Consider the following 72,089-nt stretch of genomic DNA (forward strand, 5'->3'; position numbering starts at 1 on the left):
GGCATAGTTACCAGGCCCTGTGGGGCCCACTTGGGTACCCATGATATGGATATTACCAAACAAATGTGAAGAGGGGTATTTTGGTCATTTACCACCTCCTCAAACTGTGTATGGCCCACTGGTGAAGGCCCATAGAGGTTAGACAGCATTACAGCCCATTTTCAATCTCTTAGAGATTTACTTGGTGATTGGGCCAATCGCCCAATGCATCGCCCAGAGCCTGTTTGAGACGAAAACGGGCCTGGTTGGATTTTACTACATGGGCAGCCATGGGGTCAATCTGGAATGCATGTAGGGTGGTTATGGACCCCATTTGGAGGAATCCAATGGTTCCCATGGTTCATAGCTTGGTTCATCTATAGGAAGCCATGAGCTGTCCAGACAGCTCAGAGAATAGCAACCCAGGTTGTGTTCCAGCTCAGAGCCATTGTTTGGGCTGCATGCAAGGGTAGTTTTATGTGTACAATCATGGTAGGAAGCTGTTCATACCCAAATCTAAGCAAGGATCAACTTGTATGCAAGGATCCATGCCCAGACTGCCTGTTCTGGGTGCAACTGGGCAGTGCAGTCTGGCATAGAGACTGGTCTCAGTCTCAGCTAGTAAAACAGCATTGGAATCATGTTATATAGCTCATATCTTACATGCAACAGGTTTGCATGTGAGATGTGAGGTACCCCAAGGCAATCCCTAGGTGTTCTGGGCTTTCCTTAGCAAGAAACACCACCTCAGAGCAGAGATCAGTAGAGATATACAGAGAACAGCAGCATCAGGTAGTAAAGTTCATTACCTAAGGATGATCTGGGCTGCAGGAACAGAGGGCAGGCAACAGTGCAGGTGATCCCTTTCCTTTCCTCTTCTTCTTCCTTTCTCTCTTCTTTTCCTCTCTTTCTTTCTTTTCCATCATTTAAATAGTGGCAATATTCTATTTCTGGGCTGGGGCCTGCCTATTTATAAGCCAGCCATAATTAAGGCCTATTTGGCTGCCAGCCCCCCACTTCTAGAATGCATTTTTAACCTAATTCTAGGCCATTCTGGCAACTCAAGTGGGGTCCACATGGTACCAAGGGTAGGTAATGGTTTCTAAAATCCCCATCTACCCCTAGAGGGTGTCCATGGTCTGTATGGGAGGTCCCCACATGTCTGGAGTCCAAAATACACCATTCAGCTACTTTGGGCGATTCACTGGGTGATTGGACCAATCGCCTAGTGCATCACCCAGAGAATACAACAATGTTGTATAAGCTCTGTGCTTGCATAGGTGCTTGGCCCAGGACTTGGACCTTGCACCAACACCACACCCAGGGTTTAATACACATCTTTACAGGTGTGGGCCCCACATTCATGGATAGGAGAGAGAATATCTAGAGTTTATGCAGTTCATTATGCTATGTGCAGTGCAAATGCATGGGGCTGCAACCCACCTTCTGGAAGGTATGTAGGAGGACATTCTTAGAGGTTCAACTACTGGAGTGATGCTCCACAGTGTGTTTGGGTGACTAGTCAAAGGTTCCTGTCCTTCATACAAAATTTTCAGCTAGTTAGGGGCAGGCTTGACATTTCTCCCCACCTTACAAAAATTTCATCCTCGAAATTGGCTTACCTTGTAGCTCAAATAGTTGGGGATACTTTTCCCGCTTTTCCTCTTCGCGTTCTCAAGATGCTTCTTCTATGGAACAGTTTCCCCATTGAACCTTGACAAATGCGACCGTGCGGTTACGGAGGTTATGTTCTTTTCTGTCCAATATCTCCGTAGGCTATTCTTCATAGGTCATATCCGCATCCAGTTGTTCAGGTTCAGCAGAGAGCACATGTGCCAGGTTGTTGATGTACTTCCTTAGAATTGACACATGGAAAACATTATGGACGCCTTGATAGGATGGCAGTAATGCCAGTCGATATGCTACGAGTCCCACTCTGTTGAGGACTTCATAAGGACCAATAAATCTTAAGCTTAGTTTGTCTTTCTTGTTGAAGTGTAGCAATCCCTTCGTTGGAGACACTCGGAGGAATACCTTCTCTTCGACCCCAAATTCTATGTTCTTCCTCTGATTATCTGCATAACTCTTCTGTCTTGATTGGGCCACTTTAATCTTTTCTCTAATTATATTCACCTTCTCGCAGGTTGCCTGAATCATTTCGGGCCCAAGATACTTCCGTTCTCCAACTTCATCCCAATACAACTGGGTCCGACACTTTCGACCATAAAGAGCTTCATATGGTGCCATGCCAATAGTGGAGTGGTAGCTGTTGTTGTATGCAAATTCCACCAAGGGTATGTGGGCATCCCAACTGTCGTTCATTTCCGATATACAAGCTCTGAGCATATCCTCTAGAGTCTGAATAGTTCTTTCAGACTATCCATCCATCTGCGGATGGAAAGCTGTGCTGAGATTTAGTTGAGATCCCAGTGCCTTCTGCAGACTTTTCCAAAATCTAGAGGTAAATCGGGGATCCCTATCAGATACAATGCTGACAGGCATGCCATGTAAGCGGACTATATTCTCAATGTATAGTTAGACGAGCTTTTCCATTGAATAGTTTACCCTGATGGGAATAAAGTGAGCCACTTTCGTCAGTCCGTCCATAATCAGCTAGATTGCATTCATCCCTTTCCTGGTGTTGGGTAGATTGATTATGAAATCCATGGTAATTCTTTCCCATTTCCACTCAGGAATAGGGAGTGGCTGTAACAATCCATACGGTCGGTGTCTCTCTGCCTAAATTTTCTAGCAAGTGAGGCATTCGGACACGTATATAGCTATGGTTTGATTCATCCCATCCACTAATAGTACTTCTTCAGATCCTTGTACATCTTTGTGCTTCTAGGGTGGATTGAATAGGGTGAATTGTGTGCCTCCTTAAGGATTCGGTCCTGCACCTCATAATCGTTAGGCATGCACAATCTGTCTCTGAATTTTAATGCCCCGCTATGGGCCAGTGAAAAGTCTGGGTCCTTGTGGACTCCATACTGTACTTCCCAGATTATCTTGGCTAGATCGGGGTCATTAGGCTGCTTTTCAATTATCTCTTCCCAGATCGACGGCTATATATCCATAGCTGCTAGCTGCATAGCCGTCCCCTCGATCATAAACTCTAGATTAGATTTTTGAGCTTCTTCTATCAGTTGCTCACTTACGACCAAGGAAGCGAGAGATGCGGTTTGGGATTTCCGGCTTAACGCATCCGCCACTACATTGGCCTTGCCAGGGTGGTACTGGATCTCACAGTCGTAGTCCTTCACCAATTCTAACCATCGTCTCTGTCTCATATTTAGCTCCTTCTAGGTGAAGAAGTACTTCAGACACTTATGATCACTGAAGATCTCACTCTTTTCACCATAGAGATAATGTCACCATATCTTCAATGTGAAGACTACCACAGCCAACTCTAGGTCGTGAGTGGGGTAGTTCTTTTCGTGTTCCTTCAACTGCCTTGAGACATAGGCGACCACTTTACCTTTCTGCATTAATACGCCGCCCAATCCTATTCGGGATACGTTGGTGTATACCACCATTCCTCCGGTGCCATCTGGAATAGTCAAAATTGGCGTTGTTACCAATCGATTCCTTAACTCTTGGAAGCTTTTCTCGCAAGCATTGTTCCACTCAAACTTTGCGCCTTTCTTTGTTAGCTTTGTTATGGCCACCGAGATGCATGAGAAATTCTCAATAAATTAGTGGTAGTACTCGGCTAATCCCAAAAAGCTTCGGATCTTAGTGGCGTTCTTCGAAGTCTCCCACTCAAGAACCTCCTTCACCTTATCTGGGTCTACTTTGATGCCATCTTTGGTGATGATGTGCCCCAAGAATCCAATTTGGTGGAACCAAAATTTGCACTTGCTGAACTTGGCGTACAGCTGGTGCTCCCGTAATCGCTACAACACAAAGGTAAGGTATCGAGCATGCTCCTCTTCATTCTTAGAGTACACCAAAATGTTGTCGATAAATAAGATGATGAACTTTTCCAACACATCATGGAACACTCTATTCATCATGTCCATGAATGTTGTCGGGGCATTGGTTAACCCGAATGCGAGTACAAATAATTCATAATGTCCATACCGAGTTCTAAACGTCGTCTTGTGGATATCACCGCTCTTGATCTTCAGTTGGTGGTATCCAGACTTAAGATCGATCTTGGAGAAAACTCTTACTCCCTGCAGTTGTTCAAATAGGTTATTGATGCATGGCAACGGGTATCGATTCTTGATCGTCAGTTTATTCAGCTCACGATAGTCAATGCACAGTCGCATACTACCATCCTTCTTCTTCATGAATAGCACAGGTGCTCCCCAGGGAGACATGCTAGGTCGTATGAAACCCTTCTTTAGCAAGTCTTGTAGTTGGACCTGCAGTTCTTTCAACTCAATGGGTGCCATTCGGTATGGTGCCTTGGATATCGGTGCCGTACCAGGGATCAGATCAATTGTGAATTCTGTCTCGCGATCAAGCGGTAGCTGGGTCAGATCTTCTGAAAAGACGTCAGGAAAATCTCTAACGATGTCAAGCTCTTCCAAAGGCTTTATCTTTGCCTCGGTATCCATTACCGTGGCCAAATAGCCTTGACATCCACCATCCAGCAACTTCAGCACCTGGAGGGCAAATAAGGTTATTCTTTTGGGCTTCCTCATTAGTTCACTTTAGTAGGTGAAAACCGAGCCATCATCTAAATTGAGTGTGATCTTCTTCTCTGCACACATGACGTTCGCTCCATAGGCAGATAGCCAATCCATGCCTAGTATCACGTCAAAGTCCTTCATATCGAACTCGATCAAACGTGCGGCCAAGTTCTTCCCACAAATTTCTACTAGATAGGGGTCATAGACTTTCTTCAAGCTCATGACACTACCAGTCGGTGTGCTGACTACTAAATAGTTCCCAATGTCCCTTGGCTGAATAGTCATCCTACTCGCAAAAGTGGTGGAAACAAAAGATTGGGATGCGCCCGAGTCGAATAGTACTCGTACGGGGATGGATGAGACAATCAGGGTACCTAGGGTTCGTATAGAATTTAAGTTTCTTGCATCCACAGGTTATTTTCTATAATTTAGTAGTGTTTAGTGGACTTACCTGTCATTACTTCGGGGTTCGCCTCCACTTCTTCATTAGTCAGCGCGGATACTTTTCCTCGAGTCCGATTGTCCTATGGTTGGAAAGGTTAAGCATGGGACTGGTTTGGCGAGTAAGTGTTGTATCCATGGTGTATGCATTCCCTGGCCATATGTCCTGCCTTGTGGCACACGTAACATCTATTGGACAGCACGACCGGTGATGGGGCTTGGCTCACTTGGCTCGTTGTAGGTCGGGCTGGCAAAGTTGCACTTGTTTCTTGACTTACAGTTGGTTGGGCAGGCCGGTTATAAGTGGGGCGGAAAGGGTTCTGGCCCACATCTGGTCTACGGTATGGAGTCGGATTGGGGCTAGAACTAGCTCCTCGAAAAACTTTGTTCGGCCAACCAAAATTCTGATAGTTGCTTGACTTTTGCCTAAGCTGGGCGTCGTTGTAGCTTTCTCTTTCTCTTTCTCTTTCAACCTGTCTTCCATAGTCTTCGCCTTGTCGACCATTTGTGCATAATCCCGAATATCCATAATTGACAAGATGGACTCGATCTCTGGTTTGAGTCCCTTCTCAAATTTCTTCGTCTTACTAGCTTCCCCTTTCATGTGTTTCAGAGCAAAGTGGAACAGATCTTCAAACTATTGCTGGTAGTCCAACATGGATTTGGTTCCTTGCACGAGTGCAGAGAACTCAGCTTCCTTCTTGTCCTTAAAGCTCTCAGGGAAGTAGTTCTTCAAGAAAACTTCTTTGAATTGCTCCCAGGTAGGATTTGGATGAGTTGCTTCAAGGTTAAGCTTGGTGGCCTTCCACCATGCTTCTGCTTCGTTCTGTAGCTGATACCCTGCACATATCAGTTTCTGCCCATCCGTACAGTCAAGTACGTCAAATGCCTTCTCAGGGCACTAATCTACCGTTCCGACTGCATTGCCTCAGAATTTAACTTGGAAAACACGGGCGATTTGAGTTTCTTGAATCTCTCCATCACCTTGGTTGTAGAGTTTTCCGCTAGGTGTTGAGGCATAAGTGGTGGAAAAAGTATTGGCTGGTTGGGTGGTGGTGGTAGCACTACTCGCTCTTGCATCATTGTCGTAAATTGTGTAGACATTTGGCCCAGCAGCTCCTGTTGTTATTGCATGGTCCGCATCATGGTGGTCATGAAGGCGTTCACCTCTCCAGCTGCTATACCTGGCTGAGGTACAGCAACAGTAGTTTGAGCAGCCATTGGTACCCTCGGCGAAGTAACCGACACTTCAAAATTCTGAGCTACAATTTCGTCCGACAGCTCAACTTCTGGAACAAGTCGAGGGCGTCTTCCTCGACGATCACCTCGGTTGGATCTAGTGTTGACCATGATTGCTTTTCTAAAAGAAGCTATACGTTCAATATTCCAAACTATCACATGTACTTTACCTATTCCACAGTTCCAGTGAAATCATGCTATCATCCCAGTGAGGTATGTTACTTATTGATTGTTTTTGTTAAGTGTTTTATGTTTGTGGGGTGTTTGATGCTGTGATATGTTATGCATGATGTTATGTTGAGGATTTGTATTAAATAACAATTTCTTAGTTTTATAATTGTGTCTAGCATGCAAGTCTCTCCAACTTCGTCTTGGTGATAAGAGTCTGCACGTAAAGGTATCCTCTATCACCCCTAACCTCGTCTGCTAAGGAAAGGTAGATGGTATGATCCTCCAGTCCACTAGTATCTACGAGTGCCAAGAAGACAATCAATTGGTTCTCAGCCCGGGACTGTATCTCTCGTATCCAAGCTAGTCTCTTCCTCAGTCGTCTAATGTAGAGCAGGTTGTTGGGGTCTCCAAGCCCAAACAACACAGTCAGGTCCTGCCTTGGAGCATTTCTAAGTATTAGGTTACTATGGCTAATTAACTTAAAAATTATGTTCGGTACTATAGGTAAATACTTAAAAATTATGTTCGGTACTATAGGTAAATAAAGTAACATAAACAGAAAATTAAATGGGTCAGCTCGAGGTTGCACATAGTACTACAGTGTCTACGGGGTTCTTATCTTTCTCGGTAGCCTATTAGGTCTAATCCTTATTGGGCTAGGCTATGGGTATGGTAGGGCCTACTTACAGGCACAAAATTTTTGGTAATGCCTAAGTTTCCCGAGATTCTACAACCACACAACTCAATATGCCTACGTATCTATGTTCAAGTTTGCACAACATCACTCACATAGTGGTTCATGCATACATATATATAAACATATAATATTTAAATATTTAAATATATAAATTATACTTAAAATAAGCCATCTAAAAAGAAAATTTATTTCCTCAAATCACATACTCCCTCATCTTATTAGTTTATTCCTATGTGATTTTTCCCATTATTGCTTTATTATTCATTATTGCTTATTTTTATTTATTATTTATTATCATTGTATTATTATATTTTTTTTATTCACATAATCATTCAATTACTATAGTTGTGTTAATCATGCCATTTTAAGGTGGACACTATAAGCCCATAAGTGAATAATTCAAACCTGCTGAAAATTCCATTCGTTGGACGATTCTCTGGGCGTTTGGCCCCATCGCCCAGAGAATTGGGGCCCAGGCTATATCAGTCTGAAAGCTCTCATTTTCAACCCATTCTCTATCTTAAGGGTTCCATAAACCCTTAGGGCAGAGCTCTAAAGGCTATCTTGACTAATTCTACACCAAATCCACGTGTCTTCATGAGTCTTCCGCGCATTCACGCGAGTCTAGGGTAAGATTTCTACACTTTTCTTCCTTTTTGGACTGCTGTCCACATTTTCCTTTCTTTTTTGTTTGGAATTACAGATTTCAAGCCCTAATTCATTTTTGTTTTCCTTTCTTGTTTGCAGCAACCATGTCCATAAGTGGTAGACATAGTACAGCGAGGAAGGCATTGACCCGCAAGCGTCTGCAGTCTGATCCTGCACCTTCATCGCCATCTACGGTACCTACTGCATCGCCAGGAGATGATTCCTCATTCGAGGAACTGGAGTTCGACCACTTTTGGTTTTCTAGATACGAACATTCGCAAGACTGGGCAAAGTTCAAGTCCAAAAACATAGTGAATGGAAGGGTGGTGCAAGTTGATGACTTCCACCAGTACGAGCTGTATGCTAGGTTTAATGACCTAGGCTAGGCATCGATGCTGTCACCCACACAGCCATGCTACCCAAACCTAGTTTGGTACTTTTATTGTAACCTTGTACCAGCCTTTGGGTGCAAGGGTTTGGTCTGGAGAGCAGGGTGAAGGGAGTGGATATCAAGTTCACCACTGCCATCTTAGCAGAGATTCTGGGAGCCTTTGGGTGCAAGGGTTTGGTCTGGAGAGCAGGGTGAAGGGAGTGGATATCAAGTTCACCACTGCCATCTTAGCAGAGATTCTGGGACTACCTGACACAGGCGATAGGTGTTATTACAAACCTCGGGTAGATATCTAAAATGTTTTGTTCGAAGACCAGGAGGATGGTCTTCAGGGCTTTGACTGGGACAGATGGGGTTCCCAAATCTGAGGCTGACTACAAGCCTACACCTAGGATTATTAGCAGATACATCTCTTACAACATTTATCCGAAGGGAGGAAACCAGGGTAGTATTTCTATGCTCCGGGCATACATCACTTATTGTCTACTGGGGGCTGGGAAGGGGGGATTCGGTGATCAACCTCCCATATTTATTGATTTAAGTGATGCTCTATCACACACAGAACCCATCAGATGGGAACCTACCCTATGGGAAGTTCCTAACTCTTGTGTTCCAGTATTTTGGGGTTACACTGGCTGGAGAGTATGAGGATGGTGACAGGTCAAAACCCATCAGTAAGACCTCAATCCAGAAGATAAAGATGTAGGGGGAGCCTGAGAGCGATCCCGAGTTTGAGGAGGAGATGGAGTAGGAGCAAGAGGCAACAGAGGGGTTGGTTTGGGTGAGCAGGAGGGTGATCCAGAGGGCATTGATGCATAGTTTGTAGATCTGCCCACCTATGAGCCAACCAGTGCTACCAGTTCTCAGGTGCCAGAGTCCTATGGGTGGTCCGATATGATAGCACAGTTTCAGGGTCTCCGCACCCAGCTGACTCAGATGTCAACGCGGATGGATCAGAGATTCACTTCCTTGGAGGGGAGGGTAGGTTCTGTTGAGCGGCGCCTAGAGTTCTGGGATTCCTACTACCACGTTGACTCTTGACAGACTCAGCCTCCGCTGAGCGACATACCTCCCCAGGAGTAGCCTTCCAGCACTAGTTCTTATTTAGTTTGACTTGATCTAGTTTCTCTTTTTTTTTTTTTTTTTTTTATCATGGATTATGTAGTTTTTTTTTTTTTTTTTGTTCCTCTGCAGATGTAATTGGAAGTAGTACTATCACAAAACTTTATGTAGTGACTTCCATCGTAATTAATTTTATTAATGTTCAGTGTGTGTGTTTTACCTTTTATTCACATTTGCCCCCTGTAACTTTTAATTATTACATGTTTTATTTTTTTACAATTTATTATTCCTATTCTGCTGTCTGTGAATGTAGAAAGAGTTTCTCGCTCTGATACCAAACTCTGTCATACCCCAAACCACCCCCTAGGAGGATTAGGAAGGTGACCCGAATTGCATGTCAGTAGTTCGCCAAATCCCACGGATCTAGAAGCAGTTAATCCATTCATAGACATACACATCCATCATAATACATCATGTAATATTCAGAGTGCTGCGAAAAGCTAAATTTACATTAAAACATTTAAAAGGAAGAGTAGCAATACAGGAAATGAAAATATATACAATACTGTGTTTGTTCATGCCCTCTGTTACTCCCACAGAGAAAACAGTAGTACCTATCTCTACCATATATAGCTTTTAAACAAAAGAAAGATATACAGGGCAGGGTAACCCGAGCCCCAAAAATAAAGAAAGCTAAACAGTAAAACGGGGAGAAACTCTGTCAAAAATAAAAAGGAGTCCCCAAAACAAAAGTCAGCAGCAACACCCTTCACGGGTCATCCTCAACTATCACCGAGAACACACGCACCAATGGTATGACCTCCGTCTGGGTTCACACCAATATAGTTAGAACCACTATAGCTCTCCTTCGGGTAATAAGTCTCCCCGCCACAATAACATCCACCTGCAGGATCATCTAACAGAAAAACATATATGACAGAGTGTGAGCTCCATCGAGCCCGTGAATGAAATACATCAACATGCATGCACATGCAATCACAACCATATGAGTCCTACATGAGGTACAGTTCATTTTATTTAATTAGCCACCTAACATCACAACTAAGGGGGGTTAGTGCTACTACAATCCCCAATATATGTATCCTTGGTGCAAGCTTTTAACCCCTTCCCGTGATACACCCATTGAGTTGTTGGAGAGGACCAGTCAGCTCCCGCAGCAGTTACCAAGGTCAGCCCGACCAGCCCTCTGGGATTAACCTGTGAGGCATCCATCCTTTTTATCACTTTTCTTTTCTCTGGGTTATAGCCCATAATTCACCTTTTCAGCGTAATCACATTTCTTTCTTTTATTTTCTTTTCTTTTTTTTCCATTCATATGGTCACTCCCACAGGCATCCAACACCTTAACCCCTGTTGGCAAGGGTGCATAGCACGAGTGATGAAACTCTAGCCCAATATGTCTATATGGCATCGTATGAGTCGGGTGGTGTCAACCGCATCCTATTCTATGGGCTACCACAAGCCTCATTTCCAAGCCGGCTATGGCATCTAGTTTAACAAATCACATACAGCATACAATGCCCATTCATAGATTCCAGCAGTCAACTCATTGTTGTTTCCAGATTTCAAAATTTTATGAAATAAGCACACAACACAATATCATTATGTTATAATTCAATTCAGCATATTAGTTATGTTACATTTACATACACGGTGAAATTTCACTCACCTTGGTCCGGTCTTACCGGTTCAATTGTTGGTTCGGTTCTGACTGGTGTCTCGCTGTGCACCTCGAGCACGGGATCAATTCCTAATTTAGTAAATCAGAAATGTGTTAATTAAATATTCAAAGTTACTTTGGATAACCTAGTATTGGTCTTGGCTCACTGGTCTGACTCGGTTTTCAGTCTGATGTCACTTGGAATTCTCCGGGTCTTGCATTGGCTTTCAGGTCCATGTCCCAGTGCATCATCCAGAGATGTGGATTAGGGTTTGATTTGGTTCATAACAGTATAGTTAGCTGTACATGGTCTTGATAGTCATACAAAATAGTCCCCCAACTCAACAGTTTAGCTGGACCATCCCTGGCATAGTTACCAGGCCCTGTGGGGCCCACTTGGGTACCCATGATATGGATATTACCAAATAGATGTAAAGAGGGGTATTTTGGTCATTTTTCACCTCCTCACATTGTGTATGGCCCACTTGTGAAGGCCCACAAAGGTTGGACAGCATTGTAGCCCATTTTCAATCTCTGGGCGATTCACTGGGTGATTGGGCCAATCACCCAGTGCATCGCCCAGAGCTTGTTTGAGATGAAAACAGGCCTAGTTCTTGGATTTTGCTACATGGGCAGCCATGGGGTCAATCTGGAATGCATGTAGGGTGGTTATGGACCCCATTTGGAGTAGAATCCAATGGTTCCCATGGTTCATAGCTTGGTTCATCTATTGAAAGCCAGGAGTTGTCCAGATAGCTCAGAGAACAGTAGCCCAGGCTGTGTTCCAGCTCAGGGCCATGGTTTGGGCTGCATGCAAGGGTAGTTTTACATGTACAATCATGGTAGGAAGCTGTTCATACCCAAATCTAAGCAAGGATAAACTTGTATGCAAGGATCCATGCCCAGACTGCCTATTTGGGGTGCAACTGGCCAGTGCAATCTGGCACAGAGACTGGTCTCAGTCTCAGCTAGAAAAACAGCATTGGAATTATGTTATATAGCTCAGATCTTGCATGCAACAGGTTTGCATATGAGATCTGAGGCATCCCAAAGCAGTCCCCAGGTGTTCTAGGCTTTCCTTAGCCAGAAACACCACCTCAGAGCAGAGATCCATAGAGATATACAGAGAACAGCAGCATCAGGTAGTAAAGTTCATTACCTGAGGATGATCTGGGCTGCAGGAATAGAGGGTAGGTAGCAGTACTGGTGATCCCCTTTCCTTTCCTTTTCTTATTCCTTGCTCTTTTCTTTTCCTCTCTTTCTTTCCTTTCTTTCTTCTCCACGATTTGAACAGTGGCAGTATTCTATTTCTTGGCTGGGGCTTGCCTATTTATAGGCCAGCCATAATTAAGGCATGTTTGGCTGCTAGCCCCCCACTTCTAGAATGCATTTTTAACCTGATTCTGGGCAATTCTGGCAGCTCAGGTGGGGTCCATATGATACCAGTGGTAGGTAATGGTTCCTAAAATTCCCATCTACCCCTAGAGGGTGTCCATGGTCTATATGGGTGGACCCCACATGTCTGGAGTCCACAATACACCATTCAGCTACTCTAGGCGATTCACTGGGTGATTGGACCAATCGCCCAGTGCAACACCCAGAGAATACAACAATGCTGTATAAGCTCTGTGCTTGCACAGGTGCTTGACCCAGGACTTAGGCCTTGCACCAACACCACACCCAGGGTTTAATACACATCTTTACAGGTGTGGGCCCCACATTCATGGATAGGGGAGAGAATACCTGGGGTTTATACAGTACATTAATTATGCTATGTGCAGTGCAACTGCAACCCACCTTCTGGTAGGTATCTAGGAGCACATTCTCAGAGGTTCAACTACTGAAGTGATGTTCCACAGTGTGTTTGGGTGACTGATCAGAGGTTCTTGTCCTTCATACAAAATTTCCAGCCAGTTAGGGGCAGGCTTGACAGAACTGGAAATCTGAATTTCAAAATTAAGAAATCCTCTTGTCAAGGCAGTGTCAACATAAGAACAAAGTTTTGGGACCTCATTAAAATGGATGTAGCTAGGTTTGCATCTAATTTCTTCCTTGGTCATCCCCTCCTAGGGGGTATCAACCACACCTTGATTTGTCTCATTCCTAAGAAGGATGAGGCTATGAATGTACTGACTTTAGACCAATTAGCTTGTGCAATATTGTGTTTAAAATTTTGGACAAACTTCTGGTTAACAGATTAAAGGGCTTCCTCAACTCTTTCACATCTCCTTGTCAAAGTGCTTTTATCTCTGGTAGATAAATCCCGGATAATATAGTAATTGCTCAAGAGATTTTTCATTTTCGCTCTCATAAGAAGGGGAAGAGGGATTTTGTTGTCATTGTTGCATCAAGAAATTCCCTGGTGGTTCCTTTGAGTGTCGTAACCTATAAAAGGACCTGGGTGACAAAGGAGAACCGGTGTGGTTTCGGCCTAGGACTCTTCGATGCCTAAGTTAGATCTCTCTGAGCAAACAGATGAATGGTTAGAATTCAAGATGGATTGATGGGGTAGAGTACCTTCACATTTATAGTAGAGTGTGGCGGTGTGGAGATCGAGTCCCAGTTGATGACGAGTAACCCTCGTAGTTGATAGACGTTCCTAGTAGTAGGATTCTTCTCTTGGTTGGTTGCTCTCCTACGAGAGATAAGAGTCTCGATAGGGTGGATGTTCCTGGTAGATAGACATTTATACGTCTTAGTGTGTTGGATAAGGTCTTTGGTGCTTGAGTCCATCTGGGACTATGTTGCTGGTGGGCGGTACCCTGTACCCATGAGATAATGTATATCTTGTTGGCGGTAGTAGCCTGCGTGTAGTACCTGGACTTGTTCGTTGATGGTAGTAGCCCATAGTACCTGGACTTGGTCGTTGATGGTAGTAGCCCGTAGTACCTGGACTTGGTCCTTGATGGTAGTAGCTTATAGTACCTGGACTTGGTCCTTGATGGTAGTAGCCCGTAGTATCTGGACTTGGTCCTTGACAGTAGTAGCCTATAGTACCTGGACTTAGTCCTTGATGGTAGTAGCCCGTAGTACCTGGACTCGATCCTTAGACTTCCTTGTTGGTCCTTTCCCATCTGGGCTAATCAAGTGAGATGTAAGGTGGCCGGCCTTGGGATGGCCTTCCCACTTGGGCCGGGACACATGGCGTCTCATGATTGGCCAGTGTAATTTTGGGTTTATCACTTGCCCCCCACTCTCTTGGAATAGAGTATTCAAGAGAGTACTTTTCTCATTTGTGTCAGTGAGGGGCTTGCAGTAAATAAGCCTTCTCCTTCCTTGGTCATTAGTCTCTTGGTCACATTTGCTCGGCCCTGTCCCAATCACTCGACCTCAGTCACGATCACTGCTCTCATTCTTACCTGCTCGTCTGCGTATCTACTCGGTCATCGCCAGCGGTCGGTCGCCCGTCGCCTGTGGTCAGTCGCCTACTCGCCCGTAGTCTCGGTCACTTGGGGGTGGTTGCTCATGGCCAATCGCCCATGCCCATGGCCTGTCGCTTTTTCTTTTTTTTTTTCACTTTTCCCTCTCTTTCTTCTCTCTCTTACTTTTTCTTTTCTTCTCTCCTTGCTCTCTCCCAAAACTTGTCGCCCCTTTTTTTCTTTTTCTTTTTTTATTTTTTTAACTTTTTCTTCTCCTTGCTTTAGACTTTGTTACCTTTCCTTGTGCCCCTCAAGTGTTTGCTCTTGGGTCACAACGAACAGTGTGGCCTCTTTCTTGCCTTCCTGCTTTGCCATAGTCTCTCCTTCCCTTGGCCATTAGCCCTTGGTCCATTTGCTGGCATGCCTAGCCTTGTCCATTCATCTTAATCAAATCTACGGTGCCTGTTGCTTCCTTGCCTCCTCGTCGCCTCGCTCCCATTTGCGCCTCAAGCCGGTCGTGCTTTGCTCTCTGATCTCGTCCCCATCTCACCCATTCGGCCTCATGCCCATCACATGCTCCACGCCCGTCTCGCGCCTCACGCCCATCTCGTGCCTTACGCCCTCAACCTCACTCCCATCTCACGCCGTTGGCCTAGCGCCCTTGGTCTCACGCCCATCTCGCGTCTGTTGCCTTGTGCCTTTAGTCTCTGGGGCCCTTGTGTCTTCAGCTTTATTGCTCGCAACTACGGCCTTTTCAGGTATCGCCTTGGCCAAAAAATATGTTTTTTTTTTTTTTTTGGTATTAACTCGAATTGGTCTTTTGCCACAGACACATCTTTACTCAAACCTTGACCTCGACCCCTCATGAACTTTGACCTCAGACCTCGGACCTCGAACCTCGACCTCAGACCTCAACCTTGAACCTCTCCCTCGGACCTCAACTTTCTTGGTACGTTTTCCTTGCGTTGTTGCTATCGTCCACTGTGAATACCTTTGCCATTTGGTCTCTAAGACACTTCCTCAATTGTGTGTTTGTGCATGTGGCAGTACACTGCTGGGGTGTTTAGCTTTAGAGCCGAGAAGTGTTGTCCAAGAAAGTCCCCCTACTCCACGACTATGTCCAGTGATTTTGATCCGGATACCTCTCATAAGGGTCGTGCCTTTGGTGGGCCGACCTTTGGCTCGTCCACGTCTTCATCTGCATCAGGCGTGGATACTCTCCCTCCTTTGCCTTTTAGACCCACTTTTAGTGACGGGGAGGATGCCGTTGATAGTCCTGACCCAGATGGTAGTCCTCCTAGAGATGATGCTGGGGTGACATCCCCGGTTATGGACCCCGATAGTAGGATGGGACGGTTCTCGACCATCTTGACCGCATTGAACTTGGTATCTTTTCATCGATTATACCACATACCTTTTGAGATTGTCCTCTGTGCCCCTGGGGGAGTCGATCGTGCCTTCTCCCACCGAGCGGACGAGGTCTGCCTTTATGAGGTTTCCTTCTCCTACAACCTTCTTTTTGAATTTTTATGGTTAGATCCTCGCCTCCCCTGTGTATTGCTGTTTGTTGTTTGAGTATATGGCGGATAGGTCTCAATGGTCATTGAACCTTGGTGGCCTTGTGTCTTGGTGGTCCTTGGACCTTGGTGGTCGTTAGACCTTGGTGGCATTATGCCTTGGTGGTCCATGGACTTTGGTGACCTTATGCCTTGGTGGTTGTTAGACCTTGGTGGCATTATGCCATGGTGGTCCGTGGACCTTGGTGGCCTTATACCTTGGTGGTCCGTGGACCTTGGTGGCCTTACGCCTCGGTGGTCCGTGGACCTTGGTGGCCTTATGCCTTGGTGGTTGTTAGACCTTGGTGGCATTATGCCTTGGTGGCCTTACGCCTCGGTGGTCCGTGGACCTTGATGGCATAATACCTTGGTGGTCTATGGATCTTGGTGGCCTTACGCCTCGGTGGTTCGTGGACCTTAGTGGCTTTGAGCCTTGGTGGTCATTAGACCTTGGTGGCCTTATGCCTCGGTGGTCATTAGACCTTGGTGGCCTTACGTCTCAGTTTTCCTTGGACCTTGGTGGCTTTGAGCTTTGGTGGGCATTAGACCTTGGTGGCCTTATGCTTCGGTGGTCTTTGGACCTTGGTGGCTTTGGGCCTTGGTGGTCATCAGACCTTGGTGCTTGAAAGTGTTCGAGCGACAGCTAAAAAGTAGATGGATGTAGCCCAAAACAAACTATTTACTTTAAACTTTAAGAAAATTTCAAATCATACTTAAAAATGGAATACTGCTATTGGAATGCAAACTACTGCGAACTACTATGGCTGAAAGCCGACTACTGCTACTCTACTAGTAGTATTTTTTCAGATGCTCTGAGTTCCAGGCACGGTCTAACTTCTTGCTCCCTGGAGTTTTCAAGCGGTAGGTCCCTGGGCGTATCTGCTTGGAAATTATGTAAGGTCCTTCCCAGTTGGCTGACAGCTTGCCCTCCTTCTTTGGCTGTGATGCTCTAGCCCTCCTTAGAACTAGGTCTCCCTGGTGGAAGAGCCTTTCTCTGACTCTGACATTGTAGTACTTGGCTGTTCATTGCTGGTATGCCACGTTCCTTAGTAGTGCCTTCTCTTGAATCTCGTCCAGGAAGTCCAAATTCGCCCGGAGCTTGTCGTCGTAGGTGCGTTCGTTGAAGTGCATGACTCTATGGGACATTGTAAGGACTTCTACTAGAGCTAGGGCCTCTGTACCATATGCCAGTCGGAATGGGCTCTCTCTTGTGGGTGTCCTTACTGTAGTGCGGTACGCCCACAGGATGCTTGAAAGTTCCTCGATTCATTTACCTTTGGCTCCCTCTAGCCTCTTCTTGACTCCCTCGAGCTGTGTCCTGTTGGTCACATCCACTTGAACATTGGCCTGTGGGTAGGCTACTGAGATAACTTGATAGTCAATGTTGTAGAGTTCACAGAAAGCCTTGAACTTTGGGTTGTTGAACTGCTTCCCATTATCTGAGACTAGGATCCTGGGTACCCCAAACCTGTAGATCACTTCGTCATGGATGAACTTTTCCATTTCATTCTCTATTATCTTCGCCAGTGGCTTAGCCTCGACCCATTTGGTGAAGTAGTCGATGGCGACTACCAGGTACTTTTGGTTCCCAGACGCTGTTGTGAAGTCACCTAGGATGTCCATACCCCACATAGTGAACGGTATGGGGTGAAGGATGGATGTCAATTTGGTGGCGAGTAGATGGGGTACTAGGGCAAACAATTGACATTACTCGCAAGTTTTGGCATACTGTATGGCTTCTTCCTGCATCCGTGGCCAGTAGAACCCCTGGTAGAGGACTTTGTAGGCTAACGCTCACCCTCTCACGTGGCTTCCGCATATCCCCTCGTGGACCTCTGTCAGGGTGTTCTTGGCTCCCTTAGGTCCTAGGAACCTGAGTAGTGGTGCAGTGACCTTCTCTATGGGGAACTTCATCTTCAAGTGGATGGGTGATACAACTCCTCTAAGGGCCATTAGAGATGGTCACCCTAGGAGGCCATTGAAGGATACCACAGACTTGACAACCATGAAGTTCACCATGATTGTCATCTATCGAGTGTGCTCTCCAAAGGTGACGGGCAACTCTATTGTTCCTCTGATGGAGGCGGTAGTGCTCGAGAACAGGTGGAGGTAGGTGAGCTCTGGTTGATCGTCACCGAACTCGAACTGCCTGTAGGCTTCTAGTGAGAGCACGTCCATGGATGCCCCAGTGTCTATCAACATCCTATATATTGGTCCACCTATACTACCAGGGCGTCCTCATGTGGAAAGCTTAGTCCTTCCAGGTCTGCATCCGAGAAGAAGATTACCATCTCGGTCTTGGCTACCTTGCTTGGCTTCTCTGCTACTCCCACGAACCTGGCATGGGCTTTGGCCTTCCTGGTAGACTCCTGCCCTGGTCCTCCTAGTATGGTGAGGATGAGGGCTCCCTTGGTGCCGCTTGGCTCTGCTACATCTCTTCTCTCTTCTGGACGGTCTCTCTCTCTCTCTCTCTCTCTCTCTCTCTCTCTCAGTCTGTTCTTCTTTCTTCCCTCCTTGGCTCTTCTCTTTCTCGATCATGGCCTCTACATCCTTGGCCCGAACGGCCGTCATGTCCTCCTTTCACGTACTTGTTCAAGCTCCCTGCCTTTACAAGTTTTTCTATCTCCCTTTTTAGTTGGATGTAGTCCTCTATGTCATGCCCAATGTCTTTGTGAAAGAGACAGTACTTATTGGGGTTGCGCTTCTCAGGTACTGCTAGCATGGGTTGTGGCCAATGTAGTAGGTCACAATCCTGGATCTGCATGAGGATCTGAGACCTGGTGGTATTCAGGGGTGTGAACTCAAGGCTGCTTGCTCGGTTACTCTTCTTTGGGTGATGGCCGGTCCTTCTTGATTGGCAGTCACCCTTTTCTTGTCGACGCTCGGTCCTCGATCTCTTACTCTCTTTGCAGTCATTTGGCGTCGACCTCTTGTTATCCTGCGACTTGGCCTCGATCACTTTCTTCCTAGCCTGCAGTACTTCGGTCATATTGGTGAACTCATTGCACCATTTCAGAAGTTCCTTCATGGTCCTGGACTCATGTTATGCCAAGTCCTTAATCAAGTCTAGGTCTCTGATGCCCCCAGCCAAGGCTGCATGCTGGGTCTGGTTGTCTAAGCCTCGAACCTCCAAGGACTCCTTGGTGAACCTGGTGACGTACTCCCTAAGGGACTCCCCAGGGTTCTGTACCATGTTCAATAGGTTGACTGTGGTCTTCTTCTACTTGATGCTACTCTGGAAGCGGATGACAAATTGCTCGCAGAGTTTCGCGAACGAACTTATCAATTGTTTGAGTTTAAAATAATAACCTCAAGCGTACGGGTCAATCGTAGCTACGGGTCGAACACGAGGAGGTCAACCTTGAATAAATTTTCACTTTTAATTAACACGAAGTGTACAACTTACCAAATATGGAAACAACCTATATATAGAAACTACCAATTATGGAAACTAGCAAATATAGAAGCAACTAAATTACCAAATATAACAAATTAAAAATAGAAACTAGGACAACCACTAAGGTAATGGATGAATTAAAAATAAGAAAGTCACTTGGGAATGAGTTCCACTGTGAGAATTAGGGCAGATCAATGACTAGCATATTAGGGCAAAGCATGCATACGCCCTTAGTCTATAAGATATGCGGCACGGCTTATATACGACTAACATATCCTATGAAAACAGTGCTCATACAACATACAATGTAAACAAAAAATAATACATGAACATAATGGTGTCACAATGGATATGGCTAACGAACATTTATATAGTTCCCCTTGGAATGACATACAAGTTGTCGGTGATCATCCATCGTAAGTCCAATATTGATCATGTCCATTAATCACATAGACAATGCTAGCCATCAATTCTTCCTTCTCTCATGGTTTCACCCACTCCCAAAAGGAGAGGTTTAGCTAGCCATGAAAGCAATGAAGAGGGACGGAAGGATTGATGGAGAAAAAGGCATAGAAATTATTAAAACTAAAATTTATAAGAAGAAGAACTTAGCTGATTCGAATAACTCCAATGAAGCTGATTCCGTCACTTGAATCCCATCACTTGAAACCTCATCCAATATTGAAGAACAAATTATCAAAGTGTATAATGAAGATTACACATATGATCGAAGGGATGGGGAAATAAAATTTATCCTAACAATGATTCTAAAAAAAAAAAAAATTACATATGATAACCTAATTACATAAGATCTAAAAACTAAAAATAAAAAGAAGAGGATGAGGGATCGGGTATAACGAAGAGGAATGACACTGCTGCTGCTATTATCATTCTAGAATAGAAAATTAAAATTGAGAAAGAAAAAATGAAGGACTGAAGGGAGAAAGTGGGGAGAGAGTGGCTGGAGTGTGGTCAAGATGGGTTTTATATGGGGGAGAGAGAGCTCGTGAAAGGGAGATGGGAAGGAGATAGGAGAGATGAGGGAATTTAAGAGGAAGTGGGAGAGAGAAGATATAGAAACCGAATTTACCAAAATAAAAGAGATACAATCCGAGAGAGAATCCGAGAGAGTTAGGAGAGAGATTAGAGAGAAAAGATATTTTTCTCATTTTTTTTTACTATATTTTTTCATCCTAAGTTCTAATTTCACTAAGAATCGTTTTTGGGCTATATCTTTTTATCCTAGGTCCAGATGGAACTAACCCGAGAATTAAAGTTACACCATTTAAAATTCCAAATAATATGAGCCCAATATCCGATATCTTTTGAAAGATTCTTGATTCTTCAAAATTACCGTTGTGCCCCTATGCTTGATTTTTCTCTCTTCTTCTTCTTATAAACTCGAATCGGCTCTAATCAAGTGACTTCCGATGTTGCGCATTGGAAAGCTAACCCGACTGAAGTCTTCAACCTTGTAACCTGGCGTTTGGTGGTCCAATTAGACATGTATTCTCCACTTTGACCAAAATGCCCCTAAACTTGAAAAATGACAAAAAGTACTCGAGTAGCACTGTTCAATGTGGTAAAATGAATGCTTTATACCCTAAGATTTCACACATAAATGTGCTCATCAGATTCCCCCACACTTGAATGTTACTTGTCCTCAAGTAAACAAAACAAAAACTAATCTAGAGTGTAAAAATCCTAACTCACTTTCGTACGAATCACGGTTGCACTTAACATGTGCAACAAACCTTTAAACCCCTAGGTTACCCCTAGTGGACGAGTTGTGTCTCGTGAGTGTTAACAGTGAATATACACACAAAATTCAATTTGTAAATCCATACTATAGCCAAGATAAGGAATGCAGCCCCAAGATAATTTACTTTGAGATTTTCTAGATATTCCCCCACACTTGAACTTTATTATCCTACTTTGAGTTGGAGAATTATCATACATCTAACTTAGGGAGGTTTGGGGTCGGGTGAGTCACACTGTTTTTCCTTGAGATTAGATCGAGTAGGTCATCAAGGCTACAAAAGATTTCAGCTCGGAACCTTGGTAGAACCTTTAAACATATGCACACTTTCAATTTCACTTTGCCATACATTTTCAAGTATTGAACTCAAATTTCCCTCCACTACAATTGGCTTGAATGACATGCAGGGCTTGCACCAGACACCCAAGTTACTAAGTAGTGCTGGAATAGATTCTCAGTGCATATATCATTTGATTGTCATATTGTGGCTTTAGACATTAATGCAGTATGAGTTCAAACTTCTTCTACTTCTTTTTTTTATTATTATTTTTTTTTAAATTTTTTCAGCACATACTACTCCAATCCGTGCAATGTCTTGACTTCTTAAGCTTTGTAGGTGGCTCTTGTAACGAGTTTTAAGCCAATTACTCTCAAACCAGACGGCTTTAAGGAATTAGGTGTAAAACACCCTTCGGGGTTACTTACTCAAACCAAATAGGCTACAAGCCAAGACTGGATCAAAGAGCAAATAAATTTTTTCTTCTTGGCAATCAACTATATTATGCAAGTATATTATGGTTCAACCTTAGCACCTAACCAAAACTCATGTAAACAGGATGACTAACAAAATCGGCTCTCTCTAATTTAAAATCCCTTTGATCGATATATTCCAATTCCCTCCTCGGTGCGGAAATTTTTATTACTTCAAAGTGTAGGGTATTTTGGATGCTCTCAAAGTCTTTCAGAAAAGTAAACTAAAGAGGCTACACACTCGATCTCGAACCAAAGTACAGACTACAAATCGATGAAATCCCTCCCATATTTAAATTATGCAGTGTCCTCAATGCATGAAAAAAAAAATAAGGACAAAGAAGAGGGGGCATACCGGATATGATCATGGTGGCTCAAAATAAGGAGGTGCATGAAAATCCATGACCTCTTAAGAATGTGGTGAAGAAAGTGGCATGAGATAGGAATTAAAAGATGTGCTAGAGATTGTAGAGTATGTACCCTTACCTGGATCAAATATTACAGTGCCTCCATTGTGTTGTTGGGACAACATCTCTTGTTCCTTTTCAGGCGGTTCCACTGGTGGTAACTTAGGAAGAGAAGCAGACAGATTACCATCCGGCTCAACAGGTGGTGGCTTGGTCCACAATTTAGAAGGCTCTCCCCCATACTTGGATTGAGGCAAGTCCTCTAGACATTGATTGATACCTGTGTTAAGAGCAGTTACAACCAAATCAGGTGGTTCAAAAATTAGATGCACGTCTTCATCTAAGTATGGTTGTTTTTCCAATCTAAAGACATTAAAATCACGAGATGCATTCCCAAAAGATAGCCTCATTAGACCATTCCTACAAATGATCATAGCATTGCTAGTAGCTAAGAAAGGTCTACCAAGGATAATTGGGATTTGACCTTTGATATTGGTCACCGGTTGGGTATCTAGGACTATGAAATCCACGGGAAATAGAAATTCTCCAACCTTTAATAACACATCCTCAATTACTCCCTTGGGAGTCTTAACTGATCTATTTGCCAATTATAATGTGACAGATGTTGGCTTAAGGTCTCTTAACCCTAATTGTTGGTACACTGAATATGGCAATAAATTGACACTAGCTCCTAGATTAAAGGGCATGGTCAATTCTAGTATTACCAATCATACATGAGATAGTTGGGCAACCAAAATCCTTATACTTAGCCACTATCTATTGTGACAGAATTGAGCTCACATTAGCTGTTAGGAAGGCTTTCTTGGGTACATTGGTTTTCCTTTTCTAAGTACACAAGTCCTTGAGGACTTTTGCATAGGTAGGTACCTGGGAAATAGCATCTCAAAGAGGGATGTTAACTTGCACATTTCTTAAAACATTGAAAACTTTTTTAGTTATTGCATCTTTCTTATTGCTTTTAAGCCTATTGAGAAATGGAGCCTTAGGGACATAAGTCTTCTCAGGTGGCTCTTCATGTTTCTCTTCATTAACCACTATAAGGTCATCACATGAACCTTGGACAGGGGGCTGGTCATTCACAACTATGGGAGGGTCATGTGGGGCACTTACAATGGGTGATGGATGGAGAACATTCACAACATCAATAGGAGGCTCAGAAGTTAAAGGAGTTGGTTGAATTGGAATCTCTTGTTGGTACTCACGTCCACTCCTCAGAGCATATATGGCATTACATTGACTAGAGGGTTCTGAGTGGTGTGGACTCTGATGGATAGAGTTCAACTGAGTGTGAGGTGGATAGGGCATAGAGGTCCCAGGGTTCGGATCTAGTTGACTCACCACCTTACCATTTTCCCTTTCATGGAGAGTATTGGCCAGTTAAGAGATTTGCCTCTCCATGTTATGTTGGCTGGTCAAGAATGCGCTCATGAGGAGCTCCATACTCTTCTCAAGGGAATTTAACCTGATAGACTCATCACTATTTTACAAAAATTCAGGTGGTTGCTGATTCATCATTGGGGTTAGATTATTGGGAGGGAAGACAAATCTAGGGTTAGTCTGCTGGGGAGCAAACTGACCTTGGATGGGAGGCCGGAATGTAGATGAACCAACTTGATTGAGATCTTGGTTCCATGAGAAGTTAGGGTGATTTCTCCACCCAGGATTATAGGTTCCACTATAAGTATTGTTCATTACATGCACACTCTCATAGCTTCCATGCCCACTACACCTATTATGGCACTCATCCATCACATGTGATGAGGATTGGTATCCACTACACAAAGGGGTGGTCTGACAAACCTGATTTATCAGGGAAGGTCCCTTGGTCACTATGGCTTCCAGTCTTCTAATAAGACTGTCCAACTAAGCCTCTTTGGCTACAGTTCCCTATACCAAAAATCCCTCACCGGAGTTTTCATTTTCTTGAGTGGATTCCCACTCTCTAGTCTTGTCCGCTAAGTCAACCAAAAATTCCCAAGCTTGATTTTCATCGGTGAATGATGTGAATCCAGTTGGGCACATGGATTCCACCAATTGCTTGGTTTGATAATCTATACCCTCATAGATGATTTGGCACAGATGCCAAGTATCTAGGCCATGGTGAGGACTCTCTTGAAGAAGGTTGTTGAATCTCTCCATGAATTTAGAGAAGGATTCGTTTGGCACTGTGTCTCGAACTCGCAGAATATCATTCCTAATCCTATTGGTCTTATGCAAGGGAAAGAACTTCTTTAGGAAGACAACTGTAAATTGATCCCATGTAGTTATTGAGTCTCTAGGCAAACTATAGAGCCACTTTTTAGCTTGATCCTTAAGTGCAAAGGGGATGAATCTCAACTTAACTGCATCATCAGTTAATTGTTGCATCTTAATGAGCACACATACCTCCTCAAACTCCCTAAGAAACAAATATGCATTTTCGTTAACTACCCCATGAAAGTGGGGCAACATACTAATGAAATTAGATTTAAGCTCATAATTGTTTCCTTGGACGGCGGGTAAGCGAATGCATGAGGGTTGTGCAGCCCATGCGGGATAAAAGCGGTCCCTAAGGGTCATAGGTTGCCTCTCTCCTTCCTCACCCATAGTTGGAATCTCAACTCGTTCTATCCGGTTCTTAGAATCTCTCTCCCAAACAAGCATACAAAAGCCACAATCCAAAATTTAAAGCACAAAGCTCTTTTTTTTTATTTTATTTTTTAAATTTTTAAATTTTTTGAAAACACTACGAATCAATTAAAATTGGAAACTAAACAAGCGTCACCTCCCCGGCAACGGGGTCAAAAACTTGTTTGAGTTTAAAATAATAACCGCAAGCGTATGGGTCAATCGTAGCTACGGGTCGAACACGAGGAGGTCAACCTTGAATAAATTTTCACTTTTAATTAACACGAAGTGTACAACTTACCAAATATGGAAACAACCTATATATAGAAACTACCAATTATGGAAACTAGCAAATATAGAAGCAACTAAATTACCAAAGATAACAAATTAAAAATAGAAACTAGGGCAACCACTAAGGTAATGGATGAATTAAAAATAAGAAAGTCACTTGGGAATGAGTTCCACCATAAGAATTAGGGCAGATCAATGACTAGCATATTAGGGCAAAGCATGCATACGGCCTAAGTCTATAAGATATGCGGCACGGCTCATATACGGCTAACATATCCTATGAAAATAGTGCTCATACAACACACAATGTAAACAAAAAAAAATACATGAACATAATGGTGTCACAATGGATACGGCTAACGAACATGTATATAGTTCCCCTTGGAATGACATACAAGCTGTGGGTGGTCATCTATCGTAAGTCCAATATTGATCATATCCATTAATCACATAGACAATGCTAGCCATCAATTATTCCTGCTCTCATGGTTTCACCCACTCCCAAAAGGAGAGGTTTAGCTAGCCAAGAAAGCAATGAAGAGGGAAGGAAGGATTGATGGAGAAAAAGACATAGAAATTATTAAAACTAAAATTTATAAGAAGAAGAACTTAGCTGATTCGAATAACTCCAATGAAGATGATTCTGTCACTTGAATCCCATCACTTGAAACCGCATCCAATATTGAAGAACAAATTACCAAAGTGTATAATGAAGATTACACATATGATCGAAGGGATGGGGAAATAAAATTTACCCTAACAATGATTCTAAAAAAAAATAAAATTACATATGATAACCTAAGTACATAAGATCTAAAAACTAAAAATAAAAAGAAGAGGATGAGGGATCGGGTATAACGAAAAGGAATGACACTGCTGCTGCTATTATCATTCTAGAATAGAAAATTAAAACTGAAAAAGAAAAAACGAAGGACTGAAGGGAGAGAGCGGCTGGAGTGCGGTTAAGATGGGTTTTATATGGGGGAGAGAGAGCCCGTGAAAGGGAGATGGGAAGGAGATAGGAGAGATGAGGGAATTTAGAGGTAGTGGGAGAGAGAAGATATAGAAACCGAATTTACCAAAATAAAAGAGATACAATCCGAGAGAGAATCTGAGAGAGTTAGGAGAGAGATTAGAGAGAAAAGATATTTTTCCCATTTTTTTTTATTAAATTTTTTTATCCTAAATTCCAACTTCACTACGAATCGTTTTTGGGCTATATCTTTTTATCCTAGGTCCAGATGGAACTAACCTGAGAATTAAAGTTACACCATTTTAAATTCTAGACAATATGAGCCCAATATCCGATATCTTTTGAAAGATTCTTGATTCTCCAAAATTATTGTTATGCCCCTATGCTTGATTTTTCTCTCTTTTTCTTCTTCTAAACTCGAATCGGCTCTAATCAAGTGACTTTCGATGTTGCGCATTGGAAAGCTAACCCGACTGAAGTCTTCAACCTTATAACCTGGCGTTTGGCGGTCCAATTAGACATGCATTCTCCACTTTGACCAAAATGCCCCTAAACCTGAAAAATGACAAAAACTACTTGAGTAGCACTGTTCAATGTGGTAAAATGAATGCTTTATACCTTAAGATTTCACACATAAATGTGCTCATCATCGATCTAGGTCATAGCCTAGAAAACCATGAAGTGGCTGCACCCTTGAGGGATGCAGGGAATGCTCAGCAGGAGACCACGTCCGATCCCCCATAGAGGGTCATCATCCCATTGAAGTAGTTGATATGGTCATTAGGGTTCGTGGTACCACTGTAGAGTTCAAAGGTGGGTAGCCTGGACCGAAAGGCAAGTGTGGCTGCCATGATCTCTGTTGAGAATTGGTGTTGTCTGGGTACTAAGTATGTCTCACTCTTTGTCTGCTTCTTTAGCCCTTCTAGCTTCTCGTCCGAATCTCAGAGTTTTTTTGTCTAACTCCTCTTCTTGTGACTGTCCATCACGCCTGGCAAGATGTTCGCTGCGACCTCGTTCTCGATCTCTCCTTAAATTTCCCTCCCGCAGTGAGTTTTGACAGGATAGTGAGTGGTCACGATGCGACGAACCTTGGCGTGAACGTGAGGGACTTTTTTCTTGGCCGGTCCGGCTCTGCCTTGGTGTGTGACTTCCTCCTAGTCGACCTTGGAACACCGACCTCTTGATCGAGCCTTCTAGACTAGGTACCATGGATTTGTGTGTTGGTGTCACCCCACGTCCTGAACGTACTGGAAGATCTGCCATCCTCCTGGGATGCTGCGAAGGGTCTCCCTGCTGGTGAGTGGGACTTGCATGCCTTGCGAGTCTCTCTGACCTCTCACCCCTAGGAGGTGACCTCCTAGGGTTTGGCTCTTGTTGAGGGATAGGCTTTGTCCTTGGTGGTGGCAACGCCCTGCGGCGGTGGGATGTCGCTCGCTGCCTCAGATGGTCTCGAAAGAGTCGCTGGTCATTGAGGATTTGTCGTTGCAAGTCATTGATCTGACTCACAGTTGCTAGTGCGTTAGGATCAGGTACGGGCTCCACGGCTGCTTCGGGGTTGAGGTCGACTACCTCAACCTAGTCGTTCTCTGGGATCTCCCTCTCTTGAGAGACATGGTCATTAGCTCTGTGGCAAGAGCTCTCTGGGGGAGGGGACCCATTCCTCTCCCTCGTAGCATTGTTGGTGGAGGGATCGGTCTTCCTACCCCGTGGAGCCATTGAGTAGTTAAGGAATCGAGCTAGTAGGTATGATGGCTAGCGTCGTTCCCACAGATGGCGCCAATCTGTTGCGTCAAGAAATTGCCTGGTGGTCCTTTTGAGTGCCGTAACTTGTAAAAGGACCTGGGTGACAAAAGAGAACCGGTGTGGTTCTGACCTAGGACTCTCCGATGCCTAAGTTAGATCTCTCTGAGCAAACAGATGAATGGTTAGAATTCAAAATGGGTTGATGGGGTAAAGTACCTTTGCATTTATAGTAGAGTGTGGCGGTGTGGAGAGTCCCAATTGATGACGAGTAACCCTCGTAGTAGATAGACGTTCCTAGGTAGTAGGATCCTTCTCTTGGTTGGCTGCTCTCCTACGGGAGATAGAGTCCTGGTAGATAGACATTTATACGTCTTAGTGTGTTGGATAAGGTCCTTGGTGCTTGAGTCCATCTGGGACTATGTTGCTGGTAGGCGGTACCCTGTATCCATGAGATGATGTATATCTTATTGTTGGCAGTAGTAGCCTGCGTATAGTACCTAGACTTGTTCGTTGATGGTAGTAGCCCGTAGTACCTGGACTTGGTCGTTGATGGTAGTAGCCCATAGTACCTGGACTTGGTCCTTCATGGTAGTAGCCCGTAGTACCTGGACTTGGTCCTTGATGGTAGTAGCCCGTAGTAACTGGACTTAGTCCTTGGACTTCCTTGTTGGTCCTTTCCCATCTAGGCTAATCAAGTGAGATGTAAGGTGGCCAGCCTTGGGATGGCCTTCCCACTTGGGCCAGGACATGTGGCGTCTCACGATTGGCCGGTATAATTTTGGGTTTATCAGTCATTTAGTTAGATATGGCTAAGGCTTATAATAGGTTAGAGTTGGGACTTAATTACTTCTATTTTTAAATTTTTAGGTTTTGGTGATACTTGGTGTCTGCTTATCCATAATCTTATTTGTTCACCCTCTTTTTCTATTAAACTTCAAGGTAGTTTGTTTGGTTTGTTTCACTCTTTTAGAGGCCTTAGGCAAGGATGTCCTCTTAGCCCTTATCTGTTTATCTGTATGATGGAGGTTCTATCCAGGTTACTTAATGTGTATAGAGAGTTGGGTATGTTTATGGGCATTAAAGTGGCTAGAAGTGCTCCTGAAATTTATCACTTGTTTGCAGATGACACATTTATTTTTTGTCATGCTAATATGGATCATTTACTTACTATTAAGGCAGTCCTTGATTTATTTTCTGATATTTCTAGCAAAGAGGTGAATCTATCTAAGAGTGGATTATATTTCAGTAGGAATGTTTGTACTTTGGATAGGAATCACTTAAGCTCTGTTATTCGTATTAAAGAGATGGATACAGATTATATTTACTTGGGAACAAACCTTTTCCACTCTAGATAACAATCTAAGGATTTGGGAAGAATTATTTGTAAAAGGAAAAGTAAATTGTTAGTTTGGAAATCTAATCATATTTCTTTGGTAGGAAAGAAAATTCTTATTCAATAAATCCTTGCATCCATTCCAGCCTATAGTATGTCTTGCTTTCTCTTTCCCTTAGAAGTTTGCAAGGTTATTGACTCTATCTGCCTGAATTTCTGGAATGGATCAACCCCCCAATCAAAGAAACCTTGCTATATCGCTTGGGACAAGATTTGTTCCCCAATTGAGGTTGGGGGTTTGGGCCTTCGAAAAGCAGAGATCTACAATAAATCTTTTATTCTTAAATTTGGATGGAGACTTCTTAATAGTAGCGAGAAGTTATGGGCTAGAATCATCAAAGCTAAATATTTCCCTTTTCACTCGCTGTTTGACCCTAAGATTCAAGCTAAAAAAGGTTCCTGCATTTGGAATGGATTGGCTCATATTTCACCAATTCTAGTTAGGAAAGGTTGGAAATGGTTCTGATTCTGTTTTCTGGTTTGACCTTTGGATCCCAAATAACCCCACAATTGAGGGTTATAGACCGGATGGTATTGCTGATCCCAATGTTAGTATCAGCCATTTTATTCATGATTCTGTTTGAAATTCTAGTTTGCTTTGTTCTTTTATTCCTTCTACTATTGTTGATTCTATTTTATCTCTACCTATTTCTTTGGTTAATGACAGATGAAAATGTATTCTTGCCAAGAATGGATATTTCTCTAGTAAGTTGGCCTCTAAATTCTTAATGTCTTATAAACTAGCTTACTTATGTAAGCAGAAATCATCTTGGTGGCATTTTTTGTGGAAACTCTCGGTTCATCCTAAGTTTAAAATATTTTTTTGACGTGTCTTAAATGCAGGTTTCCTGATCAAGACTTATATCTCGCAATAGTTACACATTGATCCTCATGGTGTTTTCGGTGGATCCCATATGGAATCCTATTGGCATCTTTTTCTATTATGTGAATGGATCAAGCGGATTTGGGCTACGGGCCGTTTGAGATTGATAAAATCCATGCATCTCTTTTTTTCATGCCAAGATATTAGATAAACACTCCCTTAAATGGTATTTTCTGTGGTTGTTATAACTTGTTACTTTATTTGGAGTCTTAGGAACAAAGTAGTGCATGGAGTTATGACACTTGTATCCCCAATCCCATATTCCTCCTAGTGATGTATATAAATCTATTGAGACTTATGACCTCTCTCTTGCTTGGAATACAAAGATCCGTTATTTTTTCCTATTTTGATTTGCACAAGAATTACTAACCTAGTTTTAAAAAGATCGAGCTCGATGGAGTTATTGTTTTTTGATGGATGGAAGTATTATTTTGGTGGTTGCAGGTTTTCTGGACACAGGACAGCAAGTAGAAGCCTCAGTCACAAGCATAGACAAAAGGTTAAGGCACGCAGACTTTGGGGATTCATCTAGTTGAAGTTTGGCACGATTGTCCAGCAACAGCTTGCTCCCAAGTCCGATTTTGACACCATGGCCCGAGAAGCTAGTTCCCAAATTAATCAATATTACAGCTTGCTCAACTGGAGTTTTGTTTAGAATTTCCCCTGATGCAACTATATATTCTATTTAATGCTTTCGCTACTAAAGCCTTATAAGAGGACTTATAGAAGAACAGGTTTATTTTGAGGCGACTAACAATACTGTATCTTCTCATCTTAGTTAATGAATTTGCTTTTGTTTATCAAGAAAAAAAAAAAAAAAAAACAAAAAACAAAAAACATACTTTTTCTTAAGAAATAAAACAACCCTTACTAATCATACTGATGTCAAGTTACCGACATTGAGGGTGAGAGTGGGCCTTAGTGTAACGGTGAGGTTGTTTTATGTGATTAAGAGATCACGTGTTAAAACAGTCTTTATGCAAAAATGGATTTTAATCGTCCTCAATTGCAGCTCGGACATTTAACGGTCCAAACTCAACATAAATCAATGAACTTGGACCGTTAGATGTCCAAACTGCCACGTATCAATATCTCTACCTAGTATTGCCGCACTGCACAACATTTGAAAATTGAAGAAGGATTATTTTCCTGCAAAACCAGGGGTAAGTGTACGTCCCCTATCATTCATCTCAAACCCCACAATTGCGGGAGACTCATACGCTAGATATGTCATTTTTTTATGTCAAGTTGTCGACACCCCAATTTTCCTTGGAGGCCAATCTTAGGGCTATAAAAATGCTGATAAGAAATAGCCACTGATTCAGTTTTTGAAATGTAAAATATCAAAGACCATCCTTCTCCTTTTATTTTATTTTATTAATTTTCAAAAAGGAAGTTCTTTCTTCCTCCTATGCCTCTATGTCCCTTTCAAGGTTCCCACAGCTCCGCAATACTACACGGAGTCACAGACCCCAGCCTCCCTATTTGCAATACTTCCGCTCCCTCTTTTGCGAACCTGACAATGATTGCCGTCCTCAAACCTCATCACGATATACGCCATTTCCGTGCCCATGATCCTCTCTCTCTCTCTCTCTCTCTCTCTCTCTCTCACAGTTGGAGTTTTCTTGCGAAAACCATTTTTCTCGCCTACTCGACGAGATTTTTTTTTTCACGGCACACGAGAAAATTCTGTCAAATTCGTTATCACTTACAATTCTAACACCCTTCAATTTCCCTACAATCCCTCACATGGGAACTGAAATGATCATTTACCCACTGCCTGGACAAGAGGGTGTCAGAATTGTAGGAGATAAAAATTCATGAAGTTATGGCTATTAGAAAGGCTCTAATTTTGGCATCCGCAAGTGGACCGGTGAATATCATTGTGGAAAGAACCTCAAGCGGTTAGCGCAGCTGGCTTGGAGGGGACATGAGATTCCGCCTCAGGAAGCGAGGTTTCGTGATCAAACCTTCGTCGTTGCATAATTTCTTGGGGTCACTCGCCTGAGACTCACTAGGGCCCAGAAGCTCTCGGTTCGTACGTGACGCGGGGGTCATGTACGAGCCCAGGGGGGATTTAGTCGGCCTAAAGTCAGATACCCCTCCAGTCTCCAAATATATATATATATATATATCATTGTGGAAAGTGACAATCTGATTAATCTTCTTAAGAGAAAAGTTCAATCTACTCCTTGGAAACTCTCTCATATTGTGAGTGACTATTGTGTACTGACCACCCCCTTCTTGCAGTTAATCTTTCAACACATACTTGGGGTAGGGAATTTCTCTGTAAATTCTCTCGCCCATTTTGGAGCTTCTTGCCAATCAGAAATTATGCTATCAGGTTTCCTACTCGGTACAGTTCCCTAGTGCCTCTAATAAGAGGGGGGTGGATCTCACCGGGACAGTGTGTTCGGGCAGGGGATAAGATGGTCATTTCCGCCCCCTATGAGAAGAATCTTACAAACTTTACCGAATAGGAAACTTGAGAGGATAAAGATCCGAGTTTTTGTGGGACTTTTCATTTCCTTTATTTATTTAGGGCAATTACTATCATTACCCTACACTTAGCCTATATTTACTAAAACTACCCTACCTTAAACTTCTTTTGTGATACTCTCCTGTTTTTAAACTTTTACATCTCCTTCTACCCTCATATTTTTAAATACCCAGATTGCCCTTTCTTCTCACCTAGTAACCTGCTAATCTATTAAACCTACCATTCTTCTTCTTTTCACTATTTTTGTCATTAAAATAGTAAAAAATGAAAGCACCCACTTGCTTCTTCTCTCTCCCATTTTTTACTCCATTCGGTTTTTTTTTTCTTCAATTTTTTATTCAACATTTCATCATCATGGTTCTAAGAATCGGTATTGTATCGGGCGATACGTACTGGTTTTACTAGTCACTGATACTGATACCGTGTTGATACCGTATCAATAGCACGATACGGACAAAAGGTAAAATGGACAGAAAACTCATTTTTTAAGGAGGTTCAGGGGTAATTTTATCTGATATAGCCAATCCAAGCTGATACCGTATCGATATCGTATTGGTTTTGCAGATTACCGATACCCGTTCCGATACCGTGCACTAAAACCATGGTACAGATCGACTCTCTTCAAAACACCCCACTTTTTATTCAATTTATCTTTTTGTGTTTTTAATTTTTTATTAACCTACAACGCGATTCTTGAGTTGTCACTCTTCTTCTCCCTCTTCATATTCGCAGAAGCAGAAGGCAACCTTCCCTCTCCATTACAATTGATCTCTACACGACCATCTTCATCTCTCCTCAAACTCACAGCCATGGGATAAAACAGTACAAGATCAATCATCGGATTGTCTCTGCCTTCTTGGCAATTTCAGTTAAGAATCCATGAAAGATGGATCGGTTTCATAGAAGGGAATGCACCTATAACGAAGATGAAGGAGAAGAACTGGATCACAGTGAGGATTAGGTCAATCTGTTCCAAGAAAAACGATGAGGATGAAATGTTGAATAAAAACTGAATTAAATAGAAAGATTGAAGAAAAACAAAAGAAAGAAAAAACAAATAGACTATAAAATGGGAGAAAGAAGACGCGGGTGGGTGCTTCATTTTTTACTATTTAATGACAAAAAATAATAAAAAATAGAAGAATAATGGTAGGTTAAATAGATTAGCAGGTTACTATGTGAAAAGGAAGGGCAATCTGGGTATTTAAAAACATAGTTTTTGGTAAAGATATTTAAAAACATGAGGGTGGAAGGAGATCTGAAAAGTTTATAAGCAGGGAGTATCAAAAAAGAAGTTTAAGGTAGGATAAATTTAGTAAATATAGGTTAAGTGTAGGGTAGTGATAGTAATTGCCCCTATTTATTTCTTGTTGGCTTATGTATGACTCACTTAATGTACTCTACTAGTCTACCCATGAGGTCTTCATGATTAAACTTTTTTTTTACAAAAAAAACTAGAGAAAAATTTTCATACATGACTGTGTAAGCATGCACAGTCATGTTCCCTCCCACAAAGGGTAGTAATTGCCCATATTTATTTCTCGCTGGCTAATGTATGACTCAATTAATGTACTCTATTAGTCTACCCACGAGAACTTCATGAAGAAATTTACTTTTTACAAAAAAAATAGGGGAAAGTTTTCAAACACAGCCGTGTAAGCATGCCGTGCATGAAAACTTCCCCCAAAATAAATAATAAAAAGTAAGTTGATATCATTGGACGATAATATATACAATCTATGTCCACTACTGTACGGCACCATTCTCATTATAATCCATCTTAGATTACACCAAAAAAATCCAAATAAATAAATAAACGGCGTGGATAGCCGAAAATCCGAATCCGATCCGAGTTCGAATCCGTTTAAGAGGTTTCGAAACCAAAATTTTGGTTTTCGAAAAATATCTGAATCCGTCCGAAAGCTAATCGGATTCGGAGTCGGATAATAATCAGATAATTTATTATCCGATTGTAAGTTATGGTTTTTTAATATTTTTTTATAAAAATATATCAATATTACTGTATTACCCTTATTATTTGTATTTTATAAGGTTATTTTCGTAATATCACTCTAACTCTTAAGTCTTAACCTAATACTAGGGTTTCCTATTCTCTTGAATCTCTTCCTCCCTCTTTCACTCTCGATTCTCAAGTCTGAGTTTCAACTTTCAAGCTCTCAACGGCGCCGGTAGTCTGCACTCAACCCTCAAGCTTCAAGGTCACTGGTCACTCACTCTTGATTTTCGCAGCAACGGCAACGGCAACGGCAACGGCACTCGCACAACCCCCTCGACTCTCGCTCTGGACCAATTAGGTATACGATTCTTCTTCTTCTTCCGCATCTCCCTCTTGGTTTTGTCTCTCGCTCTCTTCTCTTTGCTCTTTTTTCTGTTTTTTTCTTTACACTGGTCGAACTGTAGAATGGCCGAATGGGTTGATCGAAGTAGTTTTGATGGGTCTTCTTCCCCCCACCCGGGCGGTGGGAAACCCCCAAATTTATCGTTTCAAATCACTGATTATTGAGCTTGAGAAGCAGAGTGTGGTGTGTGTGTCTTTCTATTTTAGTGCTCTTCTCGCTTTTTCTTTTTGAAGGTTTTTTGTTGTACGTAATCCCTTCCGCCAAAGTCCTAGGCCCTTTTATTTTTCAAATTTACTCCCTTTTAGAGGGTTCTAAGGTTTATGTTGCAGTATTGGTTTTTGATCTTGTTTTCGTCCTTCAGATGTAAAAGGGTTTAGGTCTGTACTTACTACTTAGAGCTTGAGTTGCTGTATATTGAGGGGCAGGTTGATGATGGCATCATTTACTTACTTTCCTGGTTGAAATGCAATTTCCCTATTACGCGGCTGATTTCTTGGGGTTTTCAAGATGGACGGAAGGCGGATTTCCGTCAGCCCGAGCCCTTGTTGTGCTCGCCGGATTTTGGCTAAGAAACGCCCGCTAGTTGATGGATTTGTCAACAGTGTGAAGAAGTTGCAGAGACGAGAGATATGCTCAAAGAGAGACTGTGCTTTTAGTATGAGCAATGCCCAAGAACGTTTTAGGAATATACATTTGCAGGTAAGACATTTTGTTTCCATTGTCTGGATACTTGTCCAACCTCGTTTCTGAAGTATAGAGTTGTTGTTATGCGTTATGCCTGATAATTATTTAGTCAAGTTTATAGTAATCTCAAATTTGCAATTTTCTGTGAATAGGCAGCAGTTTAATAAAATAGGTAATCGGAGTCGGAAATCGGTAATCGGGGTTGGAAATCCAAAAGTGTAATTGTTCATGAATCGGATAGTTTATCGGATCGGATAGTATCCAGATATCCGATAAACTCTTGGATTCGGATACAGTAATACCATTTAAATATCCGTCGGATATCGGATCGAATTTGGATGGTGCATTTGTTAAACGGATTCGGATTTGGATTCGGATAGTAGTGAATCCCAGTTGAATGCGAGCCGTTTACAGCCCTCTATATATATATATATATATATATGATAACAATCGCATGAGCGGAGAAATCAACCAAGGACTCCTAAACTTCTACCACAAACCAAAAAACAACAAAAAAACAACAAAAAAAAAAACACCAAGGACTCCTAAACCTAACCACCAATTAATACCCGGACCCGCAGACCCATTTTGTGGTTCTCTTATAAATGAAGCAGTACTATAAAGTAGATGATATAATCTCGCCGGAGTTTGATACTCGCCACTCCGGCCAAGGACCTACCGTCACCAACTATTTCCTGGCTGTGATCACAGCTTGAAGTGCTGGGTCCATCACGACCGTGAATTCCAACTTCTCACTAAAATCCGACATCTTCTGCGATGGAAGAGCTTTCCACTGAAACTCCTGAACCATCCTCGCCAGCATAAGATCAATGTGAAGTGAAGCCATACTCAGACCTGGACAAATTCTCCTTCCAGCCCCAAATGGAATCATCTTCACCCCCTTCACTCCAGTGATGTCAGCATCTTCCTTTCCTGACAGAAATCTGTCAGGGTTAAATTCCTTCGGGTCGGACCATACCCTATCATCCTCTGCTATACCCGACAAGAAGATTTCCACGTTGGCATCCGTTGGGACATCGTAACCTCCCAACGTGGCAGGCTCCGTCACAGCATGTGTTAACGAAAAGTACGTGGGAGGGTGTTTCCGTAACAGTTCCTTCGTCACAGCGCTCAGGTACACCATGCTTTCTACGTCCTTCTCGTCCACCTTCCGATCTCCCACCGTTGATTTGATCTCCTCGTAGATTCTCGATTGTATCTCCGGCTTCTCAATCAACCTCGCGATGGCCCATTCAAGGGCCGTCGCGGTGGTGTCGGTCCCACCATTTAGAAACTCGGAGCAGAGCGTGACCAGCTCATCGTTCGTTGGGGTAGATTGACGTCCCTCGATCTTGAGATCATAGAGCGTGTCCAGGTAAGAAAACGACACCGCCATCTTATCAGATCCTAGATGATTCTTTAAGGCAGATCGTCGTGCGTCGATGTAGGGGAGCAGCGTTTTAATCTGCTCCTCTCGTACTTGCATGGCTTGCTTCCGTTGTTTGGAGAAGAATGGGGCCAAGATAGGGAGATAATCGTCGATCCTAGGGTCGAGAATGATCAATACCGTCTTCATCATCTGATCGATCCTTTCGATTTCATCTCCGTCCATCTCAACCCCGAAACACATCGACACGAGGATACAGAAGACAGCGAACCGGGCATGTTTCAGAACCGACACCACATCTTGGTTCGCTTCGGCTTCAGATTTCATCCGGTCGATCATCAGGTCGACCGCAGAAACTCTCACCTCACGGAATTCCTTGAGCCGGGAGTTGCTGAGCATGTTTTGGACCATGTTTCGCCGCAGCGATCGCCAGACCGGTCCATAAACCGCAGAATTTACCGTGAATTTGTTGACACTGAAGACCTTTCTGGTTGGGTTCTCACGAGGCCGGTTTGCGAAAACCTGACCCTTCTGGATAAGTGCTTCATGGGCTAATTCCGGGCTACTAATAATGACCATGGTTCGAGTGCCCATCTTTAACGTCAATATTGGTCCATAGACCGGAATGAGTTCTCTTACGTACTGAAAAAAAGGCTTGCCTGAACCGGCAACCTGAAATAGGTTGCCGACTACCGGCCATCCAGGTGGACCGGGTGGAAGGTTGAGCCGCTTTGACTTGCTTAGTTTTGGAACAAGGAATAAGAATGCAGATGCGACGAAGACTATTGCAGTGAGCAAGATACGATATTGGTCAGATGACAGAGTGAAAGGAAGGAAGGAATCCATGGAGAGTCAGAGCAGAAGAAGAAGTTCGGAATGAGGAGTTAGGGCTTAATGGAGGAGAGAGAGGGACGGAAATATACTAGTATACGTTGTAGTTAAAGGAAGGTACCCTTTTTTATGGTTAAAGGTTCCCTTATTTTAGAGAGCGGAAAAAGCTGGTGGGTGTTAAATGGAAACATTAAAAGCCCTCTAAAGCTTCCCACCTGTCCATTTTGGCTTATTCTAAATGTTAAAGGTCTATAGGTTGAAACCAAAACAAAAGAAGTCAGGTGGTGGGCAACAGGACGAGTGGTTCCCTTGCAGCACAGTCACATTTGTTGCCTCTTTCTCTCTCCTCAATCAATTTGGTTGTAGTAGACCAGTGGTTGCCGGATGAAGAAACTATTGGAAAAACAATTCAATTATGAATCGAATTTCAGTTCCCTTTTAGGGAAGTTTATTAGGGTTTTGCATTATATATATATTTTTTATTTATTAGGGATTTGTATTATATATATAGATAAAGTGTAAAAATTCTGGTACATATTCTCATAATTTTGTTGAGGTTTTCTATCTTCTTCAATTTTCTTCTCTACCATTATAATCAAGGTTTTGGTAAAAATTCAATTGATTGTGAAGGAGCTTACATTCAATGGAACGTAAATTTATACGTATGTGTAAGATTAATTGCGAAATGACTAGGATCGTGTGGAGGCTTGAAGTTTCAGGTAATAATCAAAACTCCAAGTTTTGTTGTGAAATTTGAATAATTTATCCATCCATCGCAACGATTTCAATTTACCCATAAACGAAGTGAAGTATTTAGCTTTTTTTTGGCCACGAAGACATGGAGAAATAAGAAATGTGGGTAGTGACACAGGTCACTATTGTTGACAGTTAAAGGGGTAAAGAATTTTTCATTTTTTACCGGTAGGAAAGGTGTCATCTCTTGGCAGATAGGCGACCTCACTATCAGTCTACTGTCTTCGTTGAAAAACTTTCCAGTATTTATTAAATGCAAAAGCAACAATGGTTGTTGGTGCTACTAGAAATAAATAAGGGATAAGTACGCGTAATCCTGTAATGCACCCAATATTCATCGTACCCCCTAAGCTTCTGATAAGTTCACATACCATCCCTCAATATTCTACGTACCACCCCTGCTTTATCCCCCTAATGTCATTTAAGTCCACACAAGATATTAAATGCTATAAAATGACCAAACTACCCTTTCTTCTATCTTTTCTAAAATTTGAAAAGACCTAATTGCCATGACTTATTTGTTAAAATTTGAAAAGACCAAAATGCCCTCATCTTCCCCAAAACATCATCTTCTTTTACACCACCACCACCACCACCACCACCGCCCACCATTAACACCATCACCATCCCACCGTGAAGCCCACCTCATTGTCTCTCATCCCAGCATGCGTAGTACATGCAGAAATTCACAAAGTAACCAAAGTTTTCAAAGAGTCAATGACCAACAAGACCACTCATTGATGGGAGAATCATACCAAAATGCTACATTTCATCACAAATGGATGACAACAAATACAAGAGAAGCAAACACCGAATGAACCACATGATTTTTTTCTCTCGAACAACAAAAAGAAGAGACCATTACCGCTGAGAAAACCCGAAACAAGTGTTGCTGTCCTTATTTACCGTCAAAATACTTTCGAATAAAAAATCGTAAATTTCCTCAGAACTCCTAAAACCACAGAATTATAGCCCATTAAATCTAAGAAAACTTATTATCGAAACTAAAATTAGCAAAAAAAGGAAACCAGTACCTGATTAACACAGGAGGATAACGATCGGCTACGAAGATCGATAGATTTATCAATCGCCCTTCGCCGATTGGTGGTTGAAACAAAAGGGCAAAAAAAAAAAAAAAAAGGAACGCCAGAACCTAGAAAGAGCTGTAAAGAGAGGTCTCGCTTGCTCTCTTCGCAAGTGTATTCTCCCTCTTCACCCCTCTCTATCTCTCTCTGGTTTTTGTTCTTGAAAGAGAGGTGATACGAAAGCCATTTGAAGAAACTAAACGGATGGAAAGGAAAGATTTTGAGAGATGCGTTGCACTTGGAAAAGAAAAAGAAAAAAGGAAAATGGGGTGGAGAGATTTGAGGGGTTTCGGAACTTAGCTGTTGGGGGGGAGAAGAACGAGAAGAATGAAGGGGATGGGTTGGTGATGGTGTTAATGGTGGGTGGTGGTAATGGGTGGGGGTGGTGGTGGTGGCGGTGGTGGTGGTGGTGGGTATGTAAAAGAAGATGATGATTTGGGGAAGATGAGGGCATTTTGGTCTTTTCAAATTTTAGTAAATTGGTTAGGGCAATTAGGTCTTTTCAAATTTTAGAAAAGATAGATGAAAGGGTAGTTTGGCCATTTTATAGCATTTAATACCTGGTGTGGACTTAAATGGCATTAGGGGGATAAAGTAGGGGTGGTACGTGGACTTATCAGAAGCTTAGGGGGATACGAGGAATATTGGGTGCATTACAGGGGGATACGCGTACTTGTCCCTAAAATTTTTTTTGGGTAGACTACTAGAAATAAATAGAATTCGATGAACGTATCCTAAAACCTAACTCCTACATTTTTGTCCTATCACTGACTCACATTAGCTGCTCACTACAATGGGACCTTTATCTGCTCCAGTACTGGAGGCGCTGCTGTGCGCATTGTGAGGCGCAGCAGCGGCCATGTGTGCACAGCGGGGCCCGTTGTGCATACATGTCCGCTGCTGCGCCGCATGATGGCACAGCAGCACTGCAGTGCATAGCAGCAGATAATAATTCACTACAATGCTACCACCAGCTTGGACAAGAAACTATAGTTAGCTACCAGCTCCAATTAGGGATGTTTCATATGTGGAAAAAACGAAAAAGAGAGACCACCGAATGGTAAATATTGCATCTACAATGAAATAGATTGTTAAATGGAGTGAGATAACATATGAATTAAATATCGTTTTGAGGTCTAATTCAAAACCTTAAAGTATTAGGTGGAGATGATTAAGGGTATATTAAGATACACCCAATTTGGCACACACATGAATATACGTTTTAAGTAAGAGAACAAACAGGTTTCGCTTCAATGCCATGCTAAATAAGTGTCATACCTCATGAATTACTATTTGGAGTTCCAATCTAAAATCTTAAGGTATTAGATGGAGATAATTTAAGGACTTATATTGACACATCCAAAGTCCTAAATAACCGACGTGAAAATGATTGCCAACTCTTGGGACGCAAGACCTTCCAAAGTATATAAATCAAAGACACAACTAGAGGGTGTAAATTTGACTTGTGAACTCAGGCCCGCCCGAACCTATACAGGACATGGGCTTGTTTTTTCAACCTGTAGGGCGGGTCTGCGCTGGGAGTTTCAGGCCCAAGGACAGTCCGAGCTAAGCCTAGGCTAAAGTCTTGAACTGAAACGGTCAGACCCAGTCGAAACTTGATTTTATATAACTTTATTTTAATAATTACATATTACCTTTAAGGCTTTAAGTCTTTAGGATTATGTTTAAGAATGATTGATCTTGATGATATCTCATTATTTTTTAATGTATATAAGGACACAAATGAAAGCAAAAAAAAGGGCCAGCTCAATCTTGGAAAAACCAGGGCCAACCCGGCCTGATCAAGGTCACTCAGGGTCAGACTGGACCCGACAAGATTGGACCAGGGTTGAGATATATATTTTAGTCCAACCTCAAGGCCGGGTTAGGCTTGGGCTAAGCTAAGAAAACTTAGGGTTAGACTGGGGTTCTAAAATATCTGGCCCAACCCGACCCTGTTTTACCTCTAGATATAGTAGCTTGCAAAATTGCATATAGCACAAGAAAACATATATGCAAATATTGGAAGAATAGAAAATATAACAAACAACCACAACTCAAACACAATACTAAATTTAACATGGAAAATCCTTCAATGTCAAGGAAAAGCCAAAGGACAAATTTGAGAGGAATCTTCTAAAATTAAATGGGGATTACAATGTTTCTCTTCTCGAGTTTTTGCCTAAATCTTTAGATTTATAACAAGAATGAGAAAATAGCATTCAAGAAATACAATGTTTTTTTTGTTTTTTTTTTGTTTTTTTGGTAGGTTATATTAATTTATTGCCAAAAAAAGAAGAGAAACTGTACAAATGACTAAGGGGCCGGGACCCAACGTGCAATCCAAGGACAACCCCCTGAGGCTCCAACGGACCCCATTGACCATGGGGAAACCCAAAGGATCTATAACAAAAACACCCACTACAACAAAAATATCATTTAATCATCCAAGAAGGAAGAATCCTCCATTTCTCAAACAAGAGCAGATTCCTAGGGGACTTTGGTCCCTTAGGGTAAGAAGAGCTGCAACAATACTCCATAATAGATGGTCTCTGCTCTCAATCGTTGCCAAACAGAAGCAGCAAAAGGGAGAAACATGAAGAGATCTCCAACTTGGTCCTTGTTGGGGAGGGCATCCACCAAGCATCTCCAAGTCATAACCGATAGCAATAGCCAACTCACCATAGGACGAGAAATAGCCAACTCACCATAGAATGACCGTCCATCCTGATAACATCCAAGCAGACTTGGTCGAGAGAAGGCCAAAGAAGAAGTTGTCCACCTTATGGAGAAAGTCAATAGCATCGATCAACAAGATGACATCATCCCACCTCTAAAGGCCCCAATAGTCTGGAGAAAAAACCGAGTCCGATCTAGACAGTGAGCAGAAGCGCTAATCACAAAAATAGATCGTCACTTAAGCACCTCTATGAGGATCCAGATCTCCTACGGCCCAGCTGCCCGTAATAGTCTGTGCGACGTGACAGGGCCTGATGCACAATGACCGCCTTACCCCTGCTTGGGTAAAGTGCTGGGCAGGGGGTAAGGCAATCATTGAGCACGCGGCCCAGTCTGCACCCCACAGGCTGCTACGGGCAGCTGGGCTGTAGACTATCTGTATTCCCTCTATGATGTCCCTATCATTTGCGCTTGCTGCCTTTTCACTATGATTGGCTGACTCGGCTTTCGAAAACACAAACACCAGTTTCAATTTATCGGCCGGGTAGATCAAAAGCGCGAGAGATAATAGAAAATAGCCCCAAGAAAACCTAAACATGATAAAATCTCTTATAGAAATTTTGCACTTCTTCTCCAAGAGAGCTTCAAAACCTTTGTTTTGTCTTTTCAAATAAGTTTGTCACTACAAGAAAAGCGGGCAACACCTCCACTTCGACAATTTTTTTTTTGTGTGCTGCTGAAAGGGTATCTTTAGAAGTGGTAATTTCTTTTGCCACTAAAAACATGTGTATAACGTATTCCATGATGGTAAAAAATACTATCTCTAAGGACAGACATAGTTCTAATGACGAAAAAGTGCCTCTATAACTAAACTTTTGGAAGCATGTTTTTATAATAACTCCCACTATTAGTTTAGTTTACATTTCACAGTGGTTTTATAACATCGCCCCTAAATTAAATAAAAAAGAAAAGACACGAGAGGCCAGAAATTATCGCGGCTAAAAGGTATGTACACGTACACTAGTATTTGCATAAAATTGCCCATAAATATATTGTTTTTATTTTTATTTTTTTAAAAGAAAAGGTAAATTACTGCACTAAAACGTATGTATAAAACCATCCTCTAATGCATTATTTTTTTTATTAAAAAAGAAAACGCAGGAGAGGCCTTTGGTAGAAATTGTCACGGCTACGATTGAACTATGTCATTGAAGAACCTTTGAGTTTAGTAGTTTCATATATCATTGTATACACATGAACAACACATTATATGTGAGATTTCTTAATAGAAGAATAATTTTGTGTATATTATTGATTGAGAGTGTAATGGAAATATATATATAAGTTACAAAAGAACCAATCCCATTGACGTAGGGAACGTGGCTAGAGTAGATACAATCCCATTGATATAGGGAATGTGACCAGAAGAGATATGCATGAAGAAGGAAAGTAAGATACACTTGAATATGGATTCTTAGAGATAAAAATAGAAGGAAATATGGGAGATGTGTGTTGTTCGGGTATCGCCCATTGAACCTGAGTAATACTCCCCCTCAAGTTGGAGCGTGAATGTCATGAATGCCCCACTTTGGATTTTAAGAATTGGAAAGTGTCACTATCGAGGGACTTGGTGCGGACGTCCGCCAGTTGCATGCGCAAGAGAACATAGAGGTTGGAGAGGCACCCTGATTGAATGCATTCACGGACAACATGGCAATCAATCTCAATATGTTTCGTACGCTCGTGAAACATCAGGTTGGCTGCGATGTGAAGGACAGCCTGGCTATCGCAATAAAGGGGTATCGTAGATGGGTGAGGCGCACCAAGACCAAGTAACAAGGTGCATAACCAAACCAATTCACAGGTAGCGGCAGCCATGGATCTATATTCGGCCTCGGCCAAAGAGCGGGAAATAGTTGGTTGCTTCTTGGACTTCCATGACAGAGGACTATTACCCAAAAAGGTGACATAACCAGTGACAGAGCGACAAGTCATGGGACTCCGCTGCCTAGTCTGAGTCGCAAAAGGTAGCAAGCTGAAGAGAATTAGTGGTCGAAAGCAGAATACCAGTACCTGGAAAGGACTTGAGATAACGAAGGATGCGTAGGGCGGCATTCATGTGAGGTTGGCACGGTGCATGCATGAATTGGCTCAGAGTGTTCACTGCATAGGAAATATCCAGGCGTGTAATATTCAAATAAATGAGGTGGCCAATCAAGCCCCGATAAGGGGAAGGATCAGACAGTACATCACCCATGTCAACACTCAAACAAAGGTTCTAGTCCATAGGAAAGCTGACCGGTTTAGCTCCAAGAAGACCGGAGTCTGATAAAATATCCAGACTGTATTTCTATTGGCTGAGAAAAATATCGGTCAGATTGCGGGCAACTTCGATGCCAAAAAAAAACTTGAGACGGCCCAGGTCCTTTAGGCGGAATCGATCATGTAAGAAGCTGATGATGGCCTGAATGGCCTATGACTCGGACCCAGCAACGATGTTATCATCGACATAAATGAGGACAGCCATGTAAGATTCCGTAGAAGACTTAACAAACAAACAGTAATCGGCCTTGGACTACTTGTTCCCAGCATCAAGGAGAGACCTAGTCAAGGAGGCAAACCAATTGCGTGAATCCTGCTTGAGGCCGTACAAAGACTTTTGGAGCTTGTAGAAACGAGTCTCCCCTTGCTTTGCATACCCCGGGGGAAGACGCATATAGACTTCCTCATGAAGGTTGCCATGGAGGAAAGCGTTGTTGACATCCAACTGATGGAGATGCCAACCACGCACAACATCAACGGCAAAGACACTTCTGACAATGACCAATTTGGCAATGGAGGCAAATGTATTGGTATAATCAAGACCTTCCTATTGGGTGTAACCTTCTGCAACCAAATGGGCCTTATAACATTCTATACTGCTGTCGGCATGCCGTTTAATCTTGTAGACCCACTTGCAGCCGATAGGTTTCTTACCTGTAGGGAGAGGTTGGAGAGACCATGTCTGATTCTGTTCAAGAGCATAGAGCTTGGTTTCCATGGCCTTACGCCAATGGGGCTGTTTACATGCCTCTGTAAAAGTGATGGGTTCATGATTAATAGACAATGCAATAATAAAAGCAAACTGAGAAGGAGACAAATTGGCATAGGAAATAGAATGGTGGAGAGGGTAAGGTGTGTTACCTGGTGGAAGTGGCTTGACGGGGTGAGACGCAGGTGCCAGAGGATGGATGTAGAGTCATGAGCAGCAGGAAGGGCTAGCGGTGGTGTGGTGGATGGTGGCGAAAAATAGTAGAGGCCATCATGCAACGTTCCCACCCCAATCAGCCTCTTTGTAGATTGGTCCTGGAAAACATAGAAAGTTGGAAAAAAAGAATGGCACAGTTCAGTGAGGATGTTAGTTTACTAATAGAAATGAAATTAAATTGCAAAGAGGGGACGTGAAGGACATTTGATAAAACGAGATCAGGGCTAAGGCGTTTGGCACCAAGGTGAGTAATCAGTGAGGTCTGGCCGTTGGGAAGACGGACAGGAGAAGCCGAGGGAATGGGCGATGCATGATCTAGGCCAGAAAGGTCAGAGGTCATGTGGTCTGACGCCGTACTGTCGAGGATCCATGTAGACGAAGGCATACCTAAAACAGAGAGGCAAGTCGTTGTACTTACGAGGTTAGCGTTGGGAAGAGAGGAATTAGTTCCCAAGAGACTGAGTAACTGCTAGACTTGGGCAGGTGTTAGAGAAGTGGTAGAGGTAGGCGATGTGGTGGTTGTATGCACCTGTGAGATGGGGGCATCACGGTTGCGAGGAGCTGATGAAGTGAAGCGACGAGGGCGCGGCTGGTGCCTGGGAGGATAGCCATGAAGTTGCCAGTAAGTAGCGCGAACATGCCCATGGCCATGCAGTGATCACACCAAGGATGACGCAGGGAGGACTTGGAGTAGGAGAGGCACCAGCAGAGTGAGTGGAAGAACCAGGCGCTGATGAAGGACGCTAATCAGGCGTGGCCAGCATGGTGGCAATGTCAAGGACTAGGGCGACAGTGAGAGCGCGTTGTTGCTCTTCTCGAAGGATGAGATGGTAGCTACGGTTGACATCAGAGAGGGGATCGATAGTTAAGATATGAGATTGAATGGCGGCATAACTATCAGATAACCCCATCAAAAACTAATAGACATGCTCTTGTATAACAGCCGAATGAAGAGCGGCTTGGGCACCGTAGGAGCACGTGGGCATGGCGACGTAGGTAGCTAACTCATCCCATAAAACCTTCAACTGTGTGAAATAAGCAGCAAGGGAACCCATACCTTGTTGAATAGTAGAGATCGACCTCTTGAAGTGAAATATGCATGGAGCGTTACTGCGAGAGAAGCGTTCTTCAAGATCAGTCCAGACAGAAGACGTGTGTTGGCGTAGATGACGCTATCGGAGAGTGTAGAAGAAAAGATATTTAAAATCCAAGAGAGAACCATAAAATTGCAATGATCCCAAACTTGGACGGCGGAGATAGGAGTCGTCGGTTTGGGAAGAGATCCATCCACAAACATCACCTTATTCTTAGCATAAAGGGCCATTCCCATGGTGCGTCACCATGTCTGGTAGTTATCCCCATTCAAAGGGGTCGACACTAGAATGGTGCCAGGATTGTCAGACGGGTAGAGATGGTAAGGAGAAGATGTGTCGATCCAGACAGAGACGTCGGAAGAAACACCACTGATATCGGAGTCATCAGGCATGATGAATACAAGAAAAAAACCAGAGCGCGGGAGGCTAGAAGCGTTTAGAAAACTAATACCATGTGAGATTTCTTAATAGAAGAATAATTATGTGTATATTATTGATTGACAGTGTAAGGAAATTAATATATATAAGTTACAAAAGCACCAATCCCATTGACATAGGGAACATGGCTAGAAGAGATACAATCTCATTGATATAGGGAACGTGACCAGCAGAGATATGTATGAAGAAGGAAAGTAAGATACAATTGAATATGGATTCTTAGAGATAAAAATAGAAGGAAATATGGGAGACGTGTGTTGTTCGGGTATCGCCCATTGAACCCGCATAATATTATATGATGTTAAATAACATGTAGCATTAAAGGTGAAAAAGATCGTGTCAATCCGGGCAGCAGTGCTGCATGTGCAGCACCAGAGATGAGGCGGTGCATATTGACCGCCTTACCCTTGCTCGTGCAAGACGTTTGGACAGGAGTAAGGCGGTAAATGCGCATTACCTCATCTTTGCATGCAGCACTGCTGCCCGGATTGACAGGAGCCGAGAGCATGGTAGGATTCAGCATGGGCTTGATCGTCTGACGGTCCATATATAAATGGACCAAACCTAAGCATCAATTGGCCAAACACACTCCAACATATGCAAGATTATCACCAATGATTGCCCATGACTTGGCCCATTTTGTTGACTCTAAGAATATACTCTAAATTCATAAATTTTTTCCACTACAAGAAAAGAGGGTAATAACGGTACTTTACAAATATATCTAACCACGATAATATTTTTTTTTTTTTGGTAAACAACGCATTTATTCAAGAGAACGGATAACACTCCTGTCGTCTACCACAACTGGAGTAGTTAGACAGGGATCGAAATTGGGCTAGACAATCCTATCCGAAACAGATTGAGCCCTCCTGTCAACCACAATAATACTTAACCACCATTAAAAATTGTATTTGCCGGCAGTAATTTATTTACGGCAATTAGTTCCATAATTTATGATATATATGTATATCGAAGGTAATTATTTACCGTTGCTAAATACCATCTTTTAGAAGCGGTAAAATCTTGCCACCGCTAAATGCTTTCTTTAACAATCGGTCTTTTATTTACTGCTATTAAATCTCTAAATGCACAACTATCATTATCGTGCACTACAAGCAAAAACAGCTAAGAGGTTTTAGCGGCAATAGAAATTTACTACTAGTAGTGATTATGGGGCGGTTTTCAATAAACCACCGACAAATGTCCATATTATGAGAAAACATTGTGATGTTTTTCACATGTAGTGGGCATAGCACAATTATTGATAAGCATTGATTATTAGAAGAGCGTTGACTGATGGGCCTGGTTGGATGGAGTTCAATACGGGAGGTGATCTCCTTAATGGTTAATGGGTTTTTTTAATTTAATTTTTTTTTTTTTGGTAATAGCATTTTATTTAGTAACGTGAAAATTCATGGCTGAAGATTACATAACTCCAAGATCCATGGATAAAAAATGGGCCATACTATCGTACACGTCACCGATAGGGCCTTCCTTGCCAGATAGTCAGCCAAGCTGTTAATCTCCCTTGGAATAAAAATAAAACTTCAATTTTTCAAATAAGTGGAAAGATTAGTAATATCTTCCAAAATAGGACGGAGGTTCAGCAGTGAAGAAGATAAACCTTCCTGTAGAAAAGTGGTGATGCTCTTATTATCAGACTCCAATTGCACACGATCGTAACCCTCCGAAATAGTCTCCAATCGTGGTGATCTCCTTAATGGTTAATGGGCTTTTCAATTAACCCCCTTAAAGTGTAAAGTAATATGTAGGCCTATATTTTGAAGCTATGCCTATTATGAAAGAGGCATCGGTTGTTCTGTATGACATGGTTGGTCCTTGTTCGTAATCTATAAATTAATAGCAATGCCCATGAATTGCTAACCCTATCCATCAGAGAGAAGAGAACAAACAAGATCAACAGAGGGCCAATCGAAGTACAAAGGATCATCTTCTTCAGACGATATGAATCCAGCTATGAATTTCTTATCGAATCTCTGGTTGTTTTGATTTCATGTTATTGGATCGTCATGTTGATTGCATAGTTTAATTTCAACAATTGGTAGCAGAGCCAGCATGATTGAATCGTTTACTGAAATCCATAGTTGATGATCTCTCTCTCTCTCTCTCTCTCTCATGCATACCCAATTAACCACCATTGCACATGATCGGTCTTTGTTTGCAGGTTGGATGTTGCTTTTGTTTGTTTAATTAAAAAAAAAGGAAAAATCAAGGAGACTTCCTCCTATAATGTACTACGAAAGAGGAAAGTTTTGTGTTTTGCTGTAACGAATTCCTCGAAGGAGGCAACTTGTGATAGCTATTATCATTATTATAAAATAGGAAAAAAGATCTCTACTTGGTGGTGTTTCATATGTCCTCTCACAAGGCACTGTGAAATGACGCATCTGTTCCCTAGGTCAATACCCAGGCATGCTCCTCCATTGGCCCATGGAGTTCTTTCAAGATGAAAGTTTTTGTTTTTATTAAAAAATGATAAAAAAACATAAAGTTTTTTTTTTTTGTTTTAAGTAAAATTTTTAAAAAACTTATAACTGACCCATCCATATCGGATCAAACCAACTCTGCTCGGTCTAGTTAGGTCAACTATGACCAGACCCAGATCAATTGACACAGACCTGGTCTGGGGACCAGACTTGTTGACTCATCGGGTTGACCCATTGACTTGTTTGATTCATACATGCTGTTTTTTTTTTAATTTTTTTTTTATAATGTTCTAGAAACTCCGGAAATAAGCAAAGATAGGTGTTGTGGTGTGGTGTGGAACTTTGCATGGCAGTTCAGTCGTGAAGAAGTTGTTTCATGGAACAAATTTTGTAAAAAACACGGCTTCCTTCTCCACATGATTTATTTTTAATTGTTGCTTTGTATTTATTTTCTTCACTTTCGAATAAATGTGTCTATATGTTTCCCTTGTTAGGTCAATGTACATTGCTGCAGAGTTATATGAGACAAGAGAGAGGAAGGTCAGAGAAGGAGAATAGAAAAACAATGAACATTTTCAGCCAAGGGAGTAGTAGTTTTCTGGGTTCTTTGACTTTATTATCTTTTTCTAACTCAAGTAGGGAACCTACTCCATTTGGTTTAGGATTTCCTTTGTTCTCTTTTCAAACTTGGGTATTTTTGGAACTCTATTTTCAACCTTAAAGATATAACTGTTAGCATTATTTTTTTCATAGTAGTTTAGGCATGTTCTTTGGTTGAAATTGGATATAAATGATGTACTGAAAATCTGGCCATGTTTCTTAACTGAAGTTAGCAAAAATATGTCTGCAGTAGTTCTTTCTTAGATTGTTCTTTTGGGGATATCATTAGAAGATATGATTGAACTATATAGTGACATAGAGATGATGTATCGATCATTGTAGATTCTTCTTCTTTGTTCTCTATGATACTTCATGCTGATATGAGCTGATAAAATTGGTACATGGTTATATTGCTACAAGTACTGCCTATTACGAGTTTGATTTCAAACCAGACATTTTTTCGACATGATCAAGCTAATAAAGATTGGTACATGGTTATATTGCTGCAGGTAACGTCCATTTGAATACTGTCAATGAGTTATTGCTAAATTTTGTGTGTTTACTGGAGTTGCTTGGTGATTTAAAACACTCCTTGTCTAAGGTGTTCATTGATTGAAGACATAGAGCAAAGTACATACATTGTTTATTTTGTTTTTGAATTTTAATAATTTGTCAAAGGTTGTAAGTGTCCTTTGGGGTAAGGTAAACTAAATGTAATTAAGTTTCAAACGGTCATTTGTACAGGTAAACTTAAACTATTTTGGATCCTATCATTATTTCATTGTTTTTAGGGATGAATGTTCTCTTTTTTTTGTTTTTTTTGTGGAAGTCTTATGTCTCTTCACATCAATAGGTTAAAGGATAAGATAACAGAACAGGTTAAAGGATTTGCACCACAAAAATAACAGGTTAAAGGATTAGGTAAATAATTTTTTTTAAAAAAATACTATATGTAGCGGCGTTTCTTACTAAATGCCGCTAAGTGTACCGGCGTTTAAGAAATGCCGCTATAGGATATTTTACCGGCGTTTATGTAAACATGCCGTAAATAAATCATAATTATACCAACGCTTACCAATATATAGCGGCATTTCAAAAAATGCCGTTATAAAGTATATATGGCGACATTTGTTAACAAACGCCGGTGAAAGTATACTTACACGGGCATATGGTATAAACGCCGTGAAGCATTTCTGGCGGTACATTTGACGACATATGGGCTGAATCATATAGCGGCATTTTTTTTAGCTATGACGACACTTAAAAAACGCCGTAAAAGACGCATTTTCTTGTAGTGCATTAAAATTCAGAAACAGAGGTGTCATCAGTTTATTTCTATTTTTATTTATAGAATCGATTTTTGTAAACATAATTAGAAATCAGATTGTTTTTGTTTTAAATTATGTAACTGAATTATGTATTCCAAAGTGTTTATAATCGTTCCGATTTTGATTTTGTGTCACCCAGGGGACTGAGAATCGCCCCTCCTAGGATTAAAGGTATTTTACCCTTGAATGCATTGGAAATGGTTTCAAGGTTTTAAATTATGTAATTGATTTCCGTATCCCAAAGTGTTTATAATCGTTCTGATTTTGATTTTTGTGTCACCTATGGGACTGAGAATCGGTCCTCCTAGGATTAAAGATATTTGACCCTTGAACGCAATGGAAATGGTTTCAAGGTTTAGTTTTGTACAATTTTTCATGAGTAACTCCTTTTTTGTTTGGTTTTATATTCTTACCATAAACAAAAAGCTGTTAATTTTTAGACAAAATTGAACATTAATATAATATGAAAGTATCATAATGTATTCATATGTGTTATAATTATGATATATTATCATGTCCATGATTGCCATTTTGGGATGTGTCATATTTGATACCAAGTTTTCCATAGTGGGTTGCTTATTTCAGCTTAAGCTTTGAATGTTTCTTGTCAAGTGCTAAAGTAGCCCATCATGTTTTGTGTACCCAAGTTTGAATACATGGGCCTAAACTACAATCTTATCGCCAAGGTTTCATGACTTCAGTGATGATGCTTCCGCTCAATGGGCTATTTGCTCATGTTATGGAATCCTTATTGACAGAAGTATAGATTATCCTAAAGGAGACCATATGATGAGTGCTACACTCTTGCCATCACAAGTGTGACCTCAATGACGTCAGACCTTTTACCTAGATCATTTTGAGTTTTTTTTTTTTTTATCAATTGGAAACAAGACTATAAGAAATCTAATTAGTAGGCCCACTTGGCCAGGTTTGATTATATTCTAATTTTTTGTTCTTTTCTTGTTCTCATTTCTTATTGTCCTTTTCTGGCTAGGGCGTCCCCCGTATGCTACATGCCGCATCGACGCCCAGATGCGATGATAAGTAGGCAAGGGTAATTGAGAGGAATTATGCCAACCCAGAAACGTAGGATTAGAGTAGCTTTCTGGAACATTGGATCCTTAACGGGTAAGATCTTGGAGTTGATAGATGTTATAAGGAGACAACGGATTAATATAGCTTGTTTCCAAGAGACTAGATGGAAAGGTAACAAGCTAAAGTGTTGGACAACTTTAAACTTTGGTCTTCGGGAGACCAAAGTAATAGAAATGTAGAGGGGATAATAGTAGATAATGAGATAAAGAAAGATGCCATGGAGGTCAAAAGATTGGGTGATAGGATTATATCCCCCAAACTACTATTGGGAATGAGGTTGTCAATATCATTTGCGCTTACGCATCCCAGATAGGATTGGATGAGAGTAGTAAGTGCCAATTTTGGGAGAACTTGGGTGATTTAGTACAAGGTTTTGGCCAAGATGAATCAATTATTATTGGAGGTGACTTCATGGCCATGTTAGGAGCGATTGTAGGGGATATGAAGGTGCCCATGGAGGCTTCAGGGTTGGGGAAAGGAATGAGGAGAGGACGTCAATCCTAGAGTTTGTGGTAGCTTATGATCTATCTATTGTGAACACTTTCTTTGAAAAACAAGAGAGGAACACTTAGTTACCTACAAAAGTGGAATGCATACCAACCAAATAGACTTCTTCCTAACTAGAAGGGTAGACAAGATGTTGTGTAATGATTGTAAGGTTATTCCTGGAGAGAGTCTAACAACCCAACATAGACTAGTGGTCTTAGATATGTGTCTCAGTCCACAGAAGCATAGGAGGAGAGAACCTTTGCACTCTAAGTTAAGATGGTAGAGACTAAAAGGGGAGTACCTAGGCCCATTTACTGAAAATATGGTCAAACAAGGAAAGTGGGACTGTGAGGGAGACACCAATGTAATATGGAACGAGATGATGACTTGTATTAAGAGGGTGGCCAAAGAAGTTCTAGGGAAAGCAAAGGGTAGGTGTCTGTCCCAAGGGAGACTTGGTAGTGGGGCGAAGAGGTCCAAGTAGCCATCAAGACCAAGAAAGAGAGGTTTAAGACTTGGCAACATACTAATGATATAGAAGATAAAAGGAGGTACAATGAGGCTAGAAACGAGGCCAAAAAGATGGTGGGGATGGCTAGGGCGAGAAAATATGAAGAGCTCTAAAACATAAAGGAAGGGGAGGAAGCTATTTTCAAAATAGCTAAAATGAGGGCAATGAAGAGTAAAGATTTCGACCAGGTGAGATATATAAAAGGGGAAGATGGAAGAGTGTTGGTAAGAGATGAGGACATTGTAAGGAGATAAGATGAGTATATTTTTGAACTTCTAAATGGAGACAGCTCAAATATGATCGATCCGGTTAGCTACCTTAGTCATTAAAACACCAAACATCATACTTATATAAGCAATGTTGGTGTGGGATAAGTTAAAGAAGCTTTGAGAAAGATGAAAGTAGGCAAGACACCAGGCCCGGATGAGATCCCAATAGAAGTGTGGAAGGCCTTAGGATCATGTCGGGTTTTTTGGTTAACTAAGCTATTTAACAAGATTATGATTACAAGGAACATGCTAGATGATTGGAGGAGAAGCATTGTAGTTCTGGTCTACAAAAATAAGGGTGATGTCCAAAACTGCAATAACTATAGAAGCATAAAACTAATGAGTCATACTATAATACTTTGAGAGAAGGTTATTGAAGTCCGCCTGAGAAGAGAGATTCGTATCTCGAAAAACCAATTTGGTTTTATGCCAGGTAGATCCACAACAGAAGCTATAGACCTATTGAGGAGGCTCATGGAAAGATGTAGAGCTAGTAAGAAGGACCTCCATATGGTCTTCATTGACTTGGAGAAAGCCTATGACAGAGTCCCTAGGGATTTTATCCAGCAAGTGCTTGCAAAGAGAGGAGTGTCGAGTAAATATATAGATATAACTAAAGATATTTATGAGAATATGGTGACTAGTGTGAGATATGCAGGAGACCAAGGCAAGGAATCCCCAATTATGGTTGGGTTACACCAAGGATCAACCCTAAGCCATTACCTATTTGCATTTATCTTGGATGAATTAACCAAGAACATCCAAGGTGAGGTACCATGGTGTATGCTATTTGTCGATGATATAGTATTAGTGGATGAGATAAAAGTAAGGCTTAATGCTAAGCTAGAGATATGGAGATCATCCTTGGAAACAAGAGGCTTTAAGATTAGTAAATCAAAGACGGAGTATATGATGTGTAACTTTAGCCATACTATAATGGATATTGACATGGTGAAACTTGAGGAGAGAGAGTTACCGCAATATGACTATTTTAGACATATGGAGTCTATCATACACAAAGAAGGTGATATAGATGATGATGTTTCACAAAGAATTAAAGTGGGTTGGATGAAGTGGAGAGGTGAGACCGGAGTACTGTGTGACTGTCACATTCCTTTAAAGCTTAAAGGAGAATTTCACAGGACTGTGGTCCGACCTGCTATGATGTATGGGGCAGAATGTTGGACAGTTAAGAAGTGCCATATAACAAAGCAATTTGTTGCAGAGATGAGGATGTTAAGATGGATATACGACAAAACTAGGAAAGATAAAGTGAGGAACGGACATATTAGAGCTGAAGTGGGAGTTGCTCCGATCAGCGACAAGCTCGGAGAATGTCGTCTGAGGTGGTTTGGCCATATGCAATGGAGGCTTGAGGACGCTCCAGTAAAGAGGAGTGATCTAATTCCGATTGAAGGAGCTAAAAGAGCTAGGGGTACGCCTAAAATGACCATCGGTGAGGTTGTGAAGAACATGCAGAGTCTGGGTCCTATTGGAGGGCAAGGATCCACGTTGTTGATACCAGGTAACTGAGATTTTCCTGATTTCCTGGGCTACTATTTTCTTTTACTCTCATTATTCATTTTTCATCTATTACTTTTCATATTTCATTTCTCTATTTTAATTCTCCATTCTTCTTACTTTTCTTTGTGAGGGCCTCAATTTTCCCTACTTTGTTTTTGATAGGATCCATGTAGCCGACCCCATGTAGTTGGGATAAAGCTGAGTTGTTGTTGCTATTGTTTATGCATACTGATTGGGTAAACTATTATATTTCATATTTACCACCTTTGACATCCCATCTTGTGTCCATCAACACACTTACTTGCATGAATATGAGTAGAATCCTTTACTTTGATGCTTGCGATCATGCGACTTGAAATTGAGAATGAATGGACCTCCTAAGCCTACGATTGAAAGTGGTGTTGACGTCAAGGCACTCTATGACAAGTGGGAGGAATCGAACCAGTTATGCTTGATGGTTACAAGACACTCAATTGACAAGATCATTCATGAGAGTGTAACTAAAAATGAGAAAGTAAAGACATAACTTGAATAAATTGCAAAGAAGTTCACGAAGCATGACAAGGTAGAGAAAGGGATGTATTTGACATTGTTCTCGTTAGCCCAGTATGATGGTGTGTATGGCATTCGATACACTTATAAGGATGGAAAGTTCAAGAAGAAGGGTCAATATCTTAAACTAAGGCATGAGAACTTCAAGGCTAAAGGTTAAGACTTTAAAGATGGTTTCAAAGGGAAGTGCAACTACTGCAAGAAGGTTGGTCATAAGAAAGCAAGTTATTACAATTTCAAATAAAATGAACGAAAAAAACGACCACTGCGGTGTGCACTCAACTTCAGGATGTGTTGAGAGGACTTGAGAAACAAAAGGAGACCAAGTGACGGAGAGCTGTACATTTACACGGCCGATGGCAAAAGAAAAAAAATTGATTGGGTTGTCTTCTAGTTTGACTTTAGTTTTGGAAAGATATAGTTTGTGTGTTGTCACTTAGACAAAAACTCTTCTCCTTTTCGAGACTTGATACTTTGCATTATGTTTTTTTTTTATATTAATAATGGATGAATGTTTTGTTATAAGGGATCTCACATGGTTTGTTTAGCTTCATTTTCTGATTGTCTTTACCAACTTGATTTAGACACTGCTTCTACTTCATATATTCTGCATCCCTATGTTATGAATGTTATTTTTGGTTCTAAACATGTGAAATTGGATGAAAGTTCTTTGATGTTATGGTATAGGCATTTAGAACGTATTTCTAAACAAAGGACGGAGAGGTTGATTAAAGATGGTGTTATTCACCATTTAGATTTCTCAGATTTTGAAACTGGTGTGATTATGTTAAGGGAATACTCACTAGAGCTAGAAACAAAGGTCAATTCAAAATAAGGAAGTTCTAGGCTTAAATCACAAACATTTATTTGTGGGCCTTTTACTCCCCTATGCGATGGGCGAATATCAGTACTTTATCAGCTTTATTGATGTTTATTCCCGCTATGGTTATGTTTATCCAATTTAACGAGAAATTAGAATCCCTAAACACTTTTAAAATATTCAACACCAAAGTAGAACTTAAAATGGAAAAGAAAACAAAGGTTATGAGATCTTATTAAAGTGGAGAGTATTATAGTAAGTATGATGAAATTGAACGCAATCCTTGGCCATTTACTAAGTACTAGTATTTATGGTATTGATGCTTAATACATCATGATAGAAACTCTTAAACAAAACGATGTTGCCAAAGGGAGGAATCGAACACTTGTAGGAAATGGTGGTAAGGAGCATAGTATGCAAATCATTGTTACTTGACTTTCAATGGGGAGATACGTTGAGGATAATAGTTTATGTTAGATGTCGTGAGTGTGAGGGTCTATGGTTCTATAATAGAAATTAGTTGAGGGGTTTATTTGCCTTTTCTTCTCTGATTTGTTTTCCTTTTTCATCTTTGATTCTAAGGTTTGGTTTCCTATTTGTTATAGGAGACTAACTTCTTTTCTTTGTAACTCCTTTCTTATATATATAGTGTGTGGAGGCTGGACGAGATATTGAGTTCCAGATTTCCTCTCTTTTCTCTTCTCCAATCTCTATTTCTCTCTCTTTCTCTGTTGTTCAGTTTCTCTCAGAGCTTCTCTTTTGAGGAGATTTGCTATCTGCGACTCTGATTAATGGTTGTTATAGTGTTCACGTGTTGGGTACAGCACCCTATGTTGTTGGTGTGTGTGATTAAACCCTAGTTCGATGACAACGTAAGGACAACTGGGGTTCCAGATCTGTTTCTTCTTAACACATGGAGTTCAATCTGCATCTGCGATTCTGGTTTCTGGTTTCCAACACCTACGGTTCTGTTTTTTGATGTTTCAGCACATGCGATTTTGTTTTTTTTTGTTTTTACAGGTTTTCCACTCTGTGATTCTGTTTTTTGAAGACCAGGAAGTTATTATGTGTCTGCCAGATTGATTTCAACTCAATCTGCTCGGTTTGTGTGTTTGCTGCTTCTCAAGGCTCTCGGTTGGTGTATCCTCTATCTGCTTCAATATTGAATCAGATTTTTTGGGTTTCTCCATTCAAGTTATTCTCTGTTACTTACCTTCTACAGTATTAGTACTTCAAATCATGTTGACATGGCTGAGGCTAAGGAAAACTTTCATATCCAAATTACTACCATTAAACTTAATGGTGCTGGAAATTATCTCTTATGGGCATAAGCTGTCCGTGTGTATATCAATGCCCGTGGGAAGTTAAAATGCCTTCTGAATGATCCTCCTAACATTGATGATTCTAAAGACCATACAACCATCAATGAATTTGAAGATTGGATGTGAGAAAATGACACAGTTCTTACTTGGTTATGGAATATCATGGATCAACCAATATTATGTTTCAACCCACTACAAAGGGGGTTTGGGATGCCTTGAAGCGACGTTTTTCATCTTAACAGAATTTAACTCGAGTCTATGAGTTGTGTTAAACCTGCCCCAGATTGACTGGGATTTTTGCCTGAAGGACAGGAGCCTGAGACCAATCACCCAAACACACTGTGGAGTATCACCCCTATGGTTAAATTCAGTGGAGAACCTCTAAGGATGTCATCCAGTATACCTGTGAGAAGATGGGTTGCAGACCCATGCAGCTGCTTTGTCCACAGCCTGATGTTCAGCTCCAGCTCCAGGTAATCTCTCTCTTACCCAAATATGTAGGGGCCACACCTATTCAGATGTGTATTTGGTCTTGGAAGGGGTATTGGTGGAATGCCCAAGTGATAGGTCTAACCCTTGTGCAGGCCTAAGGAAAATACAACAAAATTACATTCTCTGGGCGATGCACTGGATGATTGACCCAAACGCCCAGTGAAAAGCCCAGAGTGTCTGAAATTGACATTTTGGACTCCAGACACCTGGGAACCATGCATACAGCTTGTGAACACCCTCTAGAGGTAGATGGGAATTTTAGAAACTATTACCCACCTCAGGAATCAAGTGGACCCCACCTATGCAGCTAGAATGGCCCAGAATGCACCCAAAAATGCATTCTTGGGAGTAGGGACCCCTGGCCAAACAGGCCTTTAATGGTCTCAAGCTATAAATAGGAGGGGACCAGCCCTCCCCTTCGTTTTTACTGACTCTATTGAAATAGGAAGAAAGAAAGAAAGAGAAGGAGACGGAAGAAGAAGAGAAAGAAAGTGAAGGAGAAGGGAGGAAGAAGAGACCAAGGCTGATTTGGGCATTGTTCCTAGCCTCCATATAAGATCAGAGGTATGACTACAGTCCCTATACAATGCTATTCATTGTGTTAGATCCCAGTTCTCATGCCAAACTGGTGAGTCTCTGACCAGTAGTGCTCAGAGCACCACCTAAATGCCTTGGGAAGCTCTGGATCTTGCATGCATGTGCATTGCATGCAATATCTGGCCATCTAATGAGCTGATCTGATGCTGCTACTGTAGTAGAGATTGAAGTTAGTCTCTGAGATGAGTTGCACTACAGACTTGCACCCAGATCATGTTGTATGGGCATAGATCTCTGCATGCAAAGGGATTTCTTCACACCTTAGGATAAGACTGGACTTGTTTTGAGTAAATGCATGTAATTTATGCCTTGCATGTAGCCAAAGCTGGATCCAAAGCCTGAGCTCAGCCAGGATAGCCATCCTCTGTGCTGTTAGAGCTCACCCCAGCTTCCAAATGGGTAACCTAACCTTGAATCCATTAGGACCAATCCATTTAGCCCTATTTTAGGTCCATGATCATCCTACTAGCTTCCCTGATCGAAATCATGGTCAATCCTGTAGTAAAATCCAAGAAACTGAGTTGAAACTCGTGTTAAACAGGCTCTGGGCCATGCACTGGGCAATTGACCCAAACGCCCAGTGAAACGCCCAGAGATGCTATTTGGGCTTAGATGTAAATTCTACTTTTTGGACCTTCACCAATGAGCCTAGGACAGCATGGGGAGGATGTAAATGACCAAAATACCCTTCCCCATTGGTCCTTGCTATCATCCATACCTTGGATGCTTAAGTGGGCCCCACAGGGCCAGGTAACCATGCACAGAACTAGTTTCAGTTGGGCTGTAAATCCTTGCACTGGTTTATAAAGTTGATAGAGCGATGCATAGGCAGACCATGCTATGGAAATACTGAGATAGATGAATCCTACATCTCTGGATGGTGCATCGGGAGATGGACCCGAAAGCCCTGTGCAAGACCCAGAGAATTCTAAGTAATACATGTACAAATACGAAGTCAGTCCAATTAAGCTTAGACCAACTCTAGGACAGTAATATAATCTTAAACTTTGTTTGACCCACTTTTATGATCTGGTTAACTAGATTTTGATCCCGAGCTTGAGGTGCAGTGTCAAATATCGACCGGGACCGAGCTGGCAGTAGAGCAAGTAGGATTAGAGCAAGGTGAGTGAAATTACACCGTGTGTGTAAATGTAACATGACTAACGAGTCATGACAATTACAATAATGCTATTTACTCTTATCACTTATTTCAATTGCTTTTTATTCTGTTAAATACAGAATGCTTGACTGATGGATACTAAGAATGAACAATGAATGCTTGTATGTGAACTGCTAGATTAGATGTCGTAGTCGGCTTGGAAATGAGCCCTATGGTAGCCCGTAGAATGGGATGCGGTTGACACCACCTGACTCATACTATGCCGTATAGAATGCATTGGGCCAGAGTATCATCACCTGTGCTATGCACCCTTGCCAACAGGGGTTAAGGTATTGGATGTCTGTGAGAGTACCCATACGAAAGAGAAAAAGGAAAAGAAAGAGAAAAAGAAATAGAAATGTTTTGCATCGAAAAGGTGATTATATGGCTATATGCCAGTAAAAGAGATATGTTATATTAAAATAAGGATGGGTGCCTCATAGGTTAATCCCAGAGGGCTAGTCGGACTGACCTCAGTGACTGATGCGGGAGCTGATCGGTCCTCTCTGACAACTTAATAGGTGTATCGCGTGAAGGGGTTAAAAGCCCGCACCAGGGATACATGTATTGGGGATTGTAGTAGCACTTTTACCTGCCTTAGTTGTAATGTTAGGTGGCTAATAAATAAAATGAACTGCATTTCATGTAGGACTCATATGGTTGTGCTTGCATGTGAATGCATGGTTATGTTTCATTCACGGGCTCGGTGGAGCTCACACTCTTTGTATATGCTTTTGTTAGATGATCCTGCAAGTGGATGTTTCAGTGGCGGGGAGGCTCATCTCTCGAAGACGGACCATGATTATTATGACTGTGTTGGTGTGGATCCGGACGGAGGTCATACCTCTGGTGCGAGTCTTTTCGGTGACAGTTGATGAGGTCCCGTGACGGGTAGGCAGCTGACTCTACTTCTGGCCGTGGGATTCTGTTTGGTTGTATTAGGGATCCCTCTTTTGTATAGCTTTATTTTGGGGCTCAGGTTGCCTTATCCTGTTTATATTCGTTTGTAAATCTTGGTTGGAAAGAGTCGGGACTACTGTTGATCCGAGAGAGAGAGAGAGAGAGAGAGAGACAGAGAGAACTGAAACAATGATGGTTGTGTATATACTTTTTTTTAGTTTCTTTAATCTTTAATGTAAATATTAGTTTCTGTGGCACTTTGTGATCTATACCTCTAATTATTGTGGATGTGTATGTTTGTGAATGGATTAACAGCTTCTAGATCCATGGGGTTTGGCAAATTGCTAATGTGTAATTCGGGTCACCTACCTAATCCTCCTAAGGGTGGTTTGGGGTGTGATAGAGCTTGGTATCAGAGCAAGAAGCTCTTCTTACATTCACAAACAGCGGAATAGGGTTAACAACTTGCAAGAAGCTAAACACATAATAATTAAATTGACATAAGACAAAATGTAAATAATAAACCATGAAGGGAGACAGAACACTAGTAAATAAGATTCAATAAAGTTTGAAAATATGGCAGATGCCATTGCATTGACTTTCAAGTTTGGAAGTACTACTTCTCGTTACAACCCAGTAGGAAAAAGAAAAGATAGAGATTGAAAATAAGAACTACATAAAGCACGACACAAAAAAAAGAGAAATACATGAATTAGGGTTGAAATAAAAGACCAAGTCCTGAGCAAGACACCAGAGTTGGAGAAACTACTCCTGTGGAGCATAATCGCTCTGTGGTGGCCAAGCCTATTGTGAGTCAACCCGGTAGTAGGGGTCCCAAAAATCAAGACGTTGCTCGACAGAACCTACTCTCCCCTCCAGGGAAGTGAAACCATGGTCCATCCGTGAAGACATCTGGGCAAGTTGAGTGTGTAGACCTCGAAACTGAGCCATCATGTTTGCCCAACCATAAGACTCAGGCAGGCGCCTGAGGTGGCACCTGTGAACTAGAAGCTCCTGTAGGCTCATAGGGAGGCAGATCTCCAAACTGTGTACCCGAATCCACTGGGTCACCCTCCTGCTCACCAATTCCAACCCCCTCAGCTACCTCATGTCCCTCCTCCATCTCCTCCTCCTCGAACTCTGAATCGATCTCTAGCTCCCTGAACATCTTCATCTTCTTGATGGAGGTTTTGCTAATAGGCTTCAATCTCCTCCCTTATACTCACCACCAAGAGAAACCCCAAAATGCAGGGATAACTAGGTCAAGAATCTCCCATATGGCAGGTTCCCATCAGTAGGGTTCTGGGGCATGATAGAGCATAACCTGCATAAGAAGATAAGGAAGGTTGATCACTGGACCTCCCTTGCCTGCCCTCAGCAAATAGTATGTGATATACGCTCGTAGCATAGAAATGCTGCCTCGGTTCCCACTCTTGGGGTAGATGTTGTGGGAAATGCACCTACTCAAGATCCTCGTAGTTGGCTTGTAATCCCCCTCAAATTTTGGAGTCCTTTCGACCCCAGTCAGAGCCTTGAAGACCATCCTCCTACTCTCCAATGAAAACATGTCAGAGATGTCAACCCTGGGCTTGTACTAACATTTATCACCAGTGTCTGGAATCCCAAAATTTTGGCCAAAGTAATTGGAGTGAATTTCATGTCCACCCCTTTGACTCTACTCTCAAGACCAAATCCTTGTACCCCAGAAGCCGGTACAAGATTACAATAAAAATACCGAACCAAGTTCGGGTAATAGGGTAACGTAGGGGACAACATTGGTGCCCAACCTAGGGCATTGAATTTCGCAAAAAGCCCAAATTGGTGAAAATCATCTACTTGCACCACCCTACCATTTACTATATTCTTGAAAGAGAACCTCTCCCAATCACGAAAATGCTCATACCGTGAGAACCAGTATCGATCAAACTTGGGTTCCTCGGATGAGGAATCATCTCCAGATGATGGAGGTGGCACAGCCGATGGTGATGGCAGTGATGGGTTTGATCACAGGCACTTGTGGGTCACTGCTTTCCTTGCCGTGCTGTGTTTGCCACTTGAAGACATGGCTGCAACATGGCAAGAGGAAGAAGAATAGGGAGTTAGGGCATTTAAACCAAAACCAAACAAAAAGAAAGAGGAAAAGAAGATAAAAATGCAAATGGAAAAGGAAATGCAGTAAAACTTACCTAGGGCTCGCGTATGTGCGTGGGAAAATCGATTGGATGCTTGGAAATGATGGTGGAGTAGCCTATGAACACTCTTGAGCACAGCCTTGGGGGTTCAGAGCTCTCAAAATGAAAAGAGAAGTGAGAAAATGAGCTCTCGGACTGAATAAAAAATTGTGTCCCGATTCTCTTGGTGATGCACGGGTGATTGAGCCAAATGCCTAGTGAAACGTCTAGAGAATGGAAAAACAGCAAAATTTGATATTTTCTTGAATGGGCTTATGATTTCTTGCATTAAGAAGGCATATTAGGTCCCTCGAAGCACTTAGTTGTTAATGTGGATTAACTCAAAATATGTATATATATAATATTTAAAATATATATATATATATATATAATGTAATAATAAATAAATAAATAGACAATGACAAGTAACATATGGGATAACTAAGCAAATGCAATGCAAAAATGGAAACTTTTTTTCCTTCGGCAACCTATTATGGGTATAAATATTATACATAAATAATGTATATAACTTTGGATGTATGAACCTCTATGTGGGTGATGTATGTGGAAACTCAAACATAGGTACGTAGGATTGTATAGTAGTGAGCCGTTGTGTTATTACAAGGATTTAGGCTCTACCAATGATACCTCACCTACATATAGGTCATACCTTGCCAATAGTCTAGCCGGATCATGGCTAAAACACAGTAGATCATAGGAGAAATAGGTAGTTTGTTCACTGCACGTGTCTGTACCTGAGTGGTGTGCTAGATTCAATAGAACAATGTTGCTTTGTGTACAACCTCGAGCTGTTCCATTTAAGATTCCTAATTATGTTGTTTTAGTTCCTGTAGTGTTAAGTATATTTATTGAGTTAAGATAACCATAGGAACTTAATAGCCAAAACTTCTCCATGACAAGGTCTGACTGTGTTGTTCAGGCTTGAAGACCCCAGCAACATGCTCTACATTAGGTGGCTAAGAATAAGATTAGCTTGGATTCAAGGAATTCAATCCCAGGCAGAGAAGCAACTGATTGTCTACCTGGCACTTGCGGATACTAGTGGCGCAGAGGATCATGCTATTTATCTTGCCTTAGTAGAAGAGGTTAGGAGTGATCTAGGATACCTATACATTCAAGCCTTTATGACCAGAAAGAGGCTGGAGCAACTCGCATGTTAGGTACAGGTATACACCAAACAAATGCTTACGAACATGAACCTTTTTTCTGTCATCTTGCATAAAATACCATGACATAAAACACATTTCATACATGAAACTATTAGCAACAACAACCTAGTTGGGAACATCCTTGGTAGTTATTACTCCTTGCTGAAATGCTAGCTTTATTACACCAGAACTATAGAAATGGTAAACTGCATGTGTTAGTTAAAATTGTAAAAAAAATTTCCCTCGCTAGGGGTGTGGAAATATTGAACACAAAGCTTCTTTCAAAAATCAATCATGATCAATACCAGATCCAACCAGGGTGGTGCCCTCGATTTATTCCAGAGGTTGAGCTACCGGACGGAGCCGAAGCTTAGAACTTTGAAGTTTCAATTACTTTGCTAAGGGTAACATGAGTTGTCCCAAATCCAGTACCGATGGCTGCCTAAACTACTGTAGCTGTACCTGAGCCAGGTATGGCAGTTGGAGAGGTTAACACCATCATGACCACCATGATGCGAACCCTGCAACAACAACAGGAGTTGTTAGGCCAAATGTCCACATAGTTCGCGGCCATGATGCAACAGCGAGCACTACCACCACCACCACCATCCAACCGACCCATATAATTTCCACCACCTGTGCCTCAACGTGCAGTGGAAGGCTCTACAGCTAAGGTGATGGAGAGATTCAAGAAGCTCCAGCCACCCGCGTTCTCCAAACTAAATTCTGAGGCAATGCAACCAGCAAGGTGGATTAGTGCCTTAGAGAAAGCATTCAACGTACTTGAATGTATGGATGCGCAGATGCGCTGGATACCAGCTACAAAACAAGGTGGAAGCATGGTGGAAGGCAACGGAGCCTAACTTGGAAGCAGTTCATCCCAATCCCACCTGGGAGCAATTTAAAGAGGTCTTCTTTAATAATTATTTTCCTGAGAGTTTTAGAGACAAGAAGGAAGCCAAATTCTCTGCTCTCGTGCAAGGATCAAAGACCATTCTAGATTACCAGCAATAATTTAAATATTTATTTCATTTCGCCCCAGAGCATACGAAGGGGTAAGCCAGTAAAACAAAGAAGTTTGAAAAGGACTCAAACTAGAGATCAGGTCTATTCTATCGGTCCTAGACATTCAAAACTATGCTCAAATGGTTGACAAAGCAAAGACTATGGAGGATAGGATGAAAGAGAAAGATAAGGCTACAATGTCGCCTGGCTCAGGTAAAATGCCAAGTAACTATCAAAAATTTGGGTGGCCAAACAAGGCTTTTTGAGGAGCTAGCTCGAGCCCCAACCTGACACCGTATCGATGATAGGACATGGGCCAAAGCCCTTTTCACCCCACTTATAGCCGGCCTGCCTAACCCACTGCAAACCAAGCGACAACTGCAGCTCTGCCATCCCGACTTGCAACGAGCCAAGCAAGCCAAACCTCTTCCCCAGCCACACTGTCCAACAAATGATATGTGTGCCACAAAGCAGGACATATGGATAGGGAATGCATATACCGCGGATACAACATATACTTGCCAATCCAATCCCACGCTCGACCCTTTCAGCAATGGGACAATCGGGCGCGAGGAAAAGTGTTTGCGCTGACCAATGAAGAGGCAGAGGCGAATCCAGAGGTGATGACAGGTAAGTCTGCCTAACACTGCTAAATTGTAGGAATTAACCAATGGGTGCAGGAAAAATTTAATTGCATCCTTATTCTATACAAACCCTAGGTACCTTGATCATCTCGTTTGCCCTCGCGCGAGTGTTATTCGACTCGAGTGCATCCCACTCTTTTGTTTTCAATGCTTTTGCGGGTAGGATGACCACCCAACCAAGGGACATAGGGCACGACTTAGTAGTTAGCACACCAACAGGTAGTGTCATGAGCCTGAAGGAAGTTTACGACCCCTGTCTGGTGGAAATTTATGGGAAGAACCTAACCGCCTGATTGATCAAGTTCGACATGAAGGACTTTGATGTGATACTAGGCATGGATTGGCTATCCGCCTATGGAGCAAACATCATGTGTGTAGAAAATAAGATCGCATTCAAGTTAAATGATGGCTCGATTTTCACCTACCAAAGTGAATCGATGAAGAAGCCCAAAAGGATAACTTTATCTGCCCTTCAGACGTGAAAACTGTTAAATGAAGGATGTCAGGGCTATTTGGCCACAATAATAGATACAGAGGCAAAGATTAAGCCATTGGAAGAACTTGACGTTGTTAGGGAATTTCCCGATGTTTTTCCAGAAGATCTGACCCAGCTCCCGCCTGATCGAGAAATGGAGTTCGCTATCGATCTAATCCCTGGTGCAACACCTGTATCCAAGGCACCATACCGAATGGCACCTATAGAATTAAAAGAGTCGCAGGCCCAATTACAAGACTTGTTGCAGATGGGACTCATTTGACCAAGTGTGTCTCCTTGGGGAGCACCCATTTTGTTCGTGAAGAAGAAGGATGGTAGCATAGAACTGAAAAAACTTATGATCAAGAATCGACACCCATGGCCACGCATCGATGACCTATTCGATCAATTGCAAGGGGCAAGAGCCCTCTCTAAAATTGATCTTAGGTCTGGATACCACCAGTTGAAGATCAAGAGTACCGACATTCACAAGACAGCGTTTCGATACGGACATTATGAATTCTTGGTATTGTCGTTCGGGTTGACCAACGCCCCAGCTGCATTCATGGACATGATGAATAGGGTATTTCACGATGTGCTAGACAAGTTTGTCATTGTATTCATTGATGACATTCTAATCTACTCCAAAAGTGAAGAGGAGCATGCTCAACACCTTAGATTCGTATTGCAACAATTGCGAGAACACCAACTGCTCACCAAATTCAGTAAGTGTGAATTTTGGCTCCACCAGATCGAATTCTTTGGGCATATCGTCACCAAGAATGGCATCAAGGTAGACCTAGACAAGGTGAAGGCAGTTCTCGAATGGGAGACTCCGAAGAATGCTACTGAGATCCGTTGCTTCCTGGGTTTAGTCGAGTATTATCACCGATTTATCAAAAATTTCTCGTGCATCTCGGCACCCATGATAAAGCTAACGAAGAAGGGTGCAAAATTTGAGTGGACCAATACTTATGAGAAAAGCTTCGAAGAGTTAAGGAATCGATCGGTGATGGCACCAGTGCTGACCATTCCAGATGGCACTGGTGGCATGGTGGTATACACAGACGCATCCCACACAGGATTGGGCGGTGTGTTAACGCAGAGAGGTAAGGTAGGCGCCTATGCCTCCAGGCAGTTGAAGGAACACGAAAAGAACTACCCTACTCACGACCTAGTTGGCTGCGGTAGTTTTCGCATTAAAGATTTGACAACATTATCTCTATGGTGAAAAGAGCGAGATCTTCAGCAATCACAAGAGCCTGAAGTATTTCTTCATCCAGAAGGAGTTAAATATGTGAAAGAGGTGGTTGTTAGAATTAGTAAAGGATTACGACTGTGAGATTCAATACTACCTTGGCAAGGCCAAGGTAGTGTCGGATGTATTGAGAAAAAAATTCCAAACCGCATCCCTCGCTTCCTTAGTTGTCAGCGAATAGCTAATAGAAGAAGCTTGGAAGTTCGATCTAGAGCTCATGATTGAAGGAACAGCTATGTAGTTAGCAGCTATGGATATAAAACCGTCGATCTAGGAAGAGAATTGAGAAGCAGCCCAGGGACCCCAACCTAGCTCAAATAATCTAGGAAATAAAGTAAGGAATCCACGGGGACCCAGACTTCTCATTGGCCCATGATGGGGCATTGAGATTCAGAGACAGATTGTGCGTGCCTGGTGATTATAAAATGCAGGACCAAATTCTTAGAGAGGCACATAATTCACCTTACTCAATCCACCCCGGGAGCATAAAAATGTACAAGGATTTGAAGAAGTACTATTGGCGAATTGGAATGAAGCAGACCGTAGCACTATACATGTTTGAATGCCTCACCTGTCAGCAAATAAAGGTGGAAAGACATAGATCGTATGGGTTGTTGCAGCCACTTCCCATTCCCGAGTGAAAATGGGAAAGAATTACCATGGACTTCGTGACTAACTTACCCAGTACCAAAAAAGGGATGAATGCAATTTGGGAAATTGTTGACAGACTGACAAAGGCGTCTCACTTTATCCCCATCAAGATAACCTACTCAATGGAAAATCTTGCCCAACTATACATTGAAAATGTAATCCTCCTGCATGGCGTGCCCGTCAACATAGTATCCAAAAGGGACCCTTGATTCACTTCAAGATTTTGGAAGAGTCTACAACAGGCACTGAGATCCCACCTAAATCTTAGCATAGCTTTCCATCCCCAGACGGACGGACAGTCTAAAAGAACCATTCAGACTCTGGAGGACATGCTCAGAGCCTGTATATTAGAAATGAAAGATAGTTGGGACTCCCACATGCCCTTGGTAGAATTTATCTATAATAACAGCTACCACTCCACCATTGGCATGGCACCATACGAGGCTTTATATGGTCAGAAGTGTCGCACACCATTGTATTAGGATGAAGTCGAAGAATGGAAGTATCTTAGGCCTGAAATGATACAGGAAACTTGTGAGAAGGTGGATGTGATCAGAGAAAAGATAAAAGCAGCCCAATCCAGATAGAAGAGTTATGCTGACAATCAGAGGAAGGACATTGAATTTAGAGTCGGTGAGAAGGTATTTCTCTGAGTTTCTCCAACAAAGGGGTTACTACGTTTCAACAAGAAGGGTAAGCTGAGCCCAAGATACATTGGCCCATATGAAATCATGAAGAGGGTAGGACTCGTAGCGTTTCGACTAGCATTACCGCCATCCGTGCAAAGCATCCATAATGTCTTCCATGTGTCAATGCTAAGGAGCAGCCAACGGGGAACCTAGACAGAAAGGAACATAATCTCCATAACCACATGGTTGCATTCGTTAAAGTTCAGTGGGGAAACTGCCCAATAGAGGAAGCCTCCCGGGAATGCGGAGAAGAAATGCAAGAAAAGTATCCTCAACTCTTCGAGCTACTGGGTAAGCAATTTCGAGGAAGAAATTTTTGTAAGGTGGGGAGGAATGTTAAACCTGCCCCAGATTGACTGGGATTTTTGCCTGAAGGACAGGAGCCAAAGACCAATCACCCAAACACACTGTGGAGTATCACCCCTGTGGTTAAATTCAGTGGAGAACCTCCAAGGATGTCATCCAATATACCTGTGAGAAGATGGGTTGCAGACCCATGCAGCTGCTCTATCCATAGCCTGATGTACAGCTCTAGCTCTAGGTAATCTCTCTCCTACCCAAATATGTGGGGGCCACACTTGTTCAGATGTGTATTTGGTCTTGGAAGGGGTATTGGTGGAGTGCCCAAGTGATAGGCCTAACCCCTATGCAGGCCTAAGCCAAATATAGCAAAATTACATTCTCTGGGCGATGCATTGGGCGATTGACCCAAACGACAAGTGAAATGCCCAGAGTGTTTGCAACTAACATTTTGTACTCCAGACACCTGGGAACCATGCATACAACCTGTGAACACTCTCAGGTAGATGGGAATTTTGGAAACTATTACCCACCCCTGGAGTCAAGTAGACCCCACCTGTGCAGCTAGATTGGCCCAGAATGCACCCAAAAATGCATTCTTGGGAGTAGGGACCCCTAACCAAATAGGCCTTAAATGGTCCAAAAATATAAATAGGAGGGGACCAGCCCTCCCATTCGTTTTTACTGCCTCTACTGAAATATAAAGAAAGAAAGAGAAGGAGAAGGAAGAAGAAGAGAAAGAGAGAGAAGGAGAAGGGAGGAAAAAGAGACAAAGGCTGATTTGAGCATTGTTCCTAGCCTCCATACAAGATCAGAGGTATGACTACAGCCCCTATACACTGCTGTTCATTGTGTTGGATCCTAGTTTTCTTGCTATATTGGTGAGTCTCTGACCAGTAGTGCTCAGAGCACCACCTGAATGCCTTGGGAAGCTCTGGATCTTGTATGCATGTGCTCTGCATGCAAGCTCTGACCATCTAATGAGCTGATCTGATGCTGCAACTGCAGTAGAGATTGAAGTCAGTCTCTGAGATGAGCTGCACTGCAGACTTGCACCCAGATCATGTTGTATGGGCATGGATCTCTGCATGTAAAGGGATTTCTTCACACCTTAGCATAAGACCAGACTTGTTTTGAGTAAATGCATGTAATTCATGCCTTGCATGCAGCCAAAGCTGGATCCAAAGCTTGAGCTCAGCCAGGACAGCCACCCTCTATCCTGTTAGAGCTCACCCCAGCTTCCAAATGGGTAACCTAACCTTGAATCCATTAGGCCCAATCCATTTAGCCCTATTTTAGGTCCATGATCATCCTACTAGCTTCCCTGATCGAAATTATGGCCAGGCCTGCAATAAAATCCAAGAAATTGAGCTGAAACTCTTGTTAAACAGGCTCTAGGCAATGCACTGGGTGATTGACCCAAAAGCCCAGAGATGCTATTTGGGCTCAGATCTAAATTCTACTTTTTGAACCTTCACCATTGAGCCTAGGACAGCATGGGGAGGATGTAAAACCAAAATACCCTTCCCTATTGGTCCTTGCTGTCATCCATACCTCGGATGCTCAAGTGGGCCCCATAGGGCTAGGTAACCATGCATAGAACTAGTTTCAGTTGGGCTGTAAACCCTTGCACAGGTTTATGAAGTTGATAGAGCCATGCATAGGTAGACCATGCTAAGGAAATACTAAGACAGATGAATCCTACATCTCTGGATGATGCATTAGGAGATGGACCTGAAAGCCCAGTGCAAGACCTACAGAATTCTAAGTAATACTTATATAAATACAGAATCAGTCCAATTAAGCCTAGACCAACTCTAGGACACTAATATAATCTTTAACTTTGTTTGACCCACTTTTATGATCCGGTTAACTAGGTTTTGATCCCGAGCTCGAGGTAGAGTGTCAGATACCGGTCGAGACCGAGTTGACAGCAGAGCAAGTAGGATTAGAACAAGGTGAGTAAAATTACACTGTGTGTGTAAATGTAACATGACTAACGAGTCATGACAATTATAATAATGCTATTTACTCTGTTCACTTATTTTAATTGCTTTATATTCTGTTAAATACAGAATGCTTGACTGATGGATACTGAGAATGAGTAATGAATGCTTGTATGTGAACTGCTAGATTAGATGCCATAGTCGGCTTGGAAATGAGGCCTGTGGTAGCCCGTAGAATGGGATGCAGTTGATACCACCTGACTCATACTATGCCATATAGAATGCATTGGGCTAGAGTATCATCACCTGTGCTACACACCCTTGCCAACAGGGGTTAAGGTGTTGGATGTCTATAAGAGTACCCATATGAAAGAGAAAAAGGAAAAGAAAGAGAAAAAGAAAAAGAAATAAAGAAATAAAAATGTTTTACACTGAAAAGGTGATTATGTGGCTATATGCCAGCAAAAGAGATATATTATATTGAAATAAGGATGGGTGCCTCACAGGTTAATCCCAAAAGGCTGGTC

At 42.0% G+C, this 72,089-nt stretch overlaps 1 protein-coding gene and 1 long non-coding RNA gene across 2 annotated transcripts; both read right to left on the reverse strand.

The window, feature by feature from the left end:
- Positions 1–25,603: 25,603 nt before the first annotated feature.
- On the reverse strand, positions 25,604–37,898 carry LOC122651620 (cytochrome P450 77A2-like). Its single transcript, XM_043845087.1, has 2 exons — positions 36,312–37,898; positions 25,604–25,615 (listed from the first exon to the last, which is right to left on the reverse strand). The coding sequence occupies exon 1, from the start codon at positions 37,863–37,865 to the stop codon at positions 36,321–36,323; it is 1,545 nt and encodes a 514-aa protein (XP_043701022.1). The 5' UTR covers positions 37,866–37,898; the 3' UTR covers positions 25,604–25,615; positions 36,312–36,320.
- On the reverse strand, positions 35,162–47,950 carry LOC122651621. Its single transcript, XR_006331481.1, has 3 exons — positions 47,936–47,950; positions 38,823–38,825; positions 35,162–35,303 (listed from the first exon to the last, which is right to left on the reverse strand). It is a non-coding gene; the product is annotated as an uncharacterized LOC122651621 (long non-coding RNA).
- Between the last annotated feature and the right edge of the window lie 24,139 nt (positions 47,951–72,089).

This window comes from Telopea speciosissima, chromosome 2 (assembly GCF_018873765.1).
Source record: "Telopea speciosissima isolate NSW1024214 ecotype Mountain lineage chromosome 2, Tspe_v1, whole genome shotgun sequence".
NCBI lineage: Eukaryota > Viridiplantae > Streptophyta > Magnoliopsida > Proteales > Proteaceae > Telopea > Telopea speciosissima.

Excerpts from the sequence above, each read along its gene's own strand:
- LOC122651620 (XM_043845087.1), bottom strand. The coding sequence starts at position 37,865 with ATGGATTCCTTCCTTCCTTTCACTCTGTCATCTGACCAATATCGTATC.